General features: G+C 47.0%; 4 protein-coding genes across 10 annotated transcripts; all 4 read right to left on the minus strand.

Annotated features, from left to right (window-relative positions):
• Positions 1 to 5,553: 5,553 nt before the first annotated feature.
• Positions 5,554 to 9,463, minus strand: ZC3H10 (zinc finger CCCH-type containing 10). 2 transcript variants are annotated; one of them, XM_081248224.1, is made up of 3 exons: positions 9,365 to 9,463; positions 8,537 to 8,600; positions 5,554 to 7,085 (listed from the first exon to the last, which is right to left on the minus strand). In XM_081248224.1, the coding sequence occupies exon 3, from the start codon at positions 7,031 to 7,033 to the stop codon at positions 5,735 to 5,737; it is 1,299 nt and encodes a 432-aa protein (XP_081104350.1). In that variant the 5' UTR covers positions 7,034 to 7,085; positions 8,537 to 8,600; positions 9,365 to 9,463; the 3' UTR covers positions 5,554 to 5,734. The 2 variants fall into 2 exon arrangements, with proteins under 2 accessions (XP_081104350.1, XP_081104349.1); XM_081248223.1 differs by having other exon boundaries at positions 5,554 to 7,088.
• A 417-nt stretch (positions 9,464 to 9,880) lies between these two features.
• LOC308624847 (uncharacterized protein) lies at positions 9,881 to 11,142 on the minus strand. 3 transcript variants are annotated; one of them, XM_081248585.1, is made up of 4 exons: positions 11,050 to 11,142; positions 10,912 to 10,936; positions 10,507 to 10,529; positions 9,881 to 10,228 (listed from the first exon to the last, which is right to left on the minus strand). In XM_081248585.1, exons 1-4 carry the CDS (start codon positions 11,125 to 11,127, stop codon positions 10,049 to 10,051), a joined length of 306 nt encoding a protein of 101 aa, XP_081104711.1. In that variant the 5' UTR covers positions 11,128 to 11,142; the 3' UTR covers positions 9,881 to 10,048. The 3 variants fall into 3 exon arrangements, 2 of the variants coding, with proteins under 2 accessions (XP_081104711.1, XP_081104710.1); XM_081248584.1 differs by having other exon boundaries at positions 10,507 to 10,553; XR_014017008.1 differs by lacking the exons at positions 10,912 to 10,936; positions 11,050 to 11,142 and adding an exon at positions 10,745 to 10,882 and having other exon boundaries at positions 9,883 to 10,228.
• A 1,850-nt stretch (positions 11,143 to 12,992) lies between these two features.
• Positions 12,993 to 20,784, minus strand: PA2G4 (proliferation-associated 2G4). 2 transcript variants are annotated; one of them, XM_081248580.1, is made up of 14 exons: positions 20,535 to 20,784; positions 18,603 to 18,731; positions 18,236 to 18,341; positions 18,074 to 18,143; positions 17,734 to 17,826; positions 16,316 to 16,379; positions 15,999 to 16,077; positions 15,768 to 15,846; positions 15,550 to 15,683; positions 14,797 to 14,891; positions 14,544 to 14,671; positions 14,328 to 14,381; positions 14,046 to 14,112; positions 12,993 to 13,209 (listed from the first exon to the last, which is right to left on the minus strand). In XM_081248580.1, exons 1-13 carry the CDS (start codon positions 20,620 to 20,622, stop codon positions 14,047 to 14,049), a joined length of 1,185 nt encoding a protein of 394 aa, XP_081104706.1. In that variant the 5' UTR covers positions 20,623 to 20,784; the 3' UTR covers positions 12,993 to 13,209; position 14,046. The 2 variants fall into 2 exon arrangements, with proteins under 2 accessions (XP_081104706.1, XP_081104705.1); XM_081248579.1 differs by having other exon boundaries at positions 12,993 to 13,284.
• Positions 20,785 to 21,794: 1,010 nt separating this feature from the next.
• ERBB3 (erb-b2 receptor tyrosine kinase 3) lies at positions 21,795 to 39,234 on the minus strand. 3 transcript variants are annotated; one of them, XM_081248001.1, is made up of 28 exons: positions 39,067 to 39,234; positions 35,135 to 35,286; positions 34,429 to 34,615; positions 33,585 to 33,710; positions 32,890 to 32,955; positions 32,599 to 32,717; positions 32,349 to 32,490; positions 31,866 to 31,979; positions 31,637 to 31,757; positions 29,954 to 30,027; positions 29,724 to 29,814; positions 29,272 to 29,477; positions 28,936 to 29,068; positions 28,638 to 28,728; positions 28,259 to 28,413; positions 27,801 to 27,854; positions 27,317 to 27,458; positions 26,597 to 26,716; positions 26,373 to 26,471; positions 25,997 to 26,182; positions 25,679 to 25,834; positions 25,357 to 25,432; positions 25,028 to 25,174; positions 24,615 to 24,712; positions 24,345 to 24,533; positions 24,113 to 24,184; positions 23,609 to 23,903; positions 21,795 to 23,421 (listed from the first exon to the last, which is right to left on the minus strand). In XM_081248001.1, exons 1-28 carry the CDS (start codon positions 39,146 to 39,148, stop codon positions 22,898 to 22,900), a joined length of 4,017 nt encoding a protein of 1,338 aa, XP_081104127.1. In that variant the 5' UTR covers positions 39,149 to 39,234; the 3' UTR covers positions 21,795 to 22,897. The 3 variants fall into 3 exon arrangements, with proteins under 3 accessions (XP_081104127.1, XP_081104128.1, XP_081104129.1); XM_081248003.1 differs by having other exon boundaries at positions 23,216 to 23,421; positions 23,772 to 23,903; XM_081248002.1 differs by lacking the exon at positions 27,801 to 27,854.
• Between the last annotated feature and the right edge of the window lie 29,837 nt (positions 39,235 to 69,071).

Consider the following 69,071-nt stretch of genomic DNA (forward strand, 5'->3'; position numbering starts at 1 on the left):
GTATGACGTCATGCAGAGCCGCACCGGCAATTACTGTTTTAGAGACAGCTGGAGTTGCGAAGTTGAGGGGTTGTGGAGCGTCGGGATTTCCTTCCCCTCCCTTCAGACGGTTTGGCAGAACTTGGTCGGCGATTCGTACATGTTCATTTGTCTCCTTTCCCACGTTTTCATACTTTAAGCACATTCCTTATCCTTCCACTTTTTTTTTTGCTGGTTGTCCTTACAAAAGGAAAGGAAATTACCCTATTTGGAATGAAAGTGTTCGATGATCGACCCTGTTTATCCTGTTCCCAGTCCTCTACTTTGTCTATGCAGTGTAACGACAGACTCTAGAGAAAACTGGAGAACTCTAAAATTACAGAATTGAGATAATCTAGCCCTCAGGCAAGAGGGAGGGGGGAAAAAAGCGGAGTGAATAGGAAGTGAGGCTTTATTTCTCTTTAGAAATCTCCGGGCTTCCCTGGTGGCGCAGTGGTTGGGAGTCTGCCTGCCGATGCAGGGGACACGAGTTCGTGCCCCGGTCCGGGAAGATCCCACATGCTGCGGAGCGGCTGGGCCCGTGAGCCATGGCTGCTGAGCCTGCGCATCCAGAGCCTGTGCTCCGCAACGGGAGAGGCCACAACAGTGAGAGGCCCGCGTACCACCAAAAAAAAAAAAAAAAAAAATAGAAATCTCCAAGTTAGTTCATTCTATCGCCAAGAATGTCATCTCTATTTTAAAGAGCAAATTAAAACTAAATTGGCTCCAAGGCGGGTGGGGTCTCAGCTGCCGCAGAAATTATTACATTTTCCAAGAATTCCTGACCCTGAGGAACTGCTAGGACACGAAAATGGGAAATCAAGAGTAATGAGACAATCCTGTTTCTCATTTGCCTGGGTTATAAGGAAGGTTTAGCATACAGTCAGATGTAGAACTAAGTTCTACATCGCACTGTGTAGGTTTAGGAAGGAAAAAATGCGGGGTATATTGATGATGACTCCTGTTACTAGTTAACTGGACTTAGAGGTGTAGTGTTGTCCAGGGACTTAGAAACTGGACTGATTGGAAGCCCAGGAGGGACAGATTGGTCATGATTACCTTCTAATGCGATGTATGTGGGGCTTGTGTTACTCTGTTTGGTTTACAGCTGTTACATTTTATCTGGCTCTGCAGGGCATAGATTTATTTCATCAGGCTATGTTTCATCAAAGCTGTTTAAAACTTATCCCTGCCCAGGCTCCCTCCCTTAATCTTAAATTTTCTCATTTCCCTTTCTCTACTTCTCTGAAACAGTATCTAAACTGCTCCTTTCAGTTTGCAGAACTGTGTAAGGAACAGTTTTCCATCTGCCGCCTATGTTCTCTGTATTCTGAGATGAGCAGGTAAAAAAGGAGCTCAAGGAGTTTGGAGGAGGTGAGTGCCCACCGACTTGATGAACCAGAACTATAGCAGGAAAATGGATGAACATCCTCAGAAGGAAACCTCCCTATAAACTGAAATTTGCCAAACACTGGAGTAGGGGAAGGGATCCCTTAGGCTGGGGGATGAAGAGGGTGACCTATGGAAGTTCCTTTTCAAACTTTTCCCCTTTCTCATCCTATCTAGATCATCAGATCCTCTTACTGAAGACAGTGTATGGAGGACAAAAGCTCATCCCCGGGAAGGTCTCTTCCCAGCTGGGGCCCAGGAGCCACAGAATCAGCAGCTGCAAGGCACCAGAACAAGTAAACAAGATGGGTCCCCGCCCATTGACAATTCTGCTGCCCAGGTGCCACCTGGTGGTGATAAGCAGTAAGTGGGTAACACGAAAAAGGATGGCCATTTGTTAGAGGAAGTGTCTAAGCGAGGAGAGCACTTAGACTTCCTGGTTTTGCAATCTGCATTTATATGTAAACTACAGTTGACTCCCAGGGTTGGATGTGGTAATCTGGTCCCAGCCTACTCTCCAAGAAGGGGCAACGGGATTTGAGGAAACTTCCTCTGTATTATTCCTTGTAAGTTACTGGAAAGTAGTGGTCCCATTGCTGGATGGCTCTCTATCATTAGAACTTTCTTATGCCAAGTCCGGAGTCAGACTGCCTGAAGAGATTCCTAGTTCCATTCCTTACTAGTTGTGGAGACTTGGGTTGATTACCCTCTTTAAGTCTTTCTCCTCTGCAAAACAAGTATAATAATAATGCCCATTGTGTCAGTGAAATATTGCATGTAAAGTGCCTAGCACAGTACCTTGGTTTATATTAAGTACTCACATGTTTGCAATTTTTCTAGAACTCTCTGCTTATTTCCTATGCAGCAACACAGGACCTTTTTCTCCATTAGGTAGCCCTTCATATATCTGAAGACATCTATTGGGTGTACCCTCAGTCTTCTCTTGCCAGTTTTTTTCAGATACCCCACTGGTTTGCCAATGGCCCTCTGCAAAAACTATTTAGAAGAAGACACAATACTTTAGAACTGGTTCCACTCAGATAGACGTGGTAGAACTACTATATTTACAATGCACAACTATGGTTCTTTTACCCTTATGGAGTTTCTAGAAAGGTACTTAGAACATAGCAGCCTCTTGGTATTTATTAACTGACATATTATGAAGAATAAGATTTATTTATTTATTTATTTATTTATTTATTTATTTTTGCAGTACGCGGGCCTCTCATTATGGCCTCTCCCGTTGCGGAGCACACGCTCCGGACGCACAGGCTCAGCGGCCATGGCTCACGGGCCCAGCCGCTCCGCGGCATGTGGGATCTTCCCAGACCGGGGCGTGAACCCGTGTCCCCTGCATCGGCAGGCGGACTCTCAACCACTGCGCCACCAGGGAAGCCCAAGAATAAGATTTAAATTTTTTGCAGCCAATTGGAAGTCCCATGTTGTTCTCACATGAATTATTGCTAATATAGATCTCTGCATTTGTTTCTCAGATAGGCTCAAGCAATTTTTAGAGGGAAGGTCGGTCAATCCAAATTGACCCTTTGGATTAATTTAGTCAATACAAGTTACAGACACTTTCCATATTACTTAGTGTTTCCTTGTGTTACTGTTGGTAATTGGGCTTTTCATATTTTTATACAATTAAAAAAAAACCCATAGCCCTTGGGTATATCACTAGAGCCTAGAGATTTCTCTAACATGAATGGGCTAATCAACATTTACTAGGCACAAATGTTCAGTTTTGATTCCATCAAACTCTACTGTTAACTGACCCATAATTATTCTCTTATCTGCAATGACTTAGCAGGTGAGAAAGAGGAAAGCAGTTCCTGACATCTGGGAACTGGCCTGACACAGCTAGGCTTTGGAATTATTAGGAGCTGACCTGGGCTCACAGGTACTGTTGGACACAATCTCACAAAACACCAATATCAGACAAGAGTACTCAGTGACTGTGATGAAGTGAGGCAAAAAACAAGATCAGGGCTTCCCTGGTGGTGCAGTGGTTGAGAGTCCACCTGCCGATGCAGGGGACACGGGTTCGTGCCCCGGTCCGGGAAGATCCCACATGCCACCGAGCGGCTGGGCCCGTGAGCCATGGCCGCTGAGCCTGCGCGTCCGGAGCCTGTGCTCCGCAACGGGAGAGGCCACGGCAGTGAGAGGCCTGCGTACTGCAAAAAAACACAAAAAACAAAAAACAAGATCACTTCACAATTTTGTTTAAGCACTAGACAAGGTCAGTGTGCAAACCACAAAACACCAAACATCCCCCTCTACCAGCTAATGCAGCTTCAGCTTCACTTTAGTCTGCCCTTTTTCTAGATAAAGATATGCAATTACAGAATTTCCCCTGCTTCCCTGACAGCACTCAATTTAGATTGAAGCTCCACTTCCTTGAACCTTCCCCCAACTCACTTAATGAAGTTCAAGTCCTGTAGGGTCCTTTCTAACACCCTCTTGAAAGACACACCGTGGTTCCAAACGGCATCCTCTCTCCATCACTGCAATGAGCATTAAACCCACCTTGTTCAATTGCAGGCGTATTCCTGGTGGTCTTTAGCTGGAGCACATTAATAAAGTACATACGACATCTACAGTTTCCCGAATCTCTCTCTTTAGAGGTACTTGGCAAAAAAATAATAAAGTTAGCTTGTCAGGGTTTGGCTAGGATGAATTCATGTTGATATCTATGATCACATTTGTCTAAATACTCATAAACCATCTCTTTTAATAAACCAGAACTGTGCCAGAAAATCAACATTAGGCTTATCAATGTGTGGTTTTTAGAATCCACAAACAATATTTCAGTATTTGCCCATTTTTAGTCTTTAGTGCTGCAGCGCCCCCCCCCCGCCCCACCTTTTTTTTAAATGACTGGCCTTGACCTAGCCCACCATCTCCAACCCCAGGTGTAACCTGAGTGATCAACCAGACAAGAGAGCAAGAGGTAGCAGGAGATATGATGCAGAAAGAACAAACCAGGATCACTCTCTCTACCCCCAAATCCACTGTCCCATAAACTAGACACTAGAGTTGTTTCCCCTCCATCAGCCATGAGCTGAGGAGGAACCGAGGTTTGGCTACTGGGACCCTTGGCCTTACTGACTCTTAATTGGATTTAAAACCTCTGTGGTTCTATGTGGAGGCAGGGGGAAGAAAGGGACGAACCCTGAGGCTTGTGTCCCCAGAAGAACTCTCCTTTCCCCAGCACCTCTTGAGCCTTGAAGGCTTACGGCACTGGTGACTGCGGGAGGGGTGGGCTAGGAGCTACAGCCACTGCTGTCGACTGAGAGAGCAACTGCCACCTGCCCTGCTCTGTTTGAATAAGGGGAGGATCTGTCGATACATATCCCATCCCCATTTCCCAGCACATCCACCCTTCTTAGCACCTGCCCCCTAAATGACCTTAGGAGCCCTGGTTACTAAGGCAACCTGGGAATAGTATGTGCAGATAGAAACCAAAACAGATGGGACTATTTTTAAACAAGACTAGGTGGCTCCAATGTTCTTACCTCATGAAGTACCTTCCCCAAAGCCCCATCTGATCTTGTTCTGGGTCCCTACCCTTCTTCACTGGCCTCCAACCATCCTTACCACTATGTGAGAGTGAGGTCTTTATTTCATTTTGGCAGGAGATCTATTTACTGCTCCCATCTTCCACACAGAATATCTAAGCAAGTTTCCACTGCCTCCATTTGTTAAAAATATATTTTTTTATTTCTTTGGAACGTGGTGGGCCCTGCCCTATGGATGTCCAGGCCAAGCCAAGGTAATGAATGCTCCCCTAGTCTCTGGGCTGGAGTACTATGGTCCCCGCCTTCCCATGGGCCCAGGAGCAGTTCCTGTATTGTCCAACTCAGCTAGGCCCCAAATTGTCTGAAGGCTCCTATCAGGCCTTCTCTCCTGGCCACCCACTTCCCAATCTTTCCTGGCTTCCCCTCTGGGCAGGGTATTTTTTTCTTCCAAAGCCAGTGCTGGAACCTCTGCTGTGCAGAAGAGAGGACAAGACCAACGATGTCCCCCAAATTCCTATCAGAGAACACACAGCCCCTCAGTCAGTCCTTCCTCTGCTGGCTTCAGTCTGCACTCCTATGCAAGCCCCCTCTGTGCAGCTGCAAGGAAGATGGACAAGAGGACCCTCATAAAAGGGAGGTGAGAGAAAACACACCAACCCAACCCCTGCTCAGAAGCAAACTCCTGTAGTCTCTTGTCCTGGTTCATGAGTAAGCCCTTTGGACAGGGCCTGGGAGGGCTAGGCGAGTGGGTAAGGGCCCCTCGACCCCAGCCCTGGGAGGCTATACCAGGGGTGTGTCCATTAGCCCCATCAGTGTGGCATGGCTGTGATACGCATGCTCTGGGAGGCAATGGGGTAAGTCACCATGGGAGTGGTGGTGTGGCTCATTGTGATTCCTGCCAAGGGTTGGGCCATCGATACAGCCACAGGAGCCACAGATACAGCCACAGGAGCCATGGAGACAGGTGGGGGTGCCATTCCCTGGGCAATTGTTTGAGCCAGAGCAGCCGACAGTGGCGTGATCTCTGGGTTCAAGTGTGGGGGTGGGGGTGGTGGAGCGGCAGGCGGTGCAGCATTAGCTGGGGGAGCAGCTGGGGCTCCCGCAGGGGCCACCAGTTCTTGCTGGGACACGGGGCGAGGCTGTAGAGCCTGGCTGCTGAGAGTAGTGTGAGTCTGGGCGATGCCATGGTTAAAAGTGGCGACAGTGCCCACGGTGGGGGCCAGAGTCTGCTCAGTTGCTGGTGCAGTGGAGCTCAGGGTCATGACCTTAGCCTGATTGCGGAACTGGGCATTTTGTTCCAGCAGTACCTCGTTGGTGGCCAGAAGGTTGCTGACCTGCTTCTTTAGCTCCTCTACCCGCTTCCTGAGCATGGCATTCTCTTCCTCTAGCAGCCTGCACTCCACCCCTCGGGGTGGAGCCAGGCTGTATTCATATGATTCAAAATGGGGGCCATCTGGGGGGCAGCATCCACCTCGCCGGCGCTTGGGGCCTGGCTCATGGTCCTCAAAGCCCCTGTCAGGGAGGTCGTAGATATCATAGAGGTCATGACGTCGTCCTGGGGGAACTGGGCCTGTTGAGCCCCCACCACCAGCACCTCCTCCACCCCGGGCATCAAACTCAAAATCCCGCTGCAGGTGACGGAACTTGCACTTGGCGCCTCTCTGGCAATCACCCTTGAGAAAGTCACGGCAGATAGGGACCTCCTCCTTCCCATTTGGTAGGTCAGCTGGTGAAAGGCCCAGGCCAGCTGCCACTTTCTGCCTCAGCCGAGGGGGAAGTTCTCCTGTCTTTTTATAGCCATCCTCATCCTCCTTGGAGCCATGGATGAATCGGCAGTTTGGGCGGCTACACTCCTTGTTCTGGAAGTCGTGGCAGAAGATGAACTCGTTTTTGCTCACCCCCAAGTTGGACACCTCACTCATGTCCGGATGGCGATAGCGGCAACGCTTGCCTCGCTTGCACACATTCCTCAGGAAGTCTCTACAGATAGCATCTGAGCTGGCCCCGCCACTGCCTGCCCCTGTCCCACTGGCCTCCTCGCTGCCACCGCCTCCAGGGCCTCCACCGCTGCTCCCAGTGCCGTTGGCATAGCTGTCCCGGTCAGGCATCCTGGTCCCCCCCAACTCAGGGCTTTCTTCCTTTTCTTGCCACCCTTGGTGACTGCTAGGAAAGAGGAGAGCTGTGTCAAACAGGAGTCCTCCAGAGGGGCCAAACTCTTGCTGACTATACGGCAGGCAGTCCAGCAAGAGGCAGGCCAGAGGCACAATGGCTCTGGAAATGGAGAATCTAACGGATGAGAATTCTACCTGGACTGGCTGGCTTGTCAGAAGTCCTGCCCAGGCCCTGTGCACCTGGTCTAGGTCAGAATGATTCACGCTTGCCTGGCTGTCGGAGGGAGGGAGCTGGGGTGAAGCTACCTCATCTCACTAATGGTGACATGCCAAGGAGGGAGCAGGGAGAGAACAGTGTTGGATTTTATTTCCCCTTCTGAACTGACCTTATTAAAGTTGTGGAATCAAAATTAAAACTGCTGTTGGTGTCTCATTAGGCCAAGAGGAGACTGGGAACAGTGGCTAAGATAAGTTGGTGAGCTACTAAGGGCTGTGGATAATGGAGTACTGGTGACATTACCTCCCTGATCCCCTCTTCCATGGGATCTCAGGTGAGGACTCTGTGAAGTATCAGATCTCTAGACCCCAGGAAATCCTGAGTAAAAAGACTGGTATCACCAGCTTGGGGGCAATACCTAAACCTGTCATTTTTTGGTATTCTCTCCCAGATTACCATTATTCTCAACTTTAGGGTGGTCAGCCCCCTCTCCCTCCATTTCAGGGGAAGAGTTCTACAGCTGGAATCTCTACTTATAGACCTCAAAAGGGCAAAACCATTTGTGGCAAGATCAAGGCAATAGGAAAGAGTTACTTTCACAGGAACAAGCGACCTTTCTTTCCCCATTCTACACCCCTCCTACCCCTCCATGGGAAGAGCCTACTGACATCAAACCACACCATTCCTTGCCCTATAAAGATGTTCTTTACTTACAGACTCTATAAAAGCTTTTAAAATCTCCTCTTTCCCAAAAGAGCTCAAGAACGTCAGTCCACTGCCCTGGTTCTAGCGCTGTCCTCTCCCCACCGCCAACAAGACTCGGAGTCCCTGCTACCACGTGTCTGACCTCTTAAGCCTTTCCTAGCCTTTTCAGGCTCCCCCTGCTGTTCAAATAGGAAAACTTCATATTGTTTCCCCTTGAGTATAAGGGAATCTTTCCAATTTCTTTGGCCTTGACCGCCCCCAACCACCCGGTCCATTGCCTTGACTTTGACTACAAGGCAAAATGAACCCTAAAATGAACCGACTAGGTCACAGGCCAGAGTTACAAGAAAATCTGTAAAAGAGGGGTCATCTTCCTCCAAAGGGAGGTAGTCTCAGAAAGACAGAATCAAGGGAAAAAGTGGGAAAAGAGAAGGCACAAATTTTCACTAAAAGGGAAATGACCTGGTGAAAAATAAATGGCATCTATCCAAGCCTGAACCGTGTTACAAGTCCCACCAGAAGCTGATAATCATATCTGATGTTCCTCCCCACCCAACTTTCCCAGGATTGTTTGATACCTGAGGTAGCTCAGGTGAAGTCCGGGGCTCCTGTGGGTCTCCACCTCCACATCACTGCTGGGTTCTGAACAGGAGAAAAACAGAGACTTGGGTGTGAGAAGGGGTAAGAATGGAGAACTACGGGGTGGTTGTTATAAGAATGAAGTCTGACAAAATGGCAAGAGCTCTGGGCACGTCAAGATTTCCTTAGGATTCAAATTGAACTTCCCCTGTCAAAGGGAGAAGCTGCCAGTAAGAAGAGAGTAGTAAGGAACAGAACTAATTTGGAGCCCAGGAGGACGGGTTTTGGAAAACCAGCCCTGAGTGAACAAAGGGTGAGGGGCACCCCGTCTCAAGGTGAAGGAGGATGTGGGGATCAAAGCCCGGCCTAGGGTTGGGGTTAGGAGCTCCGAACAGGGAGCCGTGCAAGGGCAGCGACTGACAGTGCGATGGCGGATTAGACTTGAGGGCGGTGATTGTGACGCTTCGCAACACCCCAGAGTTTGCGAAAAAAGTCCTAGGAGTTTACCGCAGCATGTCTCTAGCCTGGCAGGTTCTGTGCAGTGCCTCCGGAGCTCAGCCGGGGACGAGGTGAATAGGACACTAAAGGGAGCACTTAATGAAGCGGCGAAGGGGACTCCAGGTGACATCAAGCAGAGGGGATGGGCAGGGCTGTGACGTCACGGAGCTGGCGTTTGCTCGCGAAGCGGGGTCAGTCAGAAAAGGGACTCGGCCCTGATCAAGTCGTCCTGGGGGGCCTTGTGTAGCCCGGCCGAGCCCAGCCGCTGGGCCGGCCCCGACTCCTCCCCTCCGGGCGCGGCCTCCACCTAAGTCTCCCGCCTCCCTCACCTGCCGCCGCCGCCGTAGTTGCTGCTGCCGCCTGCCGGTCCTCTAGCTTCGACAAAGAGCCGCCTTCCCTATCGCCCTTCCGCTTCCTGCGGAAGAAATGACACTCTAGCCACCAGACCCGGAACCACACTCTATGATGTGCGAGTACTTGCGCGACAAGCCGCAGGAAGTTCCCAGCAAGCTTTGCGCGTCACCATGGCAACCCGACCCAACAGCAAAGAACTCCCAAAGCGAGACTTTGTAATGCAGGCCTAGACAAGGGAGGAGGGGAACCACTTTTTGCCCCTATGCCCGCGAGATCAACTTGAAAACTGTTCCCGGCGTGTGTAACACCCTTTCCAAGAAGTAAGGGCCACCCAATGCTCCAGCAGCTCCGAGGGCCGGAACCCCCACACCCGACTTGCAGCCTAAGTAGCTTGCTTGACTTCCTCTACATCACAGGGTAGAGGGGTCGACTGTACTGGTACAGAATCCCCAGCCAATGGAACCATAAAAACCACATAACACACAAGACGAATTTTTTTCTTCAGCTAAGACAGCAAAAGAGATGATTTATTGTTACATGTTACATTCAGCCACAACTGAGAATAGAACTAGTCCAGTATGTCAAAGGTCCAGGGCAAAGGACTAAAAGGGACCGTTTTGATACGAGCAAGGTGGGTCTCTCAAAGGCGGTCGAGGCGATCAGAATGGCCATCGATGTTCCAGATCCACTGAGACAAGTTCTAGACAGTAGGCAAGCAGTCCAACAATTTGTACCAGCGACCCTGGCCTCTGGCTTCCCTTGTTTCTGCTCCTGTGGCTTCCATGGGTGTACAAGTTTACTTGGACCTCTGCCTCATCTTTCTTCTTTTGCGCTTCAGCCTGAAAACCAGACATAAGAATAATACACCTCCTGCCCACAAACCCGAGTTCAGTCTTTCCCTCCCATTTTACATCTAGACACAATACAAGGGACGGGTAAAATCAACAAACAATACGATGCTACCGTCTTGTGTCCCAACTCCTGGCTTTGGCCAGTCAATGCTCATAACGTTTTTCACCTAAAGATGTTTTAGGTTTCTAAACCAAATGTTCCTCCCAAGTTTTATCCAAGGCGCGCTCCACTTCCCCCCTCCTGTACTGGAAACGTCTCAGCATACCTGCGCATTCGCTTCTTCCTCCACTGGCAACCGATCATAACCAGAGGCAGAGAATGAAACAAGGTATCATTAGTTTTAGTAACAAGTTTAGGCAGGGATATGAAGAGTATTATATGAGTAACCACATCAACAACTTGGACTCCCACCCGGATCCCAGACGTAAAACCCCGAATCCCGCATGCGCTCTTCTACTCCCGCCCTCTCTCGCACTTCCAGCCTCTCTCACCACAGCACTTACCCACCACTTCCTTTGCTTCTCCCCAAACTATCCCTCCTCTCCCAACATATCTTGGGCACTCTTGAGAAAACAGCGATCCCGGAACGATGCCGGACTTCCCTTGCCAAGGTCTACCCCCACAATCGCCAATTCTTTACAGCCTCAGCTCACTGCCAGGGACTGCTTACCTTCGCTCTCATGGCGCGGAGGTTTCTACGGGGAAAGAAAAAAAGTCTGCAGTTAGTTTGCTATAACGATGGTAAGTGCAGAGATCAGATGTTAACGGATTGCACTCGGAATCCGAACACAGCAGCACAGACACTCACCTCCGAAGATGGCGCTAAGGCCGAGAGAGGGCTAGAGCCCCGCCTATGGATATTTAATGAGACGCTCACTGTCGTCATTTCCGCTGTCTCGCCCTGCCCCTAGGGGCGGGGCTGCCCGAGGGGAGTAACAATAGCTTTCGGCCTTAGGTACCTGAGAAGTGATTGAATTAGGAAAGTTCTGTTGGAAAAGTATTTTGAGTTTGAGTTACAAAATTCCCCTTCCCCCAGTTTTATTATGAGGATACTGTATTATTTAAATATGAGCACATATTTCCAATAAGAGACCTAGAGGTGCAAACGAGCAAAGGACAGCTACTTCCGCCTTCCCTCTCATTGCTTCATGGGAGTTGCAGTTTGCTGGCGATATCCTCCATTTTACTATGGATAGGTGCAGATTGAACAAAAACTCCTGATTTGTTTTACGGGTTTACCTTCTTTTTTTTTTTTAACCTTATTTTCTAAACTAAATTGCTGCAGGGAGATTCTATTTTGGAACTTACAAAGGTCCTAAGATTTCAGAACATTGTAAGGATGTAAAGTGAGGAGTCGAGAAAGCTGTCATACTACAGAGAACTTTGTAACTATCGAAGATAAACTCTTTTCCTAGCCAAGTCCGGTCTTTCTCTACAATGCCTGAGGCAGATTGCCACTATATTCCTGGCCACGATGCATCTTGTTCAGAAAATACTTAAGTGATTCTCCTTCTGCATAGGGTGAAAATCAAATCAATGGACAGAGGGGAAGCAAGATGAGCTACACATTTAAGGCAAGAATGGTATTTGGTGGCAAGACAACTTCCCAGTCTCACGGTATGGTTAGGTCAGAAGTACCCGGAAAAGACACCCAAAGATTTGGCTACAGTTATGAAGGATGAAGGAGAACCCTTCATCATACAGACTTCACCTTATTCACTGTAAGATATGGTACGGCTTGTTATAATCCCTTTTTTAGTGGTTTCCCTTTATAAAATTTCACTTTTTAGCTCTGGAAAAACAAGGTTTCTAAGTTTAGGGCCCTTGTTCCAAGTGCTTAAGCGGTTCTAGTATTGTCACCAGCAGAAGGTAATGTGTTTGAAAACAAAAAACCCCAGGATTATTATTATTATTATTATTATTATTTTTTTTTTTTTTTTTTTTGCGGTATGTGGGCCTCTCACTGTTGTGGCCTTTCCCGCTGCGGAGCACAGGCTCCGGACGCGCAGGCCCAACGGCCATGGCTCACGGGCCCAGCCGCTCCGCGGTATGTGGGATCCTCCCAGACCGGGGCACGAACCCGTGTCCCCTGCATCGGCAGGCGGACTCTCAACCACTGCGCCACCAGGGAAGCCCCCCAGGATTATTTTTATATCAAATCCACTGGGATCTCACCTGTTGATTGCCCACTGTCTGTAAGTTCTCATGAAGGGATGTGTTCGTTTCGTTCAGCATAGTATCTTCAGGTCAGCAATGCCTCATATGTAAGATGCTCTAATACAAATTACCCATCCAATCTCAGGCTGGCCCTGAAAAATTGCATAACACTAAATGCATTCTTCCTGGCTTCCTAAATCAAGATAATCACTTGCATACAGTGTTCTTATTTTTTGCAGTAAACATTAATGTCCTGAACAGTGTCGGCAGCAAGGTTTATGTTTTTACTTCAGAAAACTAAATCACAAAGTCCCATAGAAAATGTACTCTTTTCAGAGAACCCAGGATTTATGTCTCCCCAACCCAAGGTATTCCTTGTTTTAGAAAGGTAAAATATGGCTATAGAAAACTGGTTCCAGGGACTTCCCTGGCAGTCCAGTGGTTAAGATTCTGCATGGGTTCAATCCCTGGTGGGGGAACTAAGATTCTGCATGCCAAACAAAACAAAACAGAACACAAAACAGGTTCCAAATGATCATCACTTCAACTCACTCTCCCACCGCCATCAAATACGAGCAGCAAACAGACACATGATTATGAGCAAATCCAAATTTATTTTAACGCCATGTCATTTTCAATGTGTTTAAAAACCTTGTAAGTTGGCAGGAGCCCTAGTTCCCTGGGACAGCATGCCAGAGGTACTGAAATTCATCACCTTTCTCTCCAAACCCCTAGCAATTCATCCAAGTCCACAGCTTCAGAAAGCCAGGAGTTTTGTCTCTTCAATCAGTCTGCTCCTCTGGTTCCAGGTCTTTCTTTCAAGAAAGGGAGGTCAAAATATTTCAAACAGGGAACAAAACCACAGTGGAGCTTCCGACTCAGGTTTCTAAGATAGAGCAAGGGAAGAATCCCATTGACTCCAAATAAATGGACATGGTTGAGATGGATTACTTCTTTACAGCCTTGTGGCGGGGGAAAAAAATGTCCTGCAGAACAAAATTGACTACAAAGATTTACAAATGAGGATCCATTTGATAGATGAGAATCCCTTGGTAAACGCAGGCTCCAGCTCCTAAAAATGGGAGGGGCCTGACTAGACAGCCTGGATCATAAAAGGAATCTGCCACATGTGAAGAAAAACAGTCTGAAGAATAGCTCCTCTATTTTGAGGCCTGATAAAATACTTGGGGAGAGTGGGAAAAGAGGAACAAGCCCCAACAGATGGGAAAATGCTGACACTGGAGTGGTATAAAAAAATTTCAGCTGAGTTTTTAGTGGTGGTGGCTACTTTAGCCTCTTCCCCGTTCTGTTGTAGGGTCATAAACCTCGACCAAGCAGAGAATAGTAGAAAAAGGCTACAAAGAGGGGCTTGAAGACGATGGATTTTGACTCCTGAATTTATTATTCAATTTCTCTTTTCTATTTAAAGTAGTCTTCGATGGCTGGGAAGCCTGGCCTCCCAAGACCAGAGTCAGTTGGAGCTGGTTGTTGTTGGAAGGGGGCTGGGTTGGGGGACTGGGATGAGGACAGGGAGACCCCGCTCTGCTGGTGGTCCTGGGTGGAGAAGACGAACTGCACTTCACAGAGCCTGGGGTGTGGTGGGAAGGGGATGAGGCAGGAGTGGCAAGCTGGGGGGATGGGACCCACCTCAGTCCCCAGCTTCATTTTCTTCTAAAGTTTCCCCACTGGTGGCATTCTCTGCAGTCTTAGAGGCCTACATTCATGGAAAGGAGAGGGAGAAGACATGTCAGTTTCCAACTTAGGGTAGTGTCTGGGGGACCAAGGACAAAAATATCCTAATTCTCTAGGTCAGGGCTGAGACGGGGAGAAATAAGGACATACAGAAATCTATACACCCACCATGACCCAGGAAGGTGGAATAAAGAGGGATCAGGTTCACCCTGCCAGAGAGGGATGATTGTAACGAACCTTCTTTTTTTTCTTTTTCTGGGTTTTCCGACTTGCCGAACTCTGGAGGAGGGCCTGGAACGTATAGAAGGAAGAAGGAAAACAAATTTTGAGGAATGTGGAGCAAATACCAAGTGCTACTCTCAGCACTGTAGCTCTCTTCAGGACCTTCCCCTCACTTATCCCTCACTCCCAAGACAAGTGCCACGTGCCCGCCCCTTTCCATCCCACACTAACCTTGAGCTCTGCATCCTGGACCTCCATCTCAGACTTATAAAGGTCAGGCTCAAAGGGACCACTGGTTATCCGCATGGGGCCATTGGGCATAAGCAAAACTGTAAATTTAAACTGGGCAACAAATTCACCTATGAGAGAAACAAAGTATTTTGATAAAATGTTCCCTTGTCATCCATCCTCTTTTCTGTGAGCTATAGGGAGGAGGGGACCATCATCAGGAGCTCCAAAGTACAACTCTCTTCTTAGAACTCACCCTCCTTCTCATAGAGAACATTAAATGGTTGTAGCAGTTCGTGTTTGGCGCACTCCACCACACCCATGCGGGCCTTCTTCTCATCTTCAAATGCTCTGGGGAGGGAGAGACAAACTCGGGTATCCTTATCTCCTTATTATGTCTTACCATTTTGCTCATGTTTTTAAATAACTCCTACCCTCAGGCAGAAATCATGCGTAGGATTGCTTTTTTACACTACCTTCTATGAGAGGGAGATGGCGAGAGGGAGAGAAGGCATGCACACAGGCTGGAGCTACAAGTCTAGGCAGGAGAGGAAAGAGAGGGAGGGAAAGGTGGGGGAAGGAAAAGTGCTCCTGGGGGCTTCCCTGGTGGCGCAATGGTTAAGAATCCGCCTGCCAATGCAGGGGACACAGGTTCGAGCCCTGGTCTGGGAAGTTCCCACATGCCGTGGAGCAACTAAGCCTGGGTGCCACAACTACTGAGCCTGCGCTCTAGAGCCCGCGAGCCACAACTACTGAAGCCCGCGTGACTACAGCCCATGCTCCACAACAAGAGAAGCCACCGCAATGAGAAGCCCGCGCACCGCAACGAAGAGTAGCCCCCGCTCGCCGCAACTAGAGAAAGCATGCATGCAAGGAAGACCCAACACAGCCAAAAATAAATTTAAAAAAAAATAAATAAAAAATAAATAAATAAAAAAGAGTGCTCCTGGGTGTGTGGTCTATGGGTCAGACTGGTTCCAAGCCCTGTGCTTGCTAAGTGCAGTAGTACCTTAAAGTAAAAGGCATGGCATCAAAACGCCTTTCAACCTCACTGAAGAAGGCACGAGAAGTTTTCATTTTCAGGCCATACTGCTTAGAAGGGTCTCTTTTGTAAATGGTGGTTCTCTGTCCTGCATCCTTGGCCTAAAAAAGATCACAGTTTGGTCTGGTGCTCTTGGAACATACCCTCAGCCGCCCCCGCTGCTAGCTCTGGCAAACGTGCCTCACCTTGCCCTCTCCTGAGCTGACGAGAACATCCACAGCATATACTTCATGTACCTCAAATTCAACTTTCTCATGGTCCTTCCTAAAAGGAACAGAAAGGGAACCAAAAAGAGCAATAAGTAATTCCTGGTGTTTAGAGTAGGAAGTAGATAAGACTAGCCTGGAGTATGGAAGGATAAGTTCATGACTAGTCTGGTATGACAGAAGGTACAGGGCGGGATACAGGGCACCTACTTCTGCTGGTCTGTGGGATTCTGGATAATGGTTTTCTCTCCGTCGATGACATGCTGCTTCAGTTGGTGTGACAGCATGCCTGCAGATGGACAAGGTCTACGGTACCACCCGGGATCCCCAGAGGTTTCCAACCCACCCAGCCAAGTAGAGTCACGGAGCAGACAATGAGAGCCAAGTGCCTGGCTATGGAAACACAGGGCACTGAGGTTTTTGGCTTGCATTATGTCAGAGCCAAGATGGTCCTCAAGGGAGCAAAAGTCTTAATTCTGCAAAACCACTCATACTTAGACCCCCAATCCCACTATCTGAGGTCTCACCTTCTATTGGTGTGCAATTGAATGAGTGGGCAACTTTGTTCCAGGCTTCTGTCACTTGTGTGTTCTAGAAGTACAAGATCAAATAGAAGATAAGATACAGGGGCTAGTAAGCTGTCTACCATGAGAACAAGAAGCATAAAAGAACGGAGAGATCTAATATCCTCAAGCAAGTGCAATGATTCTCATTGGTGTTTCACTTCATAGGCCCTATCATCCCTAGAGCCTAGAAATTACATTTGCATACCATTTTACAAAGCACTTTCACGAAGATGGTCTACTTAGATAACGATTCTGTAAGGTGAATAGCGCAGATCTACAACCCAGTCTAGAGGAGGAAACTGAGGCTCAGAAAGGTTACATGATTTGCCCAGGGTTAAACCAGTTAACCAAAAGAACCTGGTATAAACGCAGGTTTTCTGACCACAGTGTTTAGTCCATTATACCTGGAATTTTAACCTGTTGAAAGGGTACAGAAACTCTTTTTTACATGGATGATCTTGATCTTCACAGCCATGTGATAATAAGGCACAATTTAACTTTCCCCACTTTACGGATGAGGAAATTTGAACTTGAAGTTATTTAAAATCAGTAGGGGGTGGCAACAGGGTGAGAATCCAGAAAGTCTAATGTCATAGCCAGACAACAGCCACTATATTAACAGTACCTTCCAGTGAAAAGACACAATATAAATAATGAAAAGACACAGTATATAAATAATAAAAATAATTAACGTGCAAAATAATAATAGCTGACACAAGGGCTTACTATGTGCCAAGTACTGTTCAAAGTGCTTTATGGTAGCTCTATGAAGTACATACCACTGTAAGAAACCTACAACAGAGGTTTAAGTAAAAATGATGCAATTAAGTTACAATGGGGACAAACTGATGAAAAGTGTAAAGAAGAGAGCACAGAAAAAAAGAGGATGCTTTAAGTATTGAACAGGTCTCTGAAATCTAAGTGTTAGGGGAAAATCTCCACTAATAGTCTAACACACTGAATTGTATGAATTCATGAGCAGATTATGATCCCTGGGCTTCCTAATATTGTCTTGCAAGGGGCTTTGGCCTCTTTGCCACCAATTTGCTGGTACTATTATGATTTTTGTTTTATAAGCTTTTAAAATTGAGGTTTAAAACTGTGGTATCTGTGTTTTATTGTAAGCTCTCTATCTCAAATTATTCTGGGGAAAGATGCACATCCAAAATATGAAAAAAGGATCTCTACAGGCTCCATGAGAAAGGGACCACATATCCCCTTACACCTAGCATGATACCATCTAAGGTAGGCACTCAGATTTAACTGCTCTTTGGTATTACTCTTTAATTCCTGCCTCTTCTCTTTCAGTACAGAATAGCTGTAGATGCCTAATGCATCTTTGGCTCTAACAAGCTTTGGAGTTGCACTCAACAGCTTACCTGGTTTCCAGGTTTGACCAGGCGTAGGGCAGCTTCAGCACAAAGGTGAGCTGCCTTAATGACATCTGCTTTCCGCCCTGTTACTTGGGTCCCCTGTAGATAAGGAAATGCAGTGAGTGCCTTCCTGGAAAGCTCTTTAACTCAGCTGGTCTTTCAGTTAATATCTGTTTGTGTCCATTACACAGCCAGTGGTCAGGAGAGAATACACCCTTTCCCCTTTCATTTCTCTAGATACTCTCTCAAAACTTGCGTGGTGGTGGGGCTGGGGATAAGAAGGGAGCAGCAGTGCGCCCTCCCCCACTCCCCACCGGCTGAACAGAGTTCAAAGTGGTCCACCTACCAGAGCTACATCAACCACAAAAGTGTGAGCCACATTAGCGATGAAGCCATCCACATGGACCCCAAGGTCGCTGAAAAGCAAGAGCAGAGTACAGCATTAGCAACTGGCACTGCTGTGAATGCTTAGGAAAAAGACAAGTGCTCTAAAATAGTTTAAGCTTACATTTTTACCAAGTCAGCTTCCTTGAGAATATAGTCCTGGTCGCTCTTCAAAGGGGAGAAGTGACATACACAGTTATTTACTGAAATGCTGGTGGGAAAGGCAATACCTGTAAAGAGACAATCAGCCTTACTGCCTTGCTCACTCTCTTGGAGCCCTGTTGCCCCTCAGAAAGATGAGTGGATTTTCTTCAGGGTCTTGCTTAAGCTTGACCAGTTTGGATTGGGTGGGAAACTGCTTGAATCCCCCTTGCCATTCCAAATCTCCAAATATCTCAACGAGTGCTGGGGTAGGGGTTGCATCATTACAATAAAACAAACAGGGCTGAATAAGGGTCAAACTTAGGAAATTCGTGGGGGATTGTTTTTACCTTTCTTCATTTCTTTTTCTTTTTTGAAAATCTTCCCTGTCTCTTCCATTATCATGGCATCACCTTTCTCACACAGGCTCAGTACCGACACACCTGAACAGGATGCTTCCACCAAAGACCGAAGTACCCCTGGGAACAGAACCCCGTATCAGTCCTGCATGTGTTGTGTAAGTTACCATCCAAGAAACACCTAGAAGTTGGACTTAGAGTTTCTAATATTCCCTAGTGCCATTGCTCAAAGGATGAAAGAGGGAATAAGTTTTGTCTCTTGCAATGTACCTCCCTATAATCTCGAAATCTCTACCTTCCTTTCCTGAAATAAAAAAGCCAACACTCCCTTTCCTCCCTTATATAGTGTGACAACTGGGTATGCACCATCCGTCTCCTTAGGCAAGGGAGACTTTCAAAGATGGTATTTGTGGTGTGGTAGGACAGGATTATGAACTTCAAGGGGGTTCTCACCAAGGTATCCAACATACATGCAAAGCAGCCTGGAGGAAATTTATAGGCGTCAGGGACAACAGGAAGGTAGACATACAATTGCTGACTCCAAGCTGATGCACTGTTAAATGCTACCTTCTTCCCTTCCCAGACACCCCAATTAGATGTTAGTAATCCCAATTTATGTAGACTTATTTCTTCAAATAACAAGTCAAGGAGACTTAACCTAAGGTCCCTGGGCTTCAGCAAGCTCTGCTTTTAGCAGGTTTCAAAGAGGTGTGTGACCCCAAAGAGTTTCAAACTGGTATCTGGAATCACAAGTGCCTCAGAAGTTATAAACTGCAAGGGGGAAAAAAATTTTTTTTCTGATTCAAACCACTACATGTCCATTATGTTATAAAGCATTGTTTTGTTCACCGGATACCCTCTCCATGGCCCATCCTGGACTTCAGATTTGATTTCTGTTATCCAAGTTTTGGTGATTCTTTGGAAGTCTGAAAAACTCAGGTTTTCAGCCATAGGATCAAAGGCATCCTAAATGCCTATCTTTACTGTCAAAACCATTTAAAAGCCCAAAGACAAGCACTTTCTGTCCCCCTAACTGGGTTTTAAATTGGAAAGAGAGAAGACAGAAAGTGAGACATCTGTCCAGAGTGGCAGGCAGCTGCTGAGTAAGTCAGAGCACAGTCCTAATATTCTGAGATTCTAACATCAGTCCCCCCCTTCAACAGTACTATTCACAGGTTTGCCTAGTTGGGGGGAGAAGGACCTCAAAACACTCCTAAAGTTGTGAAACCCTTGAGAACAATCAAATTTGACGACTAACTAAAGCCATCTGCGCAGATTGGAGGTAGTGATGAATAACTTTGAGAACAGTGAGATACATCTCCAAGAGCTATGGGGTGCCCTCCAACGGTCCCTGAGCTGGCCCAAGAGTAGAAGGCGGCCCCCACCAAGGAAGGAGCTGAAGTAAAGAACGAAAAACTACAACAAAGCACGTGGTAGGGAAGCTGGTGTCAGGGACCACAGCGGAGGGAGCCGGCGATCCGCAGGGGACCTGGCAACACGTGCCGGCTAGGCTCCTGACGGCGGAGAGCCGCTACAAAATAGAGGGGCGCTTCCTTTTCGAGATGGCTTCGCTGCTGCCAAAATCAGAGACAGAGATCCGGACTGAAGGGTGAGGGGCAGGAGATCCGCCTCGCCTCCTTACCAACCGCCTAGGGTTGGAGCCGGCCGGAGGCCCAGCTCTCCGCCCCTCCCGGCTGCCCGCTCGCCCGCCCGCATCTCCAGAGACTCCAGCCCAGGCCTAGCCTCTCAGGTCCCAGGCGTGACACGGAGCCTCCCCACCACGCCACCTCCAGCAGACCTGCGCGGGGCCCTCACTAGCCCACACTGCATAACCCCACCGCTCCAGTCCCTCGGGGGCCAGCTCAACACCGTCCCCCTTGCCTCTCCCAGCCTCGATCTCCGGACCCCTGAGGCCGCACTCACGGTTGGCAATGTCGCCCCCCATCTTATACTTGGTCACGACCAGGTCCTCGGCGATAGTTTGCTCCTGCTGCTCGTCCTCGCCCGACATCTTCCCACCACCACCACCACTGCAGCTTCGTTTCTCCTGAACCGCCGCCTCTGTCGCCCTTCCCAGCCACAGGCTGTTGCTACAGTCCCTTCGATCCGCGAGGAGAGCGCGAGCAAAAGCGCGAGCAAGCTAGGGAGCGGAGGGCGGGCGAGAGCGAGAAACTGCGAGCGCGCGGGCTGAGGCGCAGGGCACGCTGGGACAACGAGTCCCTCCTACCGCCAGCCTCTAGCCCCCCTCGCGGGCTATTAAACTACAATTCCCAGCCTGCCTTTCGCGTCCCTAAGCCAGGCCCTGGGGCCTTGCCCTCCGAGGGCCTCGCACGCCGGAATCGCCGAGCACGCTGGGAAGGGTCAGGCTCCGGCGGGAAGGCGGAGCCGTTGGAGAGCGTGAGGGGAAGCGTGGTCTCTCCCGGAAAAACCACAATCACCAGGAGCGCTGAGCGAGAACCCGTAATAGAGAGGGACGGGCTAAGGGAGAAGGGGCGGAGCTACGGCGGGGAAGTGTGTTTGGAGGCTGCGGGGCAGGGTGGAGCCGAGGCGAGTCGGGGAGATTGCGTTAAGGGCGGGGAGGCCGGGTACGCCCTTCCCCGGATCCCTGGAGCGGCAGGAGGGACCGGCCCGGCCAGTCCGCTCGTCCTCAGGTGCTGGGAGAACCGGGAGGGGCAGAGCGGTTGTGGGAGATCAGGAGTCTGTGGAGCAGGGGCTCACTGAGCAGCCAGACTTCTGAAGGATTATCCGTTTACAGCCTCCCAATCTAGAGACCGGACTCCCACTGAAGATGGCACTATTGTTTAACAGGCTTTGGTGGCACCTAGGGGGAGTGTTCACAGAGATTTAAGAGAAAGAGAGTTCTAAAACATTTGCGTTTTCAGTATTCCACCTCTTAGGGCTTTTTCTAACTTCCCTAAACGTGTTGTTTTTGCTTGTTTTGTTATTCCCAGTTGGTTGCCCTGTAGAGATTCCTAGTAAAACCCTTAAATGAAAAGGACTGTGCCCTATGCTGGTCTTAAGGGAATAAGGAAAAGTAGGGCTGGAGAAAGCTACATGGGGCCGAGTAGGCCTATCAGGAGACAGAGAAAGAAGCATACAGTGGTAGCTATCCACTGCTGAGGGACAGAGAAAAGGGGCGGTCTACCTCACACACTAAAGGTTTTTATTTGACATACAGGAAGCTGCAAAACGTTGGCATTTTTATTCAGACGTATAAAAACAAAACAAAAAAACTTCAGGGCTAACAACAGATACCCCCAGTTTCCCATCCATGGGGACGGAAGTCTGAAGCTGGGTCCTCTTTCTATGCCAACTGGAAGCTTCCCACTACTGGATGAGAATAGCTCCTAAAAGTGGCTCTTGGGACCACTGTGAATCCGTCCCTTGGGTGGAGATCATATACAGCACATGTAGGTTATGGTTTATATTTTTCCTTCTGACCACCCCCTACTCCCACCTCCTGAGATAAGAAGTCTGGGTGTAGGAGAAGGCTGTAGTTGCTGGAGTTAGACTTGATTCAGTGCAAAAACAAGACAATGCCCCTTCAAGGGCTCTGACTTATATCAGTTTTCCTTGATACTTTACAGTAAGAGCACATGCATTGGAAGATCTTGAATCCGGACCTGCTACTTGATTTACTTAATCTCTTTAAGGCTCAGTTTCCTTATTTGTAAAATGGGATAATACCTAGCATACAGAATTGGTGTCAACGATTAAGTTAGAGAATGTTGGTAAAGTCTAGCATGATGCTCGGCACATGGTAAATGCTCAGTTAATAGTAATCATTAATATCTACTCCCAACCTCTTCACAAGATTTTAAGCTTCTCATTTTTTCTAGGGGGTTAAGGGTCACAAGCCAAAATTTTGCTTTCCCCTGCCAGGTTCCCCACTTTCCTCTTCCTTCAAAGTCTGATGGGAAACAAAGGCACACTTTAAAGCCTAGTCTCAACAAGACAGAGTCTAAGAGAAAGGGACATGGGGAGTAATCCTTCATATCGCCAGGGAGTTCCCCCAAGGAAGTTGAGGAATGGATTTGGGAAAGCACATAAAATAGGGAAAACCATCTCCTTTCCTGGGTTTGGGAAAGAGAAAAAGTGCAAAGCTGGCTAATACCACAAGAATTTTGTGTCCAAGTGTTTAAGGCCTCCAAAGGTTGATTGGAATTGTCTTGGACTAGGGAAATGGGGCTGAGATCTGTGAGGGAGAGGGACTAAGGAGAAGAGGGGTACCCTCCAGAGGCACTAGCTGCCATCAAATGCTCCCTGAATACCTCAGTGAGCAGAGGTTATGTTCTCTGGGCATTAGCCTTGGGGAAAAGCCGGCTATGCCAGTAATCGGGGTTATCAAAAGCAGAGTCAGTGGCTTCTAAACTACGTAGAGTTTTGAGGCGGGCATAATGGACCTGGGGGCCATGGTGTACAGGCCCCTGGAAAGCTCTCATTTCTTCATACCCTTGCTCAGCTGCTGGGCAGGCCTCCATGGCTGCATAATCCCCCCCAGGACCTCCTCCACCACGTCGCCGATTCATATATTCATAATCTTCATCCGGAGTTGTGCTGGCGTTGGGCATGGTGGGCACGGGGTTGAGCGGGCAACTCTGTGTGCTGCCCAGGGAAGCACTGAGGTCTGACCCCACATCCATGTACTCATAACCCAGCTCCTCAAGGGAACTTGGCCTAGGGGGACGAGATGGACTGCACTTTCTCCTCCGGTTCATGTATTCATACTCCTCGTCATCATCTTCTTCTTCAGTACCCAGGACAGAACTGAGACCCACTGAAGAAAGGGTGCCTTCCCGGGAGGAGGTACCTGAGGGTTGAGAAGAGAGGCTAGGTATGTGGTATTACTTCACTGTAATAGGCAGTGAGGAGTGGGGGAGTCTTAGGAAAAAATGAATAGGGAGGGATATGATCAGAGAAGACGGAAGGATTAAGAGGAGCCTGTGGAAGGAGGATTAGAGAAAGATTTGAGGAAAGCGCTACAGAAAGTCAGGCACCTTTGAGGTGTGCATCTGGCATGACATAACCATTGACATCCTCTTCCTCTAACCCTGGTGGGGACTGTGGGGTGACAGGAGTAAGCAGGCTATGGCGCTGGGAATGGTAGGCACTGTCTCCTCGTGGCCGTGGGCTCCGGCTCCGGCTTCTACACATGGATACCTTCTCCTGGAGCTCAGCCTCGGAGCCTGTCACATGGCCCTCCGATGACTCTGATGCCAGGCGTCCCCGTGGCACTGGGTGCAGAGAGGCTGGACGGTGGCACCGTTCACTACACCCACGAACTGCAGACTTCTGAGGGGGAAAATAATAGTGGAGATTTACACAGAAATGAGGGAAGAAGAGAAATTTGTTTTAGAAGGAGCTTGGGTCGTTCAGTGCCTTCTGTTTTGTAGGATACTGATTAAACCTCAGAGGTTTTTAAAGTCTCCCACACTACCCCTATCAATCCTAAGACTCTGCCACCCAGCCTCTTGGCATCCTCTTAAAGAGACAGACCTTACCTGGGCAGCCTCCCCAAGATTCCCCTGGTTCATAGGCATATATCCCGATGATGGACTTACAAGGCTCTGGCTCTAGGATGAAAAAAGTGAGGAAGAAGTTTAGATTAAGAGAGAAATCTACTCACCACAGCGGCCTTTGAATAGTTAATATGGACATCTGTGGGATTCGTGAGGGCACAGGTGTACAGAGGGCTTAGGGTGCAGAAAGTCTTGGGAAACTGGAAAATCTTACCCCACGTGGCCGAGTAAGTGTTCCAAGTGGCAGGCTAAGGGCAGAGCCTAGTGTGGTTGCCAAGTTCTCCTCCTCTGCCTCCAACTCCAGGTCTAGGTCTAGTTCTGGCTCCAGCTCTACTTCCTCCAGTTCCTTGTTTGTCAGAGCAGGGGGCTCTGCCCCAGGCGGAATTCCAGGCCCACTCTCTCTCTGTGAGGGCAGGTGGTTGATTGGTTCCAGCCAAGTTCCCTTTTCTCTAGATCTCCTTGGCACCTCCCAATCTCCACTCACCTTTATGACCAGGTACCGTGGTGGGTCTCGGGCCATCCTGGTGAACTCATTGGCTAGTTCTTTAAAGGTTGGGCGAATGTTCTCATCAATCATCCAACCTGGGGGTAAGATGTAGGAAGGAGTGCGATAAGAGGGGAGTGGAGTAGGGAGGGAAGCTACTTAGAAAATGGCTGACGCTTTGTTCCCTCATCTTTGTGTGGGGAGCCTGACATCCACGTAGATGCCATCGGCATCAATAATGTGGAGAGTGCTTAATGTTTATTGGGTGGAGACCATTTGGGGCATGCACTGCTGTTCTGGGTATTCACTTTTCATCACTGAGCATTGTTTATCTATGCCTTTTAGGTTTTCAGTCCAATGAAGCAATAATGGAGTAAAAAAAAAAAAAAGGCGGAGATCAGCAGGTAACTTACACTTGACCATGACCATGTAGACATCAATGGTACAGATCTGGGGCTGTGCCAACCGCTCCCCCTTCTCCAGCAGATCTGGTACTTCAGCCAGTCGCAGCCCTGCATAGGGCTCTGCCCCAAAGGTCATCAGCTCCCAAACTGTCACTCCTGGTATAGGAAGACATGACTAATTGATGGCAAAATAGTAGACATGGGCATGCAGATGAAGGGAAGGCAGAACTTGATCTGACCCAGGATGTGAAGGGCTTAGAGATTCTAAGAAAGGGTCTCAAAAGGCATCTTTGGAATTTGGGCCAGTGATGGTATGGTGGGCATCCAGATGGACTGACCATAGCTCCAGACGTCACTCTGGTGTGTGTATTTCCCAAAGTGGATACTCTCGAGGGCCATCCACTTAATTGGAGTCTGGGGGATTAAAGACAAAGGTGTCACCAGCTGATTTCCACACATTTTCTTAGCATTTCTAAACCCATGTTCTCCATCGTTCTTTTCTTTGTTGCTCTCTAAACTTTTATTTCTGGCATCTCCAGGTTCTTCTCCTTGGACTAACCCTGCAGCATCTGCTGGCCTCTCAAAGAGACCACAGAGTGCTTCCCATCCCCATGTTTCACTCCACCCCTGCCTCCTTACCCAGCCTTTGTGTCACTTTACCTTGGCCTCACTGTGCAGTAGCTGCTTATCATCAGGGGGCAGCAAGTCAGCAACCCCAAAATCTGCCACCTGAACTTGACTGGGTGACTTCAGTAGCACATTTCGGGCAGCCAGGTTCCTGTGCACCATACCATGTTCCTCAAGGTAGTACATTCCCTATAGGGAAGGAAGTATTCTCAAGGTTGGGGAAATTGGTCCTTGAGCTTCAGAATCACCTCAAACCCTAAGGCACCTCTCAACACTTGAACCTCCTGGTCCCCTCCCTGTGGGCCCGCAGGCAGTTTCATCTTAGAACTCCTCCAGTCTCCTCTCACTCACCTTGGCAATTTGTACTCCCCAGTTGAGCAGCAGCTGTGGCCCCAGTGCCCCACGGTGTTGTCTCACATGATCCAGCAGGGAGCCCAGAGGCAGGTACTGAGTGATGAGCTGCAGAGATGACCCTGGGCACAGTCCCAGCAGCCGTACAATGTGGGCATGGTCGAGGCTGCCAATGGCCAGCATATGCTAAGAGACACAAGAAAGGTCATCCTGGGAACAAACAGGGTCACATAAAACCAGACCAGGGCTCCCCCAATATTCGAAGACATCAACATGGCTAACACAGTATCTGCTAACACAAGACCGTGCTTCTACATAATCGTATCTAATATCAACCCTCTCCTAGTGGCACACAGAACACCTTGCCTTCACTTACGTCCGTCACAGCTTGAAAACTTTGCCGTCCACTCTTGTCCTCAATGACTTTAATGCAGACTGGAATCTTGATCGATTCACCCTCAGGAATCCACACTCCCTGGGAAATTTTGGACAGGAGTCAGCCTAAGGTCATTCTCCCCAGGCTAGTCCTGTCTCTGAATCTTTCCCTCCTTTGCCCTAGATCCTTTTCCCACCTCCCCAGACTTCCTGTGGGCCACTCACTTTGTGCACAGTTCCGAAGACGCCCGAGCCCAGCACTTTAAGCTTCTTCAGCTCTGTTTCTTTGAAGATTCTGGCCGAGACTTTGTTAGCCTTCTCACTGGGATCCAGAGGCTCTACGCTCTGGAACAGATGGAAAGGAGGTACTCAGGAAAGCCCACTCCCATGTCCCTCTCCAACCCCCTCCCCAGAGGTGGATGCCAAGAGCAGCAAAGCCCAAAGCGGTGGGAGCAGGAGGAGGAATGTCTCTAGTCTTGGAAAGCATTGCAGGCATATGGGGGAATAAAAGACCTGAGGATTGAGGAAGTCGTTTGTGTTCATGAGACCAGAAATCAAGACGGTCAGGTTTTCCCTTTGATGGAGAGAGTTGGTAATACTATCACCTTGAGTACTTTTATACAATTCTCTCTGTTTTTCAAAGCACTTTCACATACATCATCCCCTTTCACCCTTACAGCCATCTTGTAAGGATGAATGTTATTATTTCCTCTGTATACATGCATAAACTGAGGCACAGAGAAGGAAGCTAACTTCTTCAAAGTCATACGGCAAATTAATGGAAAAATCAGGACTAGAATTCATGTCTCCCATTTCTCTGGCCAGAGTCCTTTCTAATGGACCATACTACCTCCTTGAAGAAAGGGATCAAAGCTCTGGGGAAGGAAGAGGATCTTAAAAGGGTGATGGTATAGGGTATGTTTCAAGGGTAAGATAGGCACTCACCTCACCCCGTTCCAAGTAGCGCCTCATAGCCCTCTTATTCTGAATCCGGCGCCCACGCCAATAGAGAAAAGTGCTGCCCAGGATCAGGAAAATCACTGCCAATCCTACCACCACTGTTAAAGCCATTGCCAGATGGGTTTTGCTGTGGGACAGAGAAACCCAGAATTATCCTGTGTCTACACTTCCCTTACAAATGTCATTTACACCTGTACTAAAGGTATAGCGCAGATCTGGGGCAAGAAGTTAACATTCACATCTACATATATCCTTGAGCAATGAAGGGGTTAACCTCAACCTCCAACCCAAGACTACTGCAAGTTAATCTTAGGAAGGGAAGACCAGAAGCCTGGATTCTTATGTCCCCAAGTCCAGTGATAATAGCCTGTATATAGAAGGCCAGAATGAATAGAGACTTAATATTCCCAGGAGGTAACGGCCCTTCCCCAAATATTCCCAGCTCCCTAAATCTCCAAGCCCACCATACCTGATCAGTGCCAGTGTTTGGCCTAAACAGTCTTGTAGCTCTGGTCCCTTACACCTGGAGAAGAAAGTCACCTCCTTAAATGGGAGCTTGGTAGACTTCCACAGGAAGCTCAATTCCAACAGTCTCAACGTACATTGTTTCAGACCCTACCATGGCATCCCATCCTGAAGCCCAAAGCATATCCCAAGACATGGCTCCCATCTCTGGCTCACCAATCCTCCCTGAGTCCCTCTCTTGAATGAAACTCCCCTGAGCTGAGCTTATTCCAGGTTCCCCAAATTGTAGCATCATTTTGTGCTGTTACTGAGTTTCCCTTTCTCCAATCCTTCACTACACAGCTGGGAGTGGTTCTTAAGTCATAGTTCCTTTTTTCTTTCTGCTCCCCTCACCATCTTCTTTCCCTCTAGCTCTGTACTCTTACCCCTCCGCCAACACCCTTTTATCATCCCATCACTGACCCCTGGGTGCAGTTCTCATGACAGGGCCGACATTCATTCTGAGCATCTGGGTACTTATAGATGGGGCCCTTGGCACCGAGGACTCCAAAGGGGCAGCTGCTCACACAGTGGGGCCCATCTCGAAAATGGGCACACTGGGCACAAGCATCAGAGCCCTGGGTGGAAGAGAGAAGGTCAGGAAGTATGGTATTCCAACATCAATTCCATACTTCCCAACAAGATCTAGCCCAGCCATTTAGGACCCTCCATTCACAGACCCTAGCATTATCTGGCCTCCCTGTGCCTCGCTATGGCCTTGAAATGTGGCCATATCATTCCCTAGACACTCCAGTGTTGCCCCGCCCTCTCTCCCTTAGAGATCCTGGTGCTGCTACTGTACCGAGCCATTGCACGTGGTAGTGCCCTCCATGGGTTGGCATTCCGGGTGGCAGGAAAAGCATTCAGCTTCATGGGCAAACTCACGAGGCTCCCTGCAGTGGGGGGCCGGGGGTAAAGGGAGGTGGGTCACTTCCAAGGCCTGACCTTTATGCTCTGTTCCCCCAACCACAGGGCCTCCTACCTAATTCCCACCAAGACATATACAGAAGGTTGTCTAAAGCCTTTCAGGTGACACCTGAACAGCCCCATCCCTCGGGCACATCCCCCATCCCCTTCTTGACTCTCCCCCCTCACTGTACCCATTCAGAAAGTTGCAGTGGGTCACACAGACTCCTCCTCGGCTGTAGTTTCGACAAGATAGGCACTGACTGGGGCCTGGGCCCCAGCATCCCCCAGAGGAGCACAGTGGGTCACACACTTTGCCTTCTGCCACTGGAAAGGAAGGGGCGGGTTAGGAGGAGTCTGAGGTCTCCTAACAAGGCTTTTCCTGAACTCTTGCTCATTACTGCTTCCAGCCTAATGTCCCCTCTCCTTGGCTCTGTCCCCCATCCGTACTCCCACTTGCAGGGCAGAGCAGCCCTCATACCCGTCTCCTGCCTGATTCCACCGCCCCGTCCATGGGCCCTTTCCCTCACCGCAGTCTCTGCGGGGCCGATTATGCTTGATGTCCAGTCTCTCTTCCGAAGGCCCCCGAAGCAGCCTGGTCCAGTTCAAAGAATGGTGGTAGCAAAGCTGTCGATTGGCACTTATGTAGATACGCCCAGCACTAATTTCTTTCAAGGATCGGAGGCCCAGAGATGTTACATTCAAGTTCTTCATGATCAACAGTGAGAAGCCCCGGCTGAGAACAAGGAGACTGGATGAGAGGGGAGACTACAGAGGAAAAACTGAGCACGCAGTGGGTTCATTTCCATTCAACAAATTTGCTCTGGGCTAATCAACCCACTGAGAGGGACTACCCCCTCCTTTAGCCTTTGCCCCATCAAACTCCCGCTGTATGAGACCATGCCTTGTATTTCACTCAAGGATGCCTGAGAAACTGGGTTCTTTGCCCGGAGGTGCGATGACCTCCACACCCCTTACTCACTTGTAGAGGCTTCGGCCCCCAATGGTTGTCAGGTTGGAAAAGACACTGAAGTTGTGCATGTGGGGAGGCCAGGACTGGATGTTCAGGTAACCTGAGGGGTTGGAGAGGGGCATATGAGTGGGCAGCCCCTCCCCTTCCTTTCTCAGGTTTGCCTGGTCCCTCCCCTGATGCCTGGCACATGATTTTCTCAAGTGGTATACTCAGTAAGGGCAGGCTCTCCTCCCATTCACCTGTGATCTCCCGCACTGTCTGGAAGACATTGAGCTTCTCAGGGTCCAGAGCAGGAATCTTGTGCCAGGGGTCTCTGAGGAGAACAGTAAAAACCAGTCAACAAGGTAGAGGCATAACCAAGTAGCAGTGAACATGCATAGCCTCAGGACTTAGTTTCCAAATAGCGTTCTCCACTAAAAGGAAACAGGACTCTTTGGAGAAATGGCTGAGGCAGGAGAAATATAACATGAGCCTACAGCATCCTGTGCAAAAAAGTAAGGAAATGCTCAAAGCATGAGGGGTATAAGCCCAAAGAACACAGGAGCCATCATGAAGGGGCCCCACAATGAGCAGACCAAGGACAACTGGAATAATGATTGTAAGAGACTCTGAAATGTTGACTAAAACAAGTATCCAAACAGATTAAACACACAAACAAGTAAGTAAATAAACAGGAAGGGAAGGCTCTCCCTAACACGAGAATGCCAACAAATAAATACAGGAGGAATAATGGAGTTAGAAAATCATCATTTGGCAATTCTCATAAAAACTGCTTCAGGCAAATATCTCCCCACAAGATACTTATTAATTGCAAAGGGAAAACAGTAACTTTACAGTAGAAAAGCTGGTAGACGCCACTTTAACCAAGTGACCAGAGGTATCATCACCAATGATGGAACAAATCAACATCATGTGCCTCCTTTATCTATGCACTGAGAATACATATGTAGTATTCCTATCAAAAATGCCTAACTTGAATCTAAGTGTGAGGCAACATTAGATAAACCCCAACTGAGGAACATACTACCAATTACCTGACCTGTACTCATCGGCAATGTCAAGGTCATGAACTGTGGCAGATTAAAGGAGACTGAAGAGACACCAAATGTAAATGTGTGATCCAGGACTGTGAGCAAGACTATTAGCGAAATCTGATTAAGGTCTGTAGATTAGATAACACTTTGTATCAATGCTAATTTCCCGATTTAAACAATTGTACTATGGTTTTGTAAGAAAATGTTCTTGTTTTCAAGGAATACACACTGAAATGTAACGGGTGAGGGGACACCACGTCTGGAAATTTACCTTCAAGTGGTTCAGAAAAACAAGAGCATGTATATATAGTGTGTGTGGTGTATAGAGACAGAAATGATAAACATGTGGTACATTGGTAACATTTGGGGGATCTGAATAAAGAGTGTATGGGAAATCTTTATACAATTTTTGCAACTTTAGATTTAAAATTTTGTCCAAAGTAGACAGGTGGCCCTAACGTTTCACACACTCACACACACACACGCACACACACACTCACTCACTTACTCACTCACTGTAAATGCTGTCCTATGGATTAGAATGTCCCTTTGCTCTTTGTGGCTCCAAACCAAGAAGCAGAACTAGGGGAAACAGCTGGAAGTCATGAGACAGATTTTCATCTAATTTAAGTATGAACATTTAGAAACCTTTAAGAAGGAGGACACAGTGTCCCTGTCCCTTGCCACTCGGCTGGCTCGATTGCTTAGGGGTATCTGAGGGGATTCAAGCCCTGCCTGGGGAGTTAAGCACTGTCAGGTCCTTTGTGACCTCTAAGATTTTATGATCTAGATTCCTGATCAGCTCCACATACAAAGGCTTGAACCAATGCAATGAACCGTGAGCGGGTGAATGGGGTGGGGGATCGGGATGAAAGCAGAATCTCTAACCCATTAAGGCCGGTGATAAGAAAGTCCAGGTTGCCCAGGATCTTGGTGCAGTTCACAAATCCATCAATGTTGCTCGAGTCCACAGTCTGGAAGCGGCTCCCAGAGCCCGTCCCCTCACAAGCTGTAAACACAGAAGAGCCTCACTGGGGAGGGGGTGTGGGGGGTGGAGTCTGAGTAGTCTCAGGGGAAAGGGTATCTCTTCACCAACTCCTTACCATCTCTTACTCACCTTTGGGGCACAGACCCCCACAAGGTTCACATATCTTGAGTCCATTTTTATCTACTTCCATTTTGTCAGGAGGACAAGCCCTGACACAAGACGTTTGATCCACCACAAAGTTATCTAGGAGGGAGGAGGGCACCATTAGAGGTGAGGGAGGAACACTGCCAACTACCAACAACCTCCTTCCTCCTGCTCTGCACTGCATTTGCTCCAATCGACCACCCGAGGTTCCTTAAGTGCTGTCTCATGGATTAGAAAGGCCCTTTGCTCTTTGGATCCAAAGAGCAGAACTAGAAGCAATTGCTGGAAGTCATGGGGAGATAGATGCGGGAACGGGACATAGGGGTCATTCATTAGGGGTGACTAGATGATCACAACCAATTGCCCTCTATATCCTCTATTAACCACCCAACTTGATCCATTTTGCCTCCTAAAATTTCATCTAAATCCTGGTTGCACTACCATTGTTCCTTCCCTTCAGACACTTACGGGGACAGCTGGCTACACAAACTCCTCCGTACTGATACTTGGTGTGGGGATTGGGTTCCAGCTGGAAAGTTAGCTTGTTGTAGACAAGAGGCTGTGGACACTGGCGTACACAGGCTCCACTGTCATTGAAGAGCCGGCAGGCCTAGGAACACAGAAGGCTCATAAGACTCATGTTACATATGGACCCCTACTTCCTCCCCAAAGCCCACATCCCATTTCAGAACAGGCAAGCGGTGGTAACAGTACGTACAAAGCAGTCTGTGTCCTGAGGGCCCGAGCAGCCCCCTGCACACTCGTCGTGGCAGCACTGGTTGGGGTTCGGCCCAAAGCAGTGACCGTTACACTGAGGGGCACAGATGGTCTTGGTCACTACGGACGGAAAGAAAGCACAGCTGTCAGGGCTTACAGGACTGTATTCTGAGGCTATCTCTCACCCTCTTGCCTTATAGGCTCATCGCTACCCCTGGTTGACACAGGCTGGGGTGGGCAAGGATATGAAAGTGTATGTGAGTTTGAAGTCTTTAAAATGAAGTAAACCCACGTGTCTGGCAGTCTTCTGGTCCAGGACCCCAGCATCGCCCCTTGCAGACCTCATGACAGGGGGGACCTGGTTGGGAGGGAAAGTAGCACAAGCGGCTGTCAAAAAGGCTTGCTTAAATCAACAGGGTATGATGTCAGCACACAGGCACCCAGTCCCGGGAAGCGGAGAGCCAGGGCAGCATCCCTCCTTGCCCCAGAGGAGCTGGGCTGGGCTCAAGTGAACCTGTCAGCAAGGGGTGGAGCCGCGCCTCCACACCACCCACAGGGCAAGGAGGGGAGGGCCTGGGGCACATGCCTCACTCAGCCCAGTCCCAACCCAGGAATTTGGTTCTTCTTGGCAAACTGAACCCAGTAGGAATATGTGTGCGTGAGTGGACAGGGAGCGGCAGACTGCGGTCAGGGCTAGGTAGGTTCCAAGAAGGAACGATGTTGGAGTGGAAAGAGAAATGGATGTGCAGTCCAGAGACCTGGCTTCCCACTCAGAGCACAGAGCTCTTTAGCCCCTTTCCTTCCCACGCTGCTTCTGCGGTTCGGGTTCTAGGGGACTGACCTCCTCCCTCCTGGCAGGCTCCTTGGGTTAGAGCCTGAGGTTTGTTCAGTGGCAGCTGGGCCCACATTAGGGACATATTGATGAGGGGAAAGGAGTCGCTGTGGTTGGGTGGGGGCAAGGGGGCGGTTTTGATCATGGACACTCACAGGTCCTGCCATTGTCCTTCACCACTATCTCGGCGTCTCGGTCCCGCACGATGTCCCTCCAGTCAACTGTGTCCATGTGACAAAGTTTATCATTCTTCTCAATGTAAACGCCCCCTGACAGAATCTCTGAGGTAGGGAAGAGAAGTGCCAGGGTCAAGGGCTAGTCGGGGAAGTCCTCCTTCTCCCTGCCTCCCCACCAGTCTGAAAGGCCACTCGAGTCAGGAGCAGAGGACGTGGGCAGACGGATGTGTCCAATTAAATCCAAACTGCAGAGGAGGCGCCTTGTAAGAGGAGGAGCGGCCGAAAGAAAGCCTTGCCTCCTCAGACACCTGTCCAGATCCGGTTTAGCGAGTGGGGGAGGGGAAGGGAAAGAAGGAGAGTAGATCCCTGACTCAAATCCACACCTCCCCACCCCCGCGTGCCCCACCTGTGTGTTTTTCAACTGACTGGGACAGGCAGAATTAGAAGGTGGCCAGGTGGTATTTAACCCCTCTAGTCCTCCAGCTTGGGGCGACTTGTGAGGGCGGGAGGGAGGATTCCCATTCCCAGGGAAGGAGGGACATCAAGGGACACTGTGCTCGGAAGCTAGAAGAATGTATAACAGCCTCAGCTCCAACTCCAGCCCCACCAGGACATAAGGACCCTCCCCGGGGACAGATGCCTCAGCTCCCTGTTAGGGCCCTCTATCATTTAAGGAGGAGTGGACCTTTAGACCGTGGTGGTCAAGGTGGTGGGCACCTTGAACGGGCGTACTCAGAGGGAGTAGTCTTGGGTCATCATCAAAGAGGCACCTGTCAGCAGGTTGGCTGAGGGGCAGGCCTGGAAGGAATCACCAGGAACTGACCAGTGAGCTGAGTAAAGCGGAGCTGGCGCAGAGCATGGCTGGAGTTGGTGTTGTAGTTCAACATGACAAAGATGGCAAACTTCCCATCGTAGACCTGGGTCCCCCGCACCACTCGGAGGTTGGGCAGTGGCAGCGTAGAGAACTCATTCATGGCCACAAGGACGTAGCCGGTCACTTCTCGGATCCACTGTGATGGAGCAGATCGTGTGGGTGAGAGGGAGAGCGGGGCAAGAAGTCTCAATCCGCTTTCCCTCCCTAAGGCACTGAGGAAGCTCTAGCTCCTCTAATTTTTTCCAAGTCCTGTTTTGGAGTAGGGAGTAGCAGGCGCCACACGACTTCTGCAAGTGAAGACAAGCTGCAGAAATGACCAAGGAATTCTAGGCTCCTAGCCTTTCCTTCTCAGGGCTCCTCAGGCCAGGAAGGTCCTTGCTTATCCCTTCCTCACCTCCTCAGGTAACTCTTGGTCCCTGGTGCAGAACCCCACCCTGCCCCTGCCCCCTTCTCAGGGCCAGCCCCTGTGCATCCCCAGCTACAGCGACCAGTCCACGGGCCCCAGATTCCAATCACTGCCCCATAAACACACTGGCTTGGATCTTAGGAACCATGGAGTCTTAGGAATGCTCAACTCCAGCCCTGAGGACAGGAAAGAGGCTTCTGTAGGGAGGACAAGGGGGAAGAGGTCGAGGAAGGAGGTCGGCACTCTAACCTGCAGGAAGGAGAGGTCAGCATTGTGTCCTGTGAGCACGATCTCCAGGTTCCCCATCACCACCTCACACCTCTCGTAGAGCTTGTACAGTGTCTGGTACTGGTTCTCGGCATCGCCGGTCACACTCAGCCCATTCAGAGTCCCAGGGCACACTGTTCCAAGTGGAGGTAAGAATGGCAGAGGCCTGGACACAAGTTTTCAGCCCCGTCCCCCAAGACCACCCCTTGGTTGCCCTCTTCCAGTAACATTTAGCACGATCAGAGGCAGCTGCCTCCAACCCTCCGCCCTAGAGGCAGATGCCAAGGCCGGACTGAGAGCCTAAACTTCCTCTTTTCCCAGAATCCCTTCACTGGCCCCCTGAACAGGAAGGTGAAAAGATTTCCTTTTCCCACCTGGGCCTCCTCTGTGCCTCTACTGGGTACTACTTTAGGTGCTAACGAGTTAATCAAGGAGGATGTGGGGTTGTTTTCCCCTCCCTAGAAAGAAGTTAGAAAAGGACCGCAGCTTGGTTACCCTCCTCTTCCCTTCCCCCGCTCCAACCAGGGCACTTCTCTACCCCCATCCTGCCTCTCTAGGTCCTGGAATAAATATCTCTTTGGGGCAGCACACAGCCCCTATTGTGTCTACTGAGGGTGGGATGGGGGCAGAGGGCGGGGGCAGTGCCTGGGGCCACGGTACGGCCCACAATGAGGCGATTCTATTTAGGAGGAGGGGGCTGCCCCACCCTGTCCCCAGACACCCTGTCCTCAGCCGCAGCCCCCCTCTCTCCCCTCAAGCCTTGGGCTCAGACGAGTGACCTCACTGGCAGGGGGCCTCTGGTGGTGGCGTGGGGGGCTCAGTGTGAGCTCTGTCTATAAAGCTGGAAGATAGGGAGCTGACTGCCCACCTCGCACCCCCTTCATCAACTTTGGCTTTCCTCTCACTCTGTTCCCCATCCCAGCCCACTCCAGCTCCCTCAGCATCACACTTTCCAGCCCTAGAGTATTTTTCAGCAAATACAGAGAAGCCGGATGGAAACAGCAGCCTACTCTCTCCATTCTAAGCCTTCTACCCAATTTCATTGTCAGAGGAGATTCATTAAGAAGCCTTCCAGGGCTTGCCTGGTGGCGCAGTGGTTGAGAATCTGCCTGCCAATGCAGGGGACACGGGTTCGAGCCCCGGTCTGGGAAGATCCCACATGTCGTGGAGCAACTGGGCCCGTGAGCCACAACTACTGAGCCTGCGCGTCTGGAGCTTGTGCTCCGCAACAAGAGAGGCCGCGATAGAGAGAGGCCCACGCACTGCGATGAAGAGTGGCCCCCACTTGCCGCAACTAGAGAAATCCCTTGCCCAGAAAACAAAGACCCAACACAGCCAAAAATAAATAGATTAAAAAAAAAAAAAGAAAAAAAGAATCCTTCCAACATGGCACTCTCACTCACATTAGGGAGAGCCTAGACTCGAGGTACGTGAGGCATGTCAGTCTTGGGGGCTCACTTTACTTTGTAAGTATGGAGGACATAGGGGCTATGGGAAATGTTGGACCCTGAAGCCCTACCCCATGTCTCTCCTCTGGCTCAGTGAAAGACTGCGGGGAGTGGGGGTAGATACCACCTGTCCCAGCCACCCTTCCCTGAGGCAGTGGCAGCCTAGTGGGAGGCAGGAGTGAATGGAGGGAGATTGGTGAGGCCCCAACCCCTCCTCCTAGATGCACCCCTAGTCTGACCACCTGACCTTTGAAGGGCTCCCATTCCCTATCACACCCCATGAAGGGAAAGGGGTGAGCTAGACCCAGCAGAGGGGTAAACAGGCCGGGAGCTCCCAGAGGAGCCTGGGAACTCTAGGGTCCTTGGGTTGAAAACGAAATGACTAGGAGGTTAGTCGTTGCTGGAACAGCGCCACCCCAATCCCCTTCCTGGCAGGACACCCCCTCTTCCAAGTCAAGACGCCAACCCTTCTCCCCTGATAAGGGAGGAGCCACGATTTCTGCACAGGGAAGTGGGGTGTGTGCGTGTACACACACACACACACACACACACACATGTACTCGTACACGTACACAGCTCTCCTACTGGCCCAGAAATCTACACTGGTTCTGTCCTTGGGTTTCCTTATTTGGAAGTATTTCAGGTGGCCCCATCCATTCCACCTGCGCATATGTGTTTGTGCAAACTTTGTGTCTGTGCTTGGGAGGCTACAGTGTTCGAGATCCCAGTTCCCTGCCACCCTGAGGGTAAAGTCCATATTACACAAATAGGAGCAAAGGGCTGGGTGGGAAGAGAGTATGAACAACACCTCTGAGGAGGAACCAGGCAGCCTGGGGAGGAAAGGAGGGGTAGGGGAGTTAGAAAGTCCCTGCTCTACGCAGGGATTAGGGGCACAGGGAGGGCGAGTGGCACAGACCCCCCCCCTTGGTAAAGAGCACTGGGGTGGGTCCCAGCAAGAATCTCCAGCCCCTCCTTAACCAGAGGCCTCCTCTCCAAAGTCCCCCACCCCCCATCACAGCCAGGACAAAGGGGCTATAGAAGGACTGAGACAGGGCCGGATGCCCAGAGGCTGCAGGATCCAGATAAAGGGTAAAGAGACCCAACCATGCCTGCCTCCTGTCTCCCTCAGGGAAGGTGGCCAGGATCTGGGACTCCTGGGTTCCCAGCTGAAGATTCCAGGGGTCTGGATGGGACAGTGATACAGTCACTTTACTCAGTCTCTCCCACTCCAATCCCCAGACCCCCGCCCTCCACCAGCTGGGAGTGTTCACATCTCAAGATCCCAGGGTCTAAATTTAGGCCCAGCAACTGTGAGGGAAGCACAGGTGTTTCTCCCACTCCCACCCTGGGGAAGGGGCCCTGACTGTGCCAAACCCCAAGCTGAGATCTGTGGGGAGGGGAGGAAATCAACAGGGTTCCTCCAATGCCAGCAGCCCCAGCACCCCTCAGGTGTCCATGGTCCCAGAGACACCCCAAAGAGGTGGGCTCAGCTGGCATGGGAGTGGGAGGAGGAACAGCGGAGCAATCTGACTCTTGTCTAGACTGCCAGAGACAGCCAGACAATAAACAGAACGGGGGTGGGGGGACTCTGGGCCTAAGAAGGAGCCCCCCCCAAGGACAGGGGGCTCAGAAGACAGGACAGGTGCCCTGTTGGCCCTCAGGTTGGGGAGAGAAAAGACAGAGAGAAATAGCATCTGGAAGTCCTTGACCCTATAGCTCTTGGCTCAGTGCTTTGTACATAGTAGATGCTCAATAAGTATTAGTTGAATTGATCTGGGTCTTGACAAGAAAAGTTTGGTCAAGTCGGGGACCAGTTAACTTTATTATTTTGAGAGAAAGAGGCCAGTCAGCCTCTGCGGGGCCTCTCACCCTGCTGTCACCTGGACTTGGCCCTTGGGTTAATCTCAGCTCTCCACAGGGCAGGCCCACTCACGGAAGAGGAGGTGCCTCTCTTGTTTTCCAACAGTAGACAACAACAACCCCCCCCCTTCCACAGCTCCGCCCTGCCGGCAAAACAACAAAACTGGAGGTTTTTGAGCCCCTGGGGGCAGGAGGTTGGGAGCAAACCGAGAACCAACCCCCTTCCCTGCCCCGCTCTTTCCAAGATCTCCACCTCCAATCATCCCCTCACGTTTACAGAATGGAGGTCCCAGCTCCCCTCCCTGCAGGGCCCCTCAGAAGTGTGAACTGTTTCAGCATCAGCCCTATCCGGAGAGACAAATCAGAGGGTCCGCGACACGGCAGGGGGGAGGTGGCCGGGGCAAGGTAGTGGTCCGGGAATCCCGTCCCCGCCCGGACCACGCCGAGAACCTGATCCTGACGGTCTCCGCCCAGGGGGCCCCAGCGCGCGGGGCTCCGCACCCCCAGCCTCGCACAGCCCGAGCTCCTGCCCCTGGCCTCCGGCACCCCGCGAATTTGGCTCGGAATCCCAGGTTCCGAGCCTGCCGGTGCTCCCTCACCGCTTACCTGCCTGCGAGTTGCCCACCTCGGAGCCCCGGGCCAGGCTGAGGAGGAAGCCCAGCACCTGCAGAGCCCCGTTCGCTCTCATGACTCCAGCGGAGAGTGAGGGGAGCCCAGCCCAATCCGGCCGGGGGGCGGCCCTGGACTAGGACATCTAAGCGGAGCCACCTGAGCCGCCGGAGACTTGGTAGCGGCGGCAGAGGAGGTTGCAAACTGCAACCGGAGCCGGAGCCGGAGTTTGGGGCGGGATGGCAGGGGAGGGGTGTAGTCTGCAAGGGAGCGCAGGGGGAGGGGGTGAATCTCGGCCGCGCCCCCTCGGGCGCGAGGCTGGAGTAGCGATTGCTGGAGCCTCGGCGGCCCGCCCCGAGCGCGCCCCACGCCCCAGTGCCCGGCAACTTGGCCGCGCAGATCCAGGACGGGTCTCGCCCTAATTTTTCTCCGGGAGCTGAAGTAAGGGGAGGCCAAGATTCCAAACGCCCCCAAATGCTTCCAAAGGAGAAAGGTAATGGGGGTGGGGAGACCGCTCCAAAGCCCGACCCCCTGCAAGTTGGCCTCGCCCACTAACCAAATCACTCAACTCCCCTAGCCGGTTGGGTCACTTGGGGGATTTTCCGTCTGAATGTGAATGTTTCTCTCCGAGTGTGTTTTTGAGGGGGAGGGTGTTTTTGCCGCCCGCTCAGGCCACCTCAGTTTCCCCGGAACCGCCTCGAAACCCCATAACTCATGCACCCTGCCGAGGAACCCGAGCCCCAGAGGCCGCGTGAAATTGCAGTGTCTCCGGCCGCTTCCTCCTCCAGACCCGGCGCCGGCCCGGCCTCTCCCGGGGATTTGGTTGGGGGGCGGGGGTGGCTTCCAGCCTGGGAACAGACCCCGAAGCCCGCCTTTTCACTTCCACTCCGGGAGGGGCTCCCGCACCTGTCGCCGTCCCCTCTGCTGCCCCCCAAGGCCGCCTGGGAGAACAGCTGCCTCCCCTTGCACACTGGGGTCGGACCGCGCCGTCGGGGCGGCCAGCGTTCCCACCACAGGCGCTCACTTTCCCAGGCCTTCCGGGCCCGGGCTGTCGCTGGAGAGGAGGAGGAGGGGGACGCGGAGAGGGCACTAGAGACTGCGTCCCCGAAAGGCATGAACCCTGGGCACCTCCAGCACCAGCTCCAGGATTCTGGCCAGAGGTGGTGGGGCGCACCGCGAGGGGCTGCCCCAAACCCAGCCAGACTCCAAGTGGATCCGACGGGCACCCCCTGGTGCCCAACCGGCGGCAGTGAGGCCCCACACGGCGTTGCATTCCGGATCTTGCCCAGAGAGCCTAATTATCTTCCCCGGAGTTTCAAGCCTGAAGACTTCAAGAACATTTTAACTTTGATTAAGAAAAATTCCACCTCTCACTCCGAGCAAAGATTACTGGCTAAAATTCTTTAAACTTGCTTTGTATTGATCTTCATCCTAGAGGGCCCATTCTCTGGAGAGGCTACCTCTCTGGAGGCTACCTTTGCCCTCTGGGCGTTGATCTTGCCCTGACCACTTACATAACAGTCATAATAGTAATAGCAACATTAACATATACATACGTATACCATGTCGTTTGCAAGTGCTTCCTCAACTTAGAGAATGTTTCACTTAACATAAAAATTATGTGAGCTAGGGGACTTCACTCTAGTTTACGGAACTGGAAATGTGGGACTACTCCAAGGTCATCCACCCGGTGACAATGCTGAGATGATTAGGTGATCAGAAGAAGGGACTCAGGTTTTTGCTAGGATTTCGTCTGTCACTCCAAGACTGGAACTTCCCCTGCTCAGAATCAAACTCCCGTGATAACTGAGCTAACACCACTTAAGGGGCCTTTCATTTTATCACTCATCCACCTTGACCTAGTTAGTCTTCAGGCTCTGGTTCTGAAGGAGGAAACCCTCCTTAGTTTCTTTGTTTGTAGAGCAGTCATATTTACTTAAAGGTTGTCGTTTGTATTTACTGAGAAAAGACAGGGAGGTCTTCATTACTGAAAGCTAGCTGTATTTCTTCCTATTATCACCAACCCTAAGCCTCCCCTCCCCAACTAGATACCCAGGTGTGCTTGCTGGTATCCATTCTTCAATACATTATGCTAAACATCAGGGATGTAAACACTGGATAAAGCTGACAAGTAAGGGGCCATCTCTGTTGGGTGCTGCTCTGACTCAATAAATGCAGGAAGGGAGGCTTTATTTACGAACGCTCTCTGCAGTTATCCAGCATCCCTTTATTTTTCCTTACTCTTAGATGATAACTTTGGTTCTTGTTTTATTGTGAAAGTAATCAAAAGAAAACATCCTTATCTATCTAACACCAATCTGGCCAAATTACCTCCATCCTCACTTATGTATTCTGACTTCCATCTTGTTACAGTGAATTGTCATTGCTGCTACTTAAGCTAACTGTCACCCTCCCATTCCCATCCCTCACCCCACCCTCACCCCACCCTCACCCCCACCCTCCAGTTCTACACCTCAGTCCATTTCTTTAATTAATTAATTTATTTATTTTTGGCTGCATTGGGTCTCCGTTGCTGCACCCGGCCTTCTTTAGTTGTGGTGAGCGGGGGCTACACTTTATTGCAGTGCCCGGCCTTCTCATTGCTGTGGCTTCTCTTGTTCCAGAGCTTGGGCTGTAGGCACGTGGGCTTCAGTAGTTGTGGCACGCGGGCTCAGTAGTTATGGCATGCGGGCTCTAGAGCGCAGGATCAGTAGTGGTGGTGCACGGACTTAGTTGCTCCGCGGCACGTGGGATATTCCGGGACCAGAGCTCGAACCCATGTCCCCTGCACTGGCAGGCGGATTCTTAACCACTGCGCCACCAGGGAAGCCCCGTCAGTCCATTTCTTCTTGTCTTTTTCCTGTATTATCCCCTTTCTCCTGTATTATCAATTTTTCCTCTCTACTAGATCATTCCTATTAGCATACAAGTGTGCTGTAATATCTACCATCTTAAAAAAATAAAACAAAACAAATAAATTTTCTCTGACCACGCCCCTCATGGCCTTCTAGTCCTTTGCTCCTAACTGCTGCAAGATACTCTATTGTGGGAATCCCTATCCTTTATTTGTTCACTACTCCAATGATTGCCTCCAGCTTCCTGCTACCACAAGCCATCCTGCAATAAATATCCTTGTATGTACATGTCTCCTTTGGTTCTGTGATAATTTCTTCTGCATATTGAGCTCCACAGTCTCTGGAATGTCACACCATTAATAGTGGGATTTCTATATCCCAATCTTCTTGCCAATACTTGACGTTATTTTTATTTATTTATTTTTAAAATTTATTTATTTTTGGCTGCGTTGGGTCTTTGTTGCTGCCCGCAGGGCTTTCTTTAGTTGTGGCTCTCAGGGGCTGCTCTTCCTTACTGAGTGCAGGCTTCTCATTGCGGTGGCTTCTCTAGAGCACGGGCTCTAGGCACACAGGCTTCAATAGTTGTGATATGTGGGTTCAGTAGTTGTGGCGCACGGGCTTAGTTTCTCCATGGCATGTGGCTCCATGGCATGTGGGATCTTCCCGAGCCAGGACTCGAACCCGTGTCCCCTGAATTGGCAGGCAGGCAGATTCTTAACCACTGCACTACCAGGGAAGTAAGTCCTTGACATTACTCAAATTTTCAAGTTGCCATGAATTAAAAATATCTCATTGCATTTCTTTAGTGTGTTTGAACATCTCAAATTTTTTCTTACTTTTGGTTTTCCTTTTATGAATTGCCTATTCATTTTCCTTTGCCTATTTTTCTATTGAGATTCCCATTTTTTTTTTTTTTTTGAGGTATGCGCGCCTCCCACTGCTGTGGCCTCTCCCGCTGCGGAACACAGGCCCCGAACGCGCAGGCCCAGCGGCCATGGCCCACAGGCCCAGACGCTCCGCGGCACGCGGGATCCTCCCGGGCCGGGGCACGAACCCACGTCCCCCGCATCGGCAGGCGGACTCTCAACCACTGCGCCACCAGGGAAGCCCCGAGATTCCCATTTTAAAAAATTGATTTGTAGCAGTTTATTTTATTCATTTATTTATTTTGGCTGCACCACTTGTCTTGCAGGATCTTATTTCCCCTACCAGGGACTGAACCCAGGCCCCGGCAATGAAAGCGCCGACCCCTAACCACTGGACTGCCAGGGAATTCCCTGTAGCAGTTTAGTGTATATGTATTTCCCATATTAGTCCTTCATTGATTTTAGACATTGCAAATATCTCTTCCTAACTTTTATCATTAGCTGTCAATAATGAAATCCTTAATTTTGGTATAATCTAATTAGTCACTATTATTCTTATGGTTTGTGATCTTGATATATTTAAAGACTTCCCCACCCTGGCAACGATTTATTGAGGTATAATTGAGATATAACTGATATACAATAAACTGCACATATATCAAGTCTACAATGTGATGTTTTGACATATATAACCACAATCAAAATAATGAACATATCCATTACCCAGGAAAATTTCCTTGTGCCTTTTGGCAATTCCTTCTTCTCCATAATCTCCCCCTGCCCCACACCAGCATGTGTATGCCCAGTTGTTCCAGCATCATTTGTTGATAGTAGTACATTTTTTTAAATTAATTTATTTTTGGCTGCAGTTGGATCTTCGTTGCTGCGCGCATGCTTTCTCTAGTTGCGGCGAGCGGGGGCTACTCCTCGTTGCAGTGTGCGTGCTTCTCATTGCAGTGGCTTCTCTTGTTGTGGAGCATGGGCTCTAGGCGCACGGGCTTCAGTAGTTGTGGCTCACGAGTTCAGTGGTTGTGGCTCGCGGGCTCTAGAGCGCAGGGTCAGTAGTTGTGGCGCACGGGTTTAGCTGCTCCACGGCACGTGGGATCTTCCCCGACTAGGGCTTGAGCCCGTGTCCCTTGCTCGAACCTTGCGTGTCCCCTGCATTGATAGGTGGATTCTTAACCACTGCACCACTAGGGAAGTCCCGATAGTAGTAAATTTTTAATACTAAAAAATGCTAGTACTACATAGTTAGAAAAACTGGGCATTTTTTTAAAGTTATTTTTTAGGGGAGAAAACTTCAGGGGAGGTATTTTACATACAGAATCATTTGAAATGGACCTTGTTAAATAAACACTTAGAAGAGGTAAAACGTATATGTCAAGTAAGTTTCATTTAACATAAAGCCCCTGCAGGGACTTGCTTGGCGGTCCAGTGGTTAAGACTCCAGGCTTCCACTACAGGGGGTGCTGGTTCAATCCCTGGTGGGGAACTAAGATCCTGAATGCCCGCCCGGTGCGGCCCCCACACCAAAAAAAAAAAAAGCCCCTGCAAGAGTGATTAATGCAAAAACAAACAAACAAAACCCCACATACACAATTACAACTAATAAGAACATTAAAAAGATTTCTGGGGACTTCCCTGGAAGTCCAATTGTTAAGACTCCGTCCTTCCAATGTAGGGGGTGCGGATTTGATCCCTGGTCAGGGAAATAAGATCCCACATGCCTCGGGGCAAAAAAAAAAAAATTCTGGGACTTCCCTGGTGGTGCAGTGGTTAAGAATCTGCCTGCCAATTCAGGGGACACAGGTTCGAGCCCTGGTCCAGGAAGATCCCACATGCCAAGGAGCAACTAAGCCCGTGTGCTACAACTACTGAGCCTGCGCTCTAGAGCCCGGGAGCCACAACTACTGAAGCCCGTGTGCCTAGAGCCCATGCTCTGCAACAAGAGAAGCCACTGTGATGAGAAGCCCGCACACCACAATGAAGAGTAGCCCCTGCTTGCCACAACTAGAGAAAGCCCGCACGCAGCAACGAAGACCCAATGCAGCCACAAATAAATAAATTAATTAAAATTTATTTTTAAAAAAATTTCTGAGTATAGCATGAATATTACCCAATCAATAGTGGTTATCTTGTTCCTAAAACCGGATAATGAAAATGCATGAAATGAATGTTACTGGTCCATCTTATGTATATGTATATATATACATCTTATACTTATGTGTGTATATACAAGTGTCCTAAGTAAAATACTAGTTAACTTAGTATATTAAAAAATAATTGACTGCATACTCCTTTTCTAGTTTCTGAAAAACTTGCATGAAGTAGTAAGAAACTGTTCTTGAAAATCAGTAGAACATATCTGTAAAATCATCTGGGTCAAAACTTTTGGCAGGAAAGTCTTTGATTAACATTTTATTTATTTATTTTCCAAACCTTTATTTATTTATTTGTTTGTTTGTTTGTTTATGGCTGCTCCGGGCCCATGGCAGTGAAAGCATGGAGTCCTAACCACCGGACTGCCAGGGAAGTCCCTTTGATTAACATCTAATTTCTTTAATGCTTGCTGGTTTTAAATTCCTTCTTGATCCATTTTGCTATTTATATTTTCCCAGAAATTTATCCATTTCACCTAGACTTATAAATTCATTAGTGTATGGTTATTGATAATATCGTTCTGTTTGTTTTGTTCTGTTTTGTTTTTTTCGCCACACAGCATGTGGAATATTACCCAGACCAGGGATCGAACCTGTGCCCCCTGAAGTGGAAGCGAGAAGTCTTAACCACTGTGCCACCAGGGAAGTCCCCATACCAATGTTTTGTTAGGTCAGTCTCCCAAGGCAATAGAAATAAAAGTAAAATTAAACAAATGGGACCTAATCAAACTTATAAGCTTTTGCACCGCAAAGGAAAACATAAACAAAACGAAAACACAACCTACAGACTGGGAGAAAATATTTGCAAACGATGCTACCAACAAGGGCTTAATTTCCAAAATATACAAACAACTCCTACAGTTCAATAACAACAACAACAAACAAAACAAACAAAACCCAATTAAAAAATGGGCAGAAGACCTGCATTTTTATTTTTGGCTGCGCCATGCGGCATATGGGATCTTAGTTCCCTGACCAGGGATCAAACCTGGGCCTTGGCAATGAAAGCTCGGACTCCTAACCACTGGACCGCCAGGGAATTCCCCCAGAAGACCTAAATAGACATTTCTCCAAAGAAGACATACAGATGGCCAATAGGCACACGAAAAAATGCTAATTATTAGAGAAATGCAAATCAAAGCAACAAGGTACCACCTCACACCAGTAAGAATGCCCATCATTAAGAAGTCTACAATAGGGCTTCCCTGGTGGAGCAGTGGTTGAGAGTCCGCCTGCCAATGCAGGGGACACGGGTTCGTGCCCCGGTCCAGGAAGATCCCACATGCCGCGGAGCAGCTAGGCCCGTGAGCCATGGCCGCTGAGCCTGCGTGTCCAGAGCCTGTGCTCCACAACAGGAGAGGACACAACAGTGACAGGCCCACGTACCACACACAAAAAAAGTCTACAATAATAAATGCTGGAGAGGGTGTGGAGAAAAGGGAACCCTCTTACACTATTGGTGGGAATGTAATTGGTACAGCCATTATGGAAAACAGTAATGGAGGTTCCTCAAAGAACTAAAAATAATGCAGCCACTATGGAGAACAGTATAGAGGATCCTTAAAAAACTAAAAATAGAACTACCATATGACCTAGCGATCCCACTTCTGGGCATATACCCTGAGAAAACCATAATTCAAAAAGACACATGCACCCCAATGTTCATTGCAGCACGATTTACAATAGCCAGGACATGGAAGCAACCTAAATGTTCTATCAGCAGAGGAATGGATAAAGAAGATGTGGTACATATATACAATGGAATATTACTCAGCCATAAAAAGGAATAAAATTGGGTCATTTGTAGAGATGTGGATGGACCTAGAGACTGTCATACTGAGTGAAGTAATTCAGGAAGAGAAAAACAAATATCATATATTAACGCATATATGTGGAATCTAGAAAAATGGTGTAGATTATCTTATTTGCAAAGCAGAAATAGAGACACAGATGTAGAGAATAAACATATGGACACCAAGGGAGGAAAGTGGGGAGGGATGAATTGGGAGATTGGGATTGACATATATATATACTATTGATAATATGTATAAAATAGATAACTAATGAGAACTTACTGTATAGCTCAGGGAACTCTACTCAGTGCTCTGTGGTGACCTAAATGGGAAGGAAATCCAAAAAAGAGGGGATATATGTATAAGTATAGCTGTACAGTAGAAACTAACACAGCATTGTAAAGCAACTATACTCCAATAAAAATTAATTTAAAAAAAACTAAAATTAGAGTTGCCATATGATCCAGCAATCCCACTCCTGGGCACATACCCAGATAAAACTGTAGTTCAAAAAGATACATGCACCCCTATGTTCATAGCAGCACTATTTACAATAGCCAAAACATGGAAAAAACCTAAATGTCCATTGACAGATGAATGGATAAAGAAGAGGTGGTATATATATATATATACACTGGAATATTACTCAGCCATTAAAAAGAATGAAATAATGCCATTTGAAGCAACATGGATGGACCTAGAGATTAGCATACTAAGCGAAGGAAATCAGAAAGAGAAAGACAAATACCATATGATATCACTTATATGTGGAATCTAAAAGATGACACAAATGAACATATCTATGAAACAAAAACAGGCTCACAAATATAGAGAACGGACTTGTGGTTGCCAAGGAGGGGGGTGGGGGAGGGAAGGATTGGGAGTGTGGGATTAGCAGATGCAAACTATTATATATAGGTTGGATAAACTACAAGGTCCTACTGTATAGCATAGGGAACTATATTCAATATCCTGTGATAAGCCATAATGGAAAACTACATTTAAATAACATAAAAAAACCCTATTGTGTTTGTGTTGTATCTGTGGAGTCTGTGTTCCATTTTCATTCTGTCTTTTGCTTATTTGCAATTTTTTGGTCTTGTTTATCATTCTACCTAGAGTTCTCTTTTTGTTTCCTCTCTTGTTCATTGATTATATGATTCTCTTTATTCTTTTTTTAAAATATTTATTTATTTATTTGGTTGCACCGGGTCTTAGTTGCCGTGTGCTGGATCTTCATTGTTGCGTGCAGGATCTGTAGTTGTGGCATGCGGGATCTAGTTCCCCAACCAGGGATCGAACCCAGGCCCCGTGCGTTGGGAGCACAGAGTCTTAACCGCTGGACCAAGGAAGTCGCCTCTTTATTCTTATTTCGTCTTCATATATCTCACAGATTTACCTTGTTAACGATATCCTTCAGATTTTCTGTATTTCACCTTACTGTTTGTCTGAGAGGGTATGTTAAAAACTCCAGTTCTAATAGTTGATTCATTCTTGAGTTGAATGCTTTGTTCATTAGTTTCCAAAAATTTTGCTTTCTTTCAAGTATATTTAACATTCTACATCTCTAATTAAAGCTTTCGTTGTATCCTAGAAAATTTGGATTGCATTAAAGTCATAGAACATAGGCTGTGTAATACTGATTTTTTTTTTTTTTTTTTTTTTTTTTTTTTTTTTTGCGGTACGCGGGCCTCTCACTGCTGTGACCTCTCCCGTTGCGGAGCACAGGCTCCGGACGCGCAGGCTCAGCAGCCATGGCTCACGGGCCCAGCCGCTCCGCGGCATGTGGGATCCTCCCAGACCGGGGCACGAACCCGTGTCCCCTGCATCGGCAGGCGGACTCTCAACCACTGCGCCACCAGGGAAGCCCCTGATTTTTTAAAATGTAATATTAAGCCTTCCTTTGTAATTTTGCAGTCATTTTTTGTAAATGTTTCACATGTGCTAGAAAAAGTGTATTATCTATTTGTTATATGTAGAATTCTTCATATATAATATATTGAGCTTATTAATTGTATTATTCAGGTCTTTTATTTATATGTTTGCTTATTGTTTGTCTTTTTAAAATTAATTAATTTATTTTTTGGCTGCACTGGGTCTTCGTTGCTGCATGCAGGCTTTCTCTAGTTGAGGCAAGCAGGGATACTCTTCGCTGCGGTGCACAGGCTTCTCACTGAGGTGCCTTTTCTTGTTGCGGAGCACGGGCTCTAGCCACGTGGGCTTCAGTAGTTGTGGCACTCGGGCTCAGTAGTTGTGGCTCCCAGGCTCTAGAGCGCAGGATCAGTAGTTGTGGCGCATGGGCTTAGTTGCTCCACGGCATGTGGGATCTTCCCTGAGCAGGGCTCGAACCCGTGTCCCCTGCATTGGCAGGTGGATTCTTAACCACTGTGCCACCAGGGAAGCCCAAAGTTAACTATTAAAATTTATATATTTTGGGCTTCCCTGGTGGCGCAGTGGTTGAGAGTCCGCCTGCTGATGCAGGGGACACGGGTTCATGCCCCGGTCCGGGAAGATCCCACATGCTGCAGAGCAGCTGGGCCCGTGAGCCATGGCCGCTGAGCCTGTGTGTCCGGAGCCTGTGCTCCGCAACGGGAGAGGCCACAGCAGTGAGAGGCCCGCATACCATAAAATATATATATATATATATATATATATATATATATATATTTTGAGCCTACGTTGGCAAACACATTTATGATGGCTATATTTTCTTGTTCTCTTTATTTTATTGTTATGTAATACTCTCTCCTTTGTCCCATAATTATTTGCCTTGAATTTTATCACATTAAAATCCCAATTTGCTTTTGGTTTATTTTTGCCTGGTAAAGCTTTTCCCTTCATCATAGGTTGAGTTTCCAGAGAAGCCAATTCTAAAGTGGAGATTAGACTGCAGGCAGTTTATTAGTGAGTGCTCTTTGGATCAACACTTGCAGGAAAGGAAGGAAACAGGATTGGAAAGGAGAAGTTGGACTGCTGAGCAGTCGCAATGCTGCAACTAATCTGGAGGGAACTCTGAAAAAAGGTTAGTATCTCACCCTCTGGAGAGCAAGTGTCTTACCAAAAGGCATCTGACATACTTGCCAATTCCTGCTCAACCAGTCCAATTTACATGATGTTATCAATATAGCAGATCAGTATAATGATGTTCTGAGGGATGTACAGCTCATCAGGTCTCTTTAGACTATTTTCTGACAGAGGGCAGGAGATTTAACATAGCCTTGGGGCAAGACCGTAAATGCATATTGTTGCCTTTTCCAAGTGAATGTGAACTATTTTTGTTCTCCTTTCTGATAGGAATGGAAAAGAATGTGTTTGCCAGAGCAATGGTTGCATACCATGTAGTTGAGGCCTAGTTATTTTTCTGCTCTAGTAGTGATACCACATGTGGCAAAGCAGCTGCAATTAGAACTAGTAGTTGGTTGAGTTTGCACTAGTTCACTGTAATCCTCCAGGATCTATTTTTTTTTTGCAGGGACCACATTGGTGAATTAAATTAAGATACAATGGGGACCATTACATCTGCGTCCTTTAGATCTTTGTTGTCCAGTATGGTAGGCCTACCCATAGGCATCCATTTCGAGAAGTCAGAAAAAGAAAAAAACCCAAAGAAAGTAGAGGAAAGTAAATAATAAAGATAAGAGCTGAAACTGGGACTTCCCTGGTGGTCCAGTGGTAAAGAATCTGCCTTCCAATGCCAGGGACGCTGGTTTGATCCCTGGTCAGAGAACTAAGATCCCACATGCCGTCAGGCAACTAAGTCCGGGTGCTGAAACTAGGGAGAGAAAACCCTCATGCCACAACTAGAGAGAAGCCCACGTGCCACAATGAAAGATCCCACATGCCACAACGAAGATCCCATGTGCTGCAACTAAGACCCAACCGCAGTCAAGAATAAACTAAATTAATTTTTTTTTTAAAAAGAGCTGAAACTGGGGCTTCCCTGGTGGCGCAGTGGTTGGGAGTCCGCCTGCCGATGCAGGGGACACGGGTTCGTGCCCCAGTCCAGGAAGATCCCACATGCCGCGGAGCGGCTGGGCCCGTGAGCCATGACCGCTGAGCCTGCGCGTCTGGAGCCTGTGCTCCGCAACGGGAGAGGCCACAACAGTGAGAGGCCCGCGTACCGCAAAAACAAAACCAAAAAAAAAAAAGAGCTGAAACTAACGAACTACAAAATAAATATGCAGTGTTGAAGATCAACAAAGCTAAGTTTGTTCCAATATCAGGAATAAAAAAGGAGACTTCCTATAGATTCTACAGATAACAAGAGGATATTATAAGTAACTTTATTAAATTTTAAAAATTGGTTGAAATAGAAACATTCTTGGGAAAACAAAACATACCTAAACTGATCAAAGAAGTAATAAAAAATTCTGAATGGTTCTGTATCTATTAAAGAAATTGAATACATAATATAAAAACTTTCCCACAAGAAAATTCTAGACCCTAATAGATGTACTAGTGAATTATTCCATTTAGGGACGATCTTACAAAAACTTTTCTAGATAATAGAAGAAAGGAAACAATTTCCCATTCATTTTATGAGACAATATAACCTGAACAAATTTATTAAGAAATAGGAAGGGCTTCCCTGGTGGCGCAGTGGTTGAGAGTGCGCCTGCCGATGGAGGGGACACAGGTTCGTGCCCCGGTCCGGGAGGACCCCACATGCCGCGGAGCGGCTGGGCCAGTGAGCCATGGCCGCGGGGTCTGCGCGTCCGGAGCCTGTGCTCTGCAACGGGAGGGGCCACAAAAGTGAGAGGCCCGCGTACCGCAAAAAAAAAAAAAAAGAAAAAAAGAAATAGGAAAATTACAGGCCCATCTCTCATTAACTTTGATGCAAAATATTAGCAAACAGAATCCACTGATAGGCTAAAATTATAAAACACTGTAGTCAGGTTGGGTTTATTTCAGTAATTCCCGTGTGATTTAACACTGGAAAACCAAATAATATAATTTACTACATTAACAGTATAAAGGAGAAAAATCATGTAATCCTCTCTATGAATGCAGAAAAACTATTTGATAAAATGCAACACCCATTGATGATTTTTGAAAAAACATGGGAATTCCCTGGCAGTCCAGTGATTAGGACTTGGCGCTTTCACTGATGAGGCCCGGGTTCGATCCCTGGTTGGGGAACTAAGATCCTGCAGGTTACGTGGCCAAAAAATAAAAAATAAAATTAAAAATTAAAAAAGTTAACAAACTAGGAATAGATAAGAACTTTAAAAAATTTGATAGAGGGTACTTACCAAAAACCTACAGCAAATATCATACCTAATGATACAAACCTTGAAAACATTGGGGGCTTCCCTGTTGGTCCAGTGCTTAAGACTCCATGCTCCCACTGCAGGGGGCACGGGTTTGGTTTCTTTTAAGAGAGAACAACGTTCTATCTATCTATCTATCTATCTATCTATTTATTTATGGCTGTGTTGGGTCTTTGTTGCTGCTCTCAGGCTTTTTCTAGCTGTGGCGAGGAGGGGCTACTCTTCGTTGCGGTGTGCAGGCTTCTCATTGCGGTGGCTTCTCTTGTTGCGGAGCACGGGCTCTAGGTGCGCGGGCTTCAGTAGTTGTGGCTCGTGGGCTGTAGAGCACAGGCTCAGTAGTTGTGGTGCATGGGCTTAGTTGCTCCGCAGCATGTGGGACCTTTCCCGACCAGGGCTCGAACCTGTGTACCCTGCATTGGCAGGCGGATTCTTAACCACTGTGCCACCAGGGAAGTCTCGCCTTCGGTTTGATCCCTGGTTGGGGGAACTAAGATTCCTGCATGCCGTATGGTGCCGCCAAAAACAAACAAACAAACAAAAAAAACAACCTTGCAAACATTATGCTAAGTGAAAGAAAGCCTGGCATAAAAGATCATATTGTTTGATCCCTTTTATATAAATTATCCAGAATAGATAAATCCATAAAAACAGAAAGATTGGGGTTGCCAGGGCTAGGGATAGAGTGGTACAGGGAGTAACTGCTTACGGATATGGGGTTTTATTTGGGGGTGATGAAAACGTTTTAGAACTACAGAGGTGGTGGTTGCACAATATTTTGAATGAACGGAATGAACCTGATTGTAATTTTCTTTTCTTGTGATGTCTTTTTCTGGCTTTGGTATTGGGGTAATGTTGGCCTCATAGAATGAGTTAGGGAATTTCTTCTTCTCTCACCTTCTTCTTCTTCCTTCTCTTCTTAAGAGTTTGAGAAGCATTGATGTCAGTTTTTAAAATGTTTGGTAGATTTTACCAGTGAAGCCTAGTCCTGGACATTTTTTTGGTTGGGAGGGTTTTGGTTACTGATTCAATATCTCTACTTGTTATGGGTAGGTTCAGACTTTTTATTTCTTCTTGAGTCAGTTTTGGTAATTTGTGTGTTCCATTGATTTGCTCATTTCATCTAGGTAATCTAATTTGTTGGTGTACAATTGTTCACAATATTCTCTTACAGTCCTTTTATTTCTGTAAGTTTGGTAGTAATGGCTCCACTTTTATTTCTGATTTTAGTTATTTGTGTGTCTCTTTTTCTTAGACTAGTTAAAGGTTTGTCAATTTTGTGCTTTTCAAATAATTAACTTTGGGATTCACTTATTCTCTCCATTATTTTTCTTTTTATAAAAAAGAAGTATTTATTTATCTATTTGGCTGCATTGGGTCTTGCAGCACATGGGATCTTCATTGAGGCATGTGAGCTTCTCTCTAGTTGTGGCATGGGGGCTCCAGAGCTCGCGGGCTCTCTAGCTGTGGCCCACAGGCTCTAGAGCGCATGACCCTAGTTGCCCCACGGCCTGTGGGATCTTACGCACATCCCCTGCATTGGAAGGCGGATTCTTAACCACTGGACCACCAGGAAAGTCCCTCTCTATTATTTTTCTATTCTCTATTTCATTTACCTCTGCTCTAATCTTTATTATTTCCTTCTTTGTGCTAGCTTTAGGTTTAGTTTGCTCTTCCTTTGCTATATCTTCCTCTTCTTTCTGACCTCTAAATGGTGAAGGGTCTTAGGGCTCAGTCCTTGAACTATTTCACTGTCTACTCTCGCTCCCTAGGTTAGGAAGTAGGGAAGATCCCTTAAAGAAGACAGAGAGCAAATGTGTCCATGAAGTAGGAGGAAAACCAAAAGAGAAGAGTATCTCAGAAGAAAAGCAAAGAAAGACTTTTAATAAGCAGGGACAAATACTGCTGGGAGGGCAAGAAGGGTGAGGATTGAGAACTGGCCAGAGATTTGATCACATATGGAGGTTTTTGTTTTGTTTTGTTTTGTTTTTTGTTTTTTGCGGTACGCGGGCCTCTCACTGTTGTGGCCTCTCCCGTTGCGGAGCACAGGCTCCGGATGCGCAGGCTCAGCGGCCATGGCTCACGGGCCCAGCCGCTCCGCGGCATGTGGGATCTTCCCGGACCGGGGCACGAACCCGTGTCCCCTGCATCGGCAGGCGGACTCTCAACCACTGCGCCACCAGGGAAGCCCCCATATGGAGGTTTTTGAAGACTTTAACAAATTTCTCTCAAATGGTGTGGATTAAACTTGATTTATAATGGATTGAAGAGACAACAGGAGAAGCTATCAAAGACTACTAACATTATATCAGAAGAACTCAAGAGTCAACCTGAAGAGAATCCCAATGTAACCATCTCAATGTAACTAGGATAATAACCACAATGGGTTAGAGCACATTAAATAGAAATAAATCCATGAATTCATAATGTTCTTTTTTTTTTTTTTTGCGGTACGCGGGCCTCTCACTATTGTGGCCTCTCCCGTTGCACAGCACAGGCTCCGGACACGCAGGCTCAGCGGCCATGGCTCACGGGCCCAGCCGCTCCGCGGCATGTGGGATCTTCCCGGACAGGGGCACAAACCCATGTCCCCTGCATCAGCAGGCGGACTCTCAACCACTGCGCCACCAGGGAAGCCCCACAATGTTCTTTTAAGAAATATGAAGTAGTCATCATTGGAAGATAAGAGGGAACCAACCCATTAGTTTGAAAACTTTTGATCAAGTATCAAACATTTATCTTGCCTTTCCTTTATGAACTATACATCAGAGTAGCCTACTACTACTCTGAGGGGAAGTTTCTCATTATCAGAATATGCCAGCCAATAAATGAAGAAGGGATATTATAATTAGAATATCACCATTTTGCAACTCCTAATGAATGTATGGATTTAAGCCTTGAGCAACAACAGTTGCTAACATCACAAAAAGAGGTAACCAGATATTATATGCCTCCTGATGGAAGAACTCACTATCATCTATGAAGGAGTCTTACCAAAATAATCAAATCTGAATCTGATCAGCCTCTCAATCCAATACCAATTTACAACAAATTCATAGGCCAAAGGAAAGATACCACACAGTCAGCAAAATTCAGAATGCAGGAAATTTTATAGGACAACAATCTAAGTTTCTCCAACAAATAAACTGCAAGAGAAGGATAACCCAGAAGATTAAAGGATGATTGTTTGCCAATTTTCCCCAAATACCCCCAGGATAGGGAATGCCTGAGACAGTCATTACACGGTTGGGCCACTATGAGAGTTAGAAATGTTTTTACTCTCTCTAAAAACACAAAATTGGGGCTTCCCTGGTGGCGCAGTGGTTGAGACTCCGCCTGCCGATGCAGGGGACACAGGTTCGTGCCCTGGTCCGGGAACATCCCACATGCCACGGAGCGGCTGGGTCCGTGAGCCATGGCCGCTGAGCCTGCGCGTCCGGAGCCTGTGCTCCGCAACAAGAGAGGCCACAACAATGAGAGGCCCGCGTACCGCAAAATAAATAAATAAATAAATAAAAACACAAAATTTCTTTCTTTTTTTTTTTTAGCCACACCACACCAGCTTTCAGGATCTTCGTTCCCCAACCAGGGATGGAACCTGGGCCCCAGTAGTGAAAGTGCTGAGTCCTAACCACTGGACCACCAGGTAATTCCCCAAAATTTCTTTTTAAAAAGTAAAAAATCTGGACTTCCCTGGCGGTCCAGTGGTTAAGACTCCACGCTCCCAATGCAGGGGGCATGGGGAAGATCCCTGATCAGGGAAGATCCAGCATGCTGCGTGGCACGGCCAAAAAAAAAAATTATATATATATATATATATATATATATATATGCAAAAAATCTGTTTACATATGTTTAAAGTATATCTTGAAGGATATACAAGAAGCTGCCTGTAAGAAGGGGAACTGAATGCAAGACATCACTGTATATCCTTTTGTACTTTCTGTTTTGTTCATGTTTTATGTAGTCAAAAAATAAAATAATTGGAAAGGAAAGAAGGAAAGAAGAAAGGAAGGAAGGAAAATCATCAGACCAATTATATACCTCTGTAAATTCTATCAAGTAGGCCTCATTCTATCCTCTGGTTAATCCCTCTTCTATGTCACAACTCTTCAGATATTTGACGATGTCTCTCTTTTCCCCTTTCGTTTTCTTTTCTCCAGCCAAATGTCTCCAGGTCCTCGCACTGTTCTTCAAGTGACTCGCTTAACAATCTCTTCTTTATTGCCCCTGTCTCTCTTGGTTGTACATGGTCCAGTTTGCTAAAGTGTATAGCACAAGACTGAATGTCAGATGACAGATGGGGCTATCACTTAGCACATCCTGAACACTATGTCTATTAATGGAGCCAAAGCCTAAATTAAATGACCCAGCAATTCCATTTCCCAAGAGAAATGAAAACATATGTTCCCACCAAAACTTGTACACAAATGTTTATTACAGCATTATTTATACTAGCCAAAAGATGGTGAAGGAAATCAGAATATATCATCTCAAAATATGCCTCTTTGACAAAAAAAATTATTTTGAGCTGAAGGCAATTAAAAACAGCAAACACAGAAACTTACCTGGTGGTCCAGTGGCTAAGACTCCATGCTCCCAATGCAGGGGGCCTGGGTTCGATCCCTGGTCAGGGAACTATATCCCACATGCCGCAACTAAGACCCGGCACAGCCAAATAAATAAATAAATATTTTAAAAAAAGAATAAAGCAAACACAGAAAAGCTTTCTCTCTCTACCCTCCTCCTTTTCTGCCTGAAGGCAGGATATAAATTCTCCTTTACTAGAGACACTCTAGACGCTTATCAGCCCAGAAACGGCACCAGAGAAATCTGCAAACAAACCTCACTCCATTAGTTTCCTCCCATATATTTATCTTCCCACAGTTGCCCACCCTTAGAAGCCTAAAACCCTTTTCCTTTATTTATTTATATATTTTAATTGGGGGTAGAGTTGCTTTACAATGTTGTGTTAATTTCTGCTGTACGGTGAAGTGAATCAGTTATATGTATACATATATCCCCTCTTTTTTGGATTTCCTTCCCATTTAGGTCATCACAGAGCATTAAGGAGAGTTCCCTGTGCTATACAGCAGGTTCTCATTATAAAACCCTTTTCCTTTGTCCTATCATTTCTCCACAAATTTATTGTTTTTTTCTTGAAGATGCCATGTTAGCCAGAGTTCTAAGTCATTGCTTCGAGTTACTCTTCGTTGAAGTTTCTCATGTGTGATATGCACTGCATGTGTTAATAAACTTGTTTTTCTCTTGTTAATCTATCTTTTTGTTAAAGAGCCCTAGCTGAGGACCTAAGAGGTATATTTCTGCCTGCCCTACAATGGAAACAACCCAAATGTCTATCAACAGAAAATGGATAAACCAAATGTGGTGTATCCAGACAATTGAATATTATTTGCCCATAAAAAGAATGGAGTATTGATAAATGCTACAACTTCAATGACCTTGAAAACATTATGCTAACTGAAAGAAGCCAGTCAGAAAAGGCCACATATTATATAATTCTATTTTTATGAAAGTCCTGAAAAGGGTAATCTACAGAGACAGAAAGTAGATTAGTGGTTGCTTAGGGCTAGGAAAGGGATGACTGGGGGTAGGAGGATGATAGCGAATAGGTATGAGGTTTCTTTTTGAGGTGATGGAAATGTTCTAAAATTGACTGTAGTGATGGTTGCACATATCTGTGAATATACTAAAAACCACTGAATTGTACACTTTTAATGAGTTAATTATATCATACGTGAATTATATCTCAAGTGAATTTTAAAAACAAAATACTTTTGTTTTTAAAAAAAGTAAGTTAACATTTTTAGTTAGTTTCATCATAGTGTCACTTCATATAGTGTTGCTGTTACACAAGCTATTATTTTTTCTTAATTGGACTATAGTTGATTTATAATACTGTATTAATTTCATGTGTACAGCAAAATATTTTAGTTATACATATATATATTCTTTTTCAGAGTCTTTTCCATTATAGGTTATTATAAGATATTGAATATAGTTCCGTGTGCTAAAAAATAAATCCTTATTGTTTATTTTGTATATAGCGCTATGTATCTGTTAATCCCATACTCCTCATTTATCCCTCCCCACTTTCCCCTTTGGAATAAGTTTGTTTTCTATGTCGGTGAGTGTTTCTGTTTTGTAAATAAGTTCATTTGTATTAGTTTTTAGATTCCACATATGTGATATCACATAATATTTATCTTCCACAAGCTGTTATTAAACCAGCCTATCCTTGTTCATCAGTTATGAACTGGGGGCCTGAATGAATAAGCTTTCATTTATCTTGGCTAATTATCATCTATTTGAGATTCATCCTTCTTCTGGCCATTCTATTGCCTTTTGGATTCTGATTATGTTTTCCACTGTGCAAGCTATCTGAAAATCAGATCACTATAATTCAGTTTTTTATTCATCATTTATATTCAAATGCTGGACTATTCCCATGGATTCTAATCTTGTCTCCAGTTTTGTCTCCCACAATCCATTCTCCTTACTGAAGTTTGTGATGTTAAAAAAAAACAAGAACCAGAAATTTGGGACTTCCCTGGTGGCGCAGTGGTTAAGAATCCGCCTGCCAATTCAGGGGACACAGTTTCAATCCCTGGTCCAGGAAGATCGCACATGCTGCGGAGCAACTAAGCCCATGTGCCACTACTACTGAGCCCGCGTGCTACAACTACGGAAGCTCACGCACCTAGAGCCCATGCTCCGCAACAAGAGAAGCCACTGCAATGAGAAGCCGCGCACCGCAACGAAGAGTAACCCCTGCTTGCCGCAACTAGAGAAAGCCTGTGCATAGCAACGAAGACCCAAGGCAGCCAAAAATAAATAAATAAATGTATTAAAATTTAAAAATCTGTATTAAAAAAACCCAGAAATTTCATCAGACCACTCCCTTGCTTAAAATTTTTTAAAGGATTTTCATTGCCTTCAGGATAAACGGCCAACTCCTTAATTGGCTTACAAGGCCCTACACTGATGTGGCCCAATCCTCCAGCCTTATCTCTTACCACTTCTCTATCCCGCTTTGTGTATCTGCCATAAACTGACCCTTTTCTCTCAACCTCGAAATAAGCTGCTTTTTGTGGAATATTTTTCTTTCACCAAATATTTACTGAGCCCCAACTTATTGCCTGGTGCTGTTCCTGAGCTCTCATGGAACTTACATTCTTTTTTTTTATATATAAAAATGTATTTATTTTTGGCTGTGTTTTGTCTTTGTTGCTGCATGCGGCCTTTCTCTAGTTGCCGCGTGCGGAGGCTACTCTTCCTTGCAGTGCGTGGGCTTCTCATTGCGGATCACAGGCTCTAGGTGTGAGGGCTTCAATAGTTGTGACTCCCGGGATCTAGAGCACAGGCTCAGTAGTTGTGGCACATGAGCTTAGTTGCTCCGCAGCATATGGGATCTTCCCCCACCAGGGCTTGAACCCGTGTCCCCTGCATTGGCAGGCGGATTCTTAACCACTGCACCACCAGGGAAGTCCTATGGGCAACACTTATAACAAAATTAGATGACAAGGTATCCCCACAAACCCCAAAATACAAGCAATGAGGATGAACACCAAAAGTCACAGGACCTGCTTGTTACGGGTGTCTATGCAGGAGAGAGCAGAGGAAGCAACCGGGGTGTCAGAGAAATATGAGAACAGGAGGAGCTCCAAACAGAAAGCCTGGCAGGCCCATCTGACAATGGCAGCTGAAACTGAGAGAGGTTTTGCACCCCACCCCCCAGTGGCGGGTGAAGACAACGGCCTGTGCATGTCAGTAAGGACTGAAGAGTTTGGAGTAACTTCACCCCCTTTGAACTCTCCAAACTGACTATCCAGGGCTTCCTTTCAGGATAGGCCCCATACTGAAGAAAGACTGATGAGAAGGGAATCAAAGTTGAGCAGGACAGGGACAACAAAGACAAAGGAAGAGAAGGCCCGGAGAAAAGTAGGGTGCGGTACGAAGCTGGAAATCTCAGACAGCAAGCCACTATATTTCTGAACACTACTCAAAGCAGCAGAAGAGGGAGCTCTGTCTAGATAGGAAAGCTATCTGAACAAATCCTTCAAAATATTAAATTCAGAAAAAAAAAAATTCAGGTAAAAATGAGCAACAGAAAGTAACAAATTAAATCCTATACAAAATTTCTATAAGAAAAAAGAGAATCAGAAACAGAAAAGCATCCCTACAGACAAAGAAAGCATGCCAGAGAAATAGGCTCACAAAATGGATGAAATTAACAACATCAAAAATGCTTAAAGTGGTAGAACTCGAGGAAAAATTAGAGTAAAAGAAAAAACATTTTAGAAATGAAGACTAAGGAATTCCCTGGCGGTCCAGGGTTTAAGATTCTGCGCTTTCACTGCTGAGGGCCTGGGTTCAATCCCTGGTCGGGGAACTAAGATCTTGCAAGCCACACAGAGAGGCCAAGAAAAAAAAAAGACTAAACTATGAGGAACACGATGAGCAAATAAACACAATAAATAATGCCTTAAAAAAAGATGAAAAAGAGGTAAATATTTAAAGTAAGAAGAAATGAAGTAAGAGGATTTAAGAGAAAATGATAATATTAAAGACAGAAAAGGAAGATATAAAATCCTTGGCTCATATTATCTTTTCTTTCTTTCTTTTTTTTGGCTTAAATGACAACCATTTATTTCTCATCGTTCTGGAGGGTGAGTCTAAGATCAAGGCTTTGTAGATCCAGTGTTTGAGGAGGACCCACTTCCTGGCTTATAGACAGCCACCTTCTCCCTGTATCCTCACATGGCTGAGAGAGGAAGCAAAGTCTCTCCTGTCTCTTCTTATAAGGGCACTAATCTCATCACAAGGGCTCCACTCTATTGACCCAATCACCTGCCAAAGGCCTCATCTCCAAATATCCTTAGGTAACTTTCTTTGAGTGTCTTCATGGACCCCACTAACAGGTTAATAGAAATCTCTGAAAAAGAAAAACAAAGCAAGGGGACAGAAAAAAACCACCAAATACTACTCAAGAAAACTTTTCCTAAAATTAAAAATTTCAAAACTACATATTAAAAGAATATAGAGGGAGGGAGATGCATGAGGGAAGGGATGTGGGAACAGATGTATATGTATGACTGATTCACTTTGTTATAAAGCAGCAACTAATTTAAAAAATTTAAAAAAAAATTAAAAAAAAATAAAAGAATATAGAAGATACTTAAAAACATTGACCTAGAATGACCAACACCAAGACATATTCTAATAAAATTACTAGACTTATAGGAAAAAAGAAATCCATGACCAGACAAAAAGAGTATGATTTATAAGGGACAAGTTAGATAATTATGAGACTTTTTGACAGCAGTGCTTTATGTAAGAAAAAAATGAAGTTGACATATTTTAAATATTCAAGAAAAGTACATGTCAGCCAAAGCAAACTAACCTTCAACTATAATGGCCACAGACAAATTGTTACCAATATGCAGGAACTTGGGGAGTATTGTTCCCATGAGTCTTTCCTAAGAAATCCACTAGCAAATGCACTTCAGACAACCAAACTTCCTAGAAAGACATCAACATAAGGGTTGTGAGTGAGCATTGCAATATTATTTATTTGCAGAACTGAGATTGAATGAAGGTTAAAAGAGAGAGTATAGTAGTATGTAATGATCATATGATCTGACAACGTAGATATTATAACCATAAAAAATGGGAGGAGAATGGGGATGGCATTCACAAAAAATTTTTTAATCTGTTTTCAGTAATCATAATTGGTGGAGGTGGTATTACTGGTATATTCTGAGACTGTTTAATGTGTAATGTGGGGTAAAGCAAATGAGTAATTATGAAATATTCTAATTCTCTATTTCTGTGCCCTTAAGAACCATGAGTATTATTCTTATTTGGTTTATAGAGATTTATTAAAATTGAAAGTTTTTTTTTTAGTATGCTAATTTGCAAGTCCATCCATGTTGCTGCAAATAGCATTATTTCATTCTTTTTTTTTTTTTTTGCTTTATAACAAATTTAATCAGTTATACATATACATATGTTCCCATATCCCCTCCCTTTTGTGTCTCCCTCCCACCCTCCCTATCCCACCCCTCCAGGCGGTCACAAAGCACCGAGCTGATCTCCCTGTGCTATGCGGTTGCTTCCCACTAGCTATCTACCTTACGTTTGGTAGTGTATATATGTCCATGCCGCTCTTTCACTTTGTCACAGCTTACCCTTCCCCCTCCCCATATCCTCAAGTCCATTCTCTAGTAGGTCTGTGTCTTTATTCCTGTCTTACCCCTATGTTCTTCACGACATTTTTTTTTCTTAAATTCCATATATGTGTGTCAGCATACAGTATTTGTCTTTCTCTTTCTGACTTACTTCACTCTGTATGGCAGACTCTAGGTCCATCCACCTCATTACAAATAGCTCAATTTCGTTTCCTTTTATGGCTGAGTAATATTCCATTGTATATATGTGCCACATCTTCTTTACCCATTCATCCGATGATGGACACTTAGGTTGTTTCCATCTCCGGGCTATTGTAAATAGGGCTGCTATGAACATTTTGGTACATGTCTCTTTTTGAATTATGGTTTTCTCAGGGTATATGCCCAGTAGTGGGATTGCTGGGTCATATGGTAGTTCTATTTGTAGTTTTTTAAGGAACCTCCATACCGTTCTCCATAGCAGCTGTACCAATTCACATTCCCACCAGCAGTGCAAGAGTGTTCCCTTTTTTCCACACCCTCTCCAGCATTTATTGTTTCTAGATTTTTTGATGATGGCCATTCTGACTGGTGTGAGATGATATCTCATTGTAGTTTTGATTTGCATTTCTCTAATGAGTAAAGATGTTGAGCATCCTTTCATGTGTTTGTTGGCAGTCTGTATATCTTCTGTGGAGAAATGTCTATTTAGGTCTTCTGCCCATTTTTGGATTGGGTTGTTTTTTTGTTATTGAGCTGCATGAGCTGCTTATAAATTTTGGAGATTAATCCTTGTCAGTTGCTTCATTTGCAAATATTTTCTCCCATTCTGAGGGTTGTCTTTTGGTCTTGTTTATGGTTTCCTTTGCTGTGCAAAAGCTTTTAAGTTTCATTAGGTCCCATGTGTTTATTTTTGTCTTTATTTCCATTTCTCTAGGATGTGGGTCAAAAAGGATCTTGCTGTGATTTATGTCATAGAGTGTTCTGCCTATGTTTTCCTCTAAGAGTTTGATAGTGTCTGGCCTTACATTTAGGTCTTTAATCCATTTTGAGCTTATTTTTGTGTATGGTGTTAGGGAGTGATCTAATCTCATACTTTTACATGTCCCTATCCAGTTTTCCCAACACCACTTATTGAAGAGACTGTCCTTTCTCCACTGTACATTCCTGCCTCCTTTATCAAAGATAAGGTGACCAAATGTCCGTGGGTTTATCTCTGGGCTTTCTATCCTGTTCCATTGATCTATCTTTCTGTTTTTGTGCCAGTACCATACTGTCTTGATTACTGTAGCTTTGCAGTATACTCTGAAGTCAGGGAGCCTGATTCCTCCAGCTCCATTTTTCGTTCTCAAGATTGCTTTGGCTATTCGGGGTCTTTTGTGTTTCCATACAAATTGTGAAATTTTTTGTTCTAGTTCTGTGAAAAATGCCAGTGGTAGTTTGACAGGGATTGCATTGAATCTGTAGATTGCTTTGGGTAGTAGAGTCATTTTCACAATGTTGATTCTTCCAATCCAAGAACATGGTACATCTCTCCATCTATTTGTATCATCTTTAATTTCTTTCATCAGTGTCTTATAATTTTCTGCATACAGGTCTTTTGTCTCCTTAGGGAGGTTTATTCCTAGATATTTTATTCTTTTTGTTGCAATGGTAAATGGGAGTGTTTCCTTGATTTCACTTTCAGATTTTTCATCATCATTTCATCATTTGATCTTCCGTCCCATGAGCATCCATCCAGCTGCCTGTCAACTAGTAAGCTGCAAGATTGCTGCTGTCATTAATGCCTTTGAAATCTTCAGGGTAAGAGCAGGTCTGCTTTTGCTTGAAACTCCTTGTTCCATGCCTTGTAGCCAACCCAACTCTTCACACCTTTATATAAAAGGTCTCCAAAACCTGCACTCCAAGCAAGTCATCCACAGATGAAAACATATACCCACTAGCAAAACAAAAAATTCATCTAGACACATCAAAGACTCAAGTTTTCAACTTCCAGCTAATTCTGCCTAATGCCTGTTTAGTGCCTGTTTGCCTGTGGCTAGAGTGTGAAGCATGTGCTTTAGAACCTAGGAAGAAACAGCATCATGTAAACTTAGGGGCAATCTCTAAGAAGGAGCACTTTTTTTTTTTTTTTTTTTTTTTTTTTGCTGTGCTGCACAGCTTGCAGGGATCTCAGTTTCCCAGCGAGGGACTGAACCCAGGCCCTGGCTGTGAAAGTACCGAATCCTAACCATTAGACCACCAAGGAACTCCCAAAGAACCACAATTTTTGATGGAAGAAAGAAAATATAGATTTTTTTGGGTAGTTTTATAGTTCCAAATTTGAACTAGAAAAGTCAGTATGAACACTATACATACGTAGCTTTGTCCACTGAAAAGACCTAGAGTGACCAACACGATAGCAATGAGCTTTCCTAGTTCATGGTGCTCTCTAATGGCCATTAAAAATTTTTTTTATTTATTTATTTTTGTCTGCGTTGGGTCTTCATTGCTGCACATGGGCTTTCTCTAGTTGCAGGGAGCAGGGGCTACTCTTCGTTGCGGTGCAAGGGCTTCTCATTGCAGTGGCTTCCCTTGTTGCGGAGCACGGGCTCTCGGCACGCGGGCTTCAGTTAGTTGTGGCACGTGGGCTCAGTAGTTGTGGCTCATGGGCTCTAAAGTGCAGGCTCAGTAGCTGTGGCACAGGGGCTTAGTTGCTCTGCAGCATGTGGGATCTTCTCAGACCAGGGCTCGAACCTGTGTTCCCTTGCATTGGCAGGCAGATTCTTAACCACTGTGCCACCAGGGAAGTCCTCTAATGGCCATTTCCCATTAAAGAAACCAAGACTTTTGGAGAAATAGGTGAGACTGTTGGATGCTCGGGAAATAGTAAGATCTATGGATTGGAGGTGAATGTGAAGGAGACAAACTATTGAGGTAAGCATGGTTGAGCCAGTGACCTGAAGGTGAGGTGGTTATTGGAGAGCTAAGTTTGAGGTTTCTAAGATGGCACCGTTTTTTGGTGATGCCAAGGTCTAAGTTATGACTGGTGGGATAGAGGAAAGATCACGGAGGGCAAGGTGGTCAAGAAACTGAGAAGTCATAGTATTAGATGGGAGATCCAAATGGATGTTGAGGGCACTAAGAATAATGAAAGAGGATGGTCTGAAGAAGAAGACAGTGAATCAGGAGCTGAAGTTTTCAGTGAGTAAGAGTCAGTGACCTGAGGGGCAAACAAGAGCATCATGGAGGGAGAAGGTGTCAGAGACTGACTGAGTGAGTCTGTAGAGAGCAGAGGGGTTGCCAGCAGAAGGTAGTAGTGGGTGGTAAGACATTAAGGAGCAAATGGGACACCACCCCAACCCCCTGCCCATGAGTTATTTGGAGTATGAGAGAAACCTGGAGAAGGCAGCCAGCAAAGAGGTGTGCTCTGGACGGACACAGGTAGGTTTCAGTTAAGGTCATGAGATAAAGGAGTCTTCCGAGGGTGCTCATCACAGAGTGGGGATTCAGAAGAGCACAGAGCAGAGCAGGGAGTTAGAGCAGAGGGAACAGGCTGGGACTGTGGCGGGGCAGGGAGGCATACAGCAGTGTTGGACTGAATGGGGAGAAGGAAGGGAGGGAGGGAGGGAGGAAGGAAGGGAGAGAGGGAGGGAGGGAAAGTGGGAGGGAGGGAGGGAGGAAGGAAGGAGGGAAGGGAGGGAGGGAGGAAGGAAGGAAGGAGGGAAGGGAGAGAGGGAGGGAGGGAGAGAGGGAGGGAGGAGAGAGGGAGGGAGGGAGGAAGGAAGGAAGGAAGGAAGGAAGGAAGGAAGGAAGGAAGGAAGGGGAGATATGATGGGATTGGTCCAGATGGTCTCTTTATGGAGCATCATGGAGGGAGATTCTTCTTAAACAGCTTTATTTGGGCATAATTGACATACAATGAACTGCCTATGTTTAAAGGGGTCAGTTTGAGAAAAGCCTTCAGCTAGAATGACAGCCCCGTGTCCTGAGCAGAGGGGAGCTCCCAGAGTCCTTCTCACTGCAGTCAGTCCTCTGGACCACGTAGTTCATGCCAGGGTCATTCCCTTGTTTTTCTTTTTAAAATATTTATTTATTTGTTTGTTTGTTTATTTATTTAGGCTGTGCCAGGTCTTAGTTGTGGCACGCGGGATCTTCGTTGCAGCATGCGGACTCTCAGTTGCAGCATGCATGTGGGATCTATTTCCCTGACCAGGGATCGAACCAGGCCCCCGGCACTGGGAGCACAGAGTCTTACCCACTGGACCAACAGGGAAGTCCCTCCCTTGTTCTAATTGTGTTTTTTGTTCATTGTTTTTTTTTAATTAAAAAAATTTTTTTTGGCTGCATCGGGTCTTCATTGCAGTGTGCGGGCTTTCTCTAGTTGCGGTGAGTGGGGCCTACTCTTCGTTGCGGTGCGCGGGCTTCTCATTGTGGTGGTTTCTCTTGTTGCAGAGCACGGGCTTCAGTAGTTGTGGCTCCTGGGCTCTAGAGCGCAGGCTCAGTAGTTGTGGTGCACAGGCTTAGTTGCTCCGCGGCATGTGGGATCTTCCTGGACCAGGGCTCGAACCCATGTCCCCTGCATTGGCAGGCGGATTCTTAACCACTGCGCCACCAGGGAAGCCCCCATTTCATACTTCTGACATCTAGAACTGTAAGATAATAAATCTGTGTTGTTTTAAGCCACTGACTTTGTGGTAATTTGTTACAGCAACCGTGGGAACTAACAAAACAGTCCACGACCTGAAACCTTCCTATGTGACCTCAGACATCATTCATTGATTCAGTGCCATGCACTGTTCTGAACACTGAGTAAGCAGTGGTAAAACGAGATGAGGCCTCTGCCCTCAAGGAGCTTACATTCTAGGGAGGGTAGACAGTCAACAGACAACTCAAGAAATAACTGCAGTAGTAAGTGGCATGACATAAACCAAGCAAGGCACTGGGGAAGTGACCACTGGTGTGCCTGGGGAGGGGCTTCTTTACACAGAATCCTCAGAGGGGGATTCTGTCGGGTGACATTTGCACCAAGCCTTGAATGACAAGAAGGACCAGTTGTGGTTGATCTGAAGGAAGAGCATTTCCGGCAGAGCAACCCGCAAGAGCGCAGGCCCTGAGGGAGGAATGAGCTTGGAGTGTCTGAGGAACAGAAAGAAGGAGGTCCATGTGGCTGGGGCAGAGAGGGTCCTGGGGAGGAGGTCAGAGAAGAAGCAAGGAGCCAGATCATGCAGAGGCTCACATTCACAGCACGGAGCTGGGATTTTACTTTAATTGTAGAAGGATGCTATTAGAAGGATTTGAGTCGGGGAGTGACAGGATTGGGTTTATTTGTCTAAATAATCAAGTCTTGCTGCTGTGTAGTGAATAAACTATGAGGGGTGAGAGTAGGGGCAAGAGGACCAGTTATGAGGTCACTGCTGTAATCTAGGTGAGAGGCGATGATGGCTTGGACCAGTGTCCACAGCCTGGAGGCAACCACTGCTACCGTTTCTTGAGAATCCTCTAGAACTATTCCATGTACACACACAGCAAATGGGTTTTTTTTGCAAATTCATTTTTGTTTTTTTAAATGACAATTTTAGAAAGGTTAGTAGGAAGGTGTCCTGCTTATAGAGTAATAGAGGGTATATTGTGTTTATACAGAAATGATTTTTCCTAGATAAAATTGTCCCTAGAGTAGAGAGGGGCAAATTACTACTTCAGCCCCAATCCTGTTCTGATTAAACCACCCTCAGTTTTATACTTGGTCTCCTGAGTTAACTTAGGAGGGACTGTCCCACAGAAGTAACTGATGCTGATTCTTTTGCTAGGGATAGGTGCTGTTCGAAATACATACACAGGACTTCCCTGGTGGCGCAGTGGTTAAGAATCTGCCTGCCAATGCAGGACACACGGGTTTTAGCCCTGGTCCAGGAAGATCCCACATGCCGCGGAGCAACTAAGCCCGTGCGACACAACTACTGAGTCTGCGCTCTAGAGCCCGCGAGCCACAACTACTGAAGCCTGCGTACCTAAAGCCCGTGCTCCGCAACAAAGAGAAGCCACCGCAATAAGCAGCACGTGCACCACAACATAGAGTAGCCTCCACTCACTGCAAATAGAGAAAGCCCATGCGCAGCAACGAAGACCCAAACGCAGACATAAACAAACACTTTTTTTAAAAAAAAATATTTATTTAATTTATTTATTTATATTTTGGCTGTGCCAGGTCTTAGTTACAGCATGAGGAATCTTTGTTGTGGCATGTGGGCTTCTTAGTTGCAGCCTGCGGACGCTTAGAAACCTGCATGCAGACTCTTAGTTGCGGCATGCATGTGGGATCTAGTTCCCAGACCAGGGATCGAACCCGGGCCCCCTGCATTGGGAGCATGGATTCTTACCCACTGGACCACCAGGGAAGTCCCCCAAACACTTTTTTTTAAAAAAGAAATACACAGATTGGCACCTTCGCTTTAGGAGACAGCTGAGCGAAGAATAAAGAAGACAGAAATTGGAATTGGATAGGTCCAAATCTGGGCTTCGCAATTTATTGTGTTTAAATATTAGAACCTAGGGGCAGGACAGGAATATATACACTACCAAATGTAAAATAGGTAGTAGGAAGCAGCCGCATAACACAGGGAGATCAGCTCGTTGCTTTGTGACCACCTAGAGGGGTGGGATAGGGAGGGTGGGAGGGAGATGCAAGAGGGAGGGGATATGGGGATATATGCATACATATAGCTGATTCACTTTGTAATACAGCAGCAACCAACATAACAATGTAAAGCAATTATACCTCAATAAAGATGTTAAAAAAAAAAAAAGATTAGAAATGGGAGAGCAGGAGTAACCAGAAAATCATGACGTTCATACGGAAGGCAAGGTACATTTGAACTATGCCAGAGTTGGGA

Source organism: Mesoplodon bidens (assembly GCF_964165515.1).
Source record: "Mesoplodon bidens genome assembly, chromosome: 11".
In the NCBI taxonomy this organism is placed as follows: domain Eukaryota; kingdom Metazoa; phylum Chordata; class Mammalia; order Artiodactyla; family Ziphiidae; genus Mesoplodon; species Mesoplodon bidens.

Excerpts from the sequence above, each read along its gene's own strand:
- ZC3H10 (XM_081248224.1), bottom strand. The coding sequence starts at position 7,033 with ATGCCTGACCGGGACAGCTATGCCAACGGCACTGGGAGCAGCGGTGGA.
- LOC308624847 (XM_081248584.1), bottom strand. The coding sequence starts at position 11,127 with ATGACGACAGTGAGCGTCTCATTAAATATCCATAGGCGGGGCTCTAGC. Across the intron at positions 10,937-11,049 it reads CCTTAGCGCCATCTTCGGAG|AAACCTCCGCGCCATGAGAG; the intron begins GTGAGTGTCTGT and ends CTTTCCCCGTAG. Across the intron at positions 10,229-10,506 it reads AGGAAGAAGCGAATGCGCAG|GCTGAAGCGCAAAAGAAGAA; the intron begins GTATGCTGAGAC and ends TCTGGTTTTCAG.
- PA2G4 (XM_081248580.1), bottom strand. The coding sequence starts at position 20,622 with ATGTCGGGCGAGGACGAGCAGCAGGAGCAAACTATCGCCGAGGACCTG. Across the intron at positions 18,732-20,534 it reads GGGGGGCGACATTGCCAACC|GGGTACTTCGGTCTTTGGTG; the intron begins GTGAGTGCGGCC and ends TTCTGTTCCCAG. Across the intron at positions 15,847-15,998 it reads AATCCCACAGACCAGCAGAA|GAAGGACCATGAGAAAGTTG; the intron begins GTAGGTGCCCTG and ends TGTTCCTTTTAG.
- ERBB3 (XM_081248001.1), bottom strand. The coding sequence starts at position 39,148 with ATGAGAGCGAACGGGGCTCTGCAGGTGCTGGGCTTCCTCCTCAGCCTG. Across the intron at positions 24,534-24,614 it reads CACGGTACCTGGTCATAAAG|AGAGAGAGTGGGCCTGGAAT; the intron begins GTGAGTGGAGAT and ends CTGCCCTCACAG. Across the intron at positions 23,422-23,608 it reads GCCAGATGCACACCTCAAAG|GTACCTCCTCCCGGGAAGGC; the intron begins GTGCCTGACTTT and ends CTCAACCCTCAG.